The sequence below is a fragment of the Jaculus jaculus genome, chromosome 19 (assembly GCF_020740685.1).
Source record: "Jaculus jaculus isolate mJacJac1 chromosome 19, mJacJac1.mat.Y.cur, whole genome shotgun sequence".
NCBI lineage: Eukaryota > Metazoa > Chordata > Mammalia > Rodentia > Dipodidae > Jaculus > Jaculus jaculus.
The window spans coordinates 38672537-38731673 of NC_059120.1; the positions used below are offsets into that span (position 1 = coordinate 38672537).

The following is a 59137-nucleotide window of genomic DNA, read 5'->3' on the forward strand; positions in this document are numbered from 1 at the left end:
GTAGGTTCTGGGGAATCAAACCTGGGTGTCTTCCTGAGGCTTCACATGTAAGAGTTTGAGTCATAGAGCTTTGGAGTGACCACTGAAGCTCATATGAGAGACATCAAGGACATATGGAAATGAAAAACAGCTTTGAAGGGATTGGAAAGGAAAATTCCACATCTGATTCAAGGCTGATGGTTGATAGAGAGGGTATAGCCTAGAACGTAGAACCAGATCAAACATGATTCCTAGCCTGTTATTTATACACAATGTTCTAGAAATGCTCACCTCAACCTGCTCTGTACTGCATAATTCTGTAGACTCTTTGGGCCTCTGACATACTGATTGTTTTACTGAATCTTGGCCTTGCTTTAGGATTTTACAGCTAAACTTGCTCATTATGATGTTTGAAACATCATGATTTCACTCTACTCTCTTTTGTTTGTTTTTGAGCAGGCTGATCTGGAACTTACTATGTGGTCTCAGGGTGGCCTCGAACTCACAGCAATGCTACCTCTGCCTCCCAAGTGTAGGATTGAAGGTGTGCACCACCATACTCTTTTTTTGTTTGTTTTTTTTTTTGTTTTTTGTTTGTTTGTTTGTTTCCAGGCAGCATCTCACAATAGCCTAAACTGACCTGGAACTCACTCTTGTAGCTCCAAGCTCAGGCTGGCCTTGAACTCACAGTGTTTCTCCTTCCTCAGCCTCCAGAGTACTAGGGTTAAAGGCATATGCCATCATGCTTGGCCTCACCCTACTCTCTTTTTCCATGTGGGCTTTCCATGCCTCAGGAAATGGACCCTTTGGTTGGACAACTCCAGGGACCTTTGTGTGAGAAGTTGCCTTCATCAGCTAATCCTTCAGGTTTTTCAGGGCATGGAAGGTAGAATTAGCTAGTGGCATTGAGCAAGGCATGAATTAGAAATGTCAGCCACTTGTTACTACCAAAATTGGGAGCATAAGCAACATTATTATTTTTTTTTTCTGAAACAAGGTCTATTTGATACCCTAAACTTACCTAGAACTTGCTAGATAGCCCAGCCTGGCTTTGAACTTGAGATCCTGCTGCGTCAACATTCTAAGTGCTGGGATTATAGGTGTGAACCACCTTAAGAAGAGAGGCAGGGGGAGGGAGGATGCCATGGCATCTTGCTACTGGCATCTTGCTATATATGCCACATCTGGCTGGCATCTTTAAAGCTGAGCTATCTCTGCAGCCCCACTTTTTTTTTTTTTTTAATATGGGGTTTCACTCTAACCCAGGCTGCCCTTGAATTCATGATCCTCCTACCTCAGCCTCCTGAGTGCTGGGATCAAGAGTGTGAACCACCAAAGCAAGCTAATATCTTGTTTTTTAATTTTTTTAATATGTTTTCTTTTATTTTTATTTATTTATTTTAGAGCAACAGACAGAGAGAAAGAGGCAGATATATATAAACAGAATGGGCACACCAGGCCCTCTAGTCACTCCAAATGAACTCCAATGCCTACGCCACCATGTGCATCTGGCTTATGTGGTCCTGGGGAGTTAAGCCTCGAACTGGAGTCCTTAAGTGCTTAACTGCTAAACCATCGCTCCAGCCCTAACATCTTTTTGTTTTAAACTAGGTAGGGTCTCAGTCTAGCTCAGGCTGACCTGGAATTCACTATGTAATTTCAGAGCAGACTCGAACTCACAGCAATCCTCTTGCCTCTGCCTCCCAAGTGCAGGGATTAAAGGCATGCGCCACCACACCCAGCCAACCTAATTTTTTTTGTTTTTGTTTTTTGTTTTTTGTTTTTCACCACGCCTGGCTAACCTAATATTTTTTTTAACCTAATATTTTTTAAAAGATGCATAGGAGGGGGCCAGGGAGATGGCTTAGTCAATACAGTTTTTGTCTCACAATCATGAAGCCTTATAAAAATGTCATGCTTGTAATCCTAGCACTGGAAAGGCAGAGACAGACAAATCCTTGGGGCTCCCTGGTTTAGCTTAATTGGTGAGTTCCAGGACAATGAAAAAGTCTATCTCACTGGGCATGGTGGCACACACCTTTATTCCCAGCACTCAGGAGGCTGAAGCAGGAGGGCTGGGGGTCGCTGTGAGTTCAAAGCCAGCCTGAGACTACATAGTGAATTCCAGGTCAGCCTAGGTTAGAGCAAGACTCAACCTCAAAAAAAAGAAAGAAAGAAAGAAAGAAAGAAAGAAAGAAAGAAAGAAAGAAAGAAAGAAAGAAAGAAAGAAGGAAAGAAAGAAAAGGAAAATGGACAGAGCTGGATGTGGTGGTGCATGCCTTTAATCCCAGTACTTGCTGTGAGTTTGAGTCCATTCTGAAATTACATAGTGAATTCCATGTCGGCCTGTGCTAGAGCAAGACCATACCTCTAAAAACAAAACAAAACAACAAAAAAAGAAAAAAAATACAAAACAAAACAAAAAGATAGACAAAGGCAGACATAGTGGTATATAGCTTTAATCCCAGCACTAGGGAGGCAGAGGTAGGAGGATCATGAGTTTGAGGCCAGCCTGACACTACACAGTGAATTCAGATAAGCCTGGACTAGAGTGAGACACTACCTCAAAAAACAAAAGAAATTGAAAAAATAAAATAGAATTCCTGAGAAACAATAGCTAATTTTGACCTCTGGCCTTCACAGTCACATATGTGTACTTACACCTACGTGTGCATACACACACACACACACACACACACACACACACACACACACGGATGCCTAGCAGGGCTGGCTTAGTGGTTAAGGCACTTGCCTGCAAAGCTAGAAGACTCAGGTTTTATTCCCCTGTACCCACATAAGTCAGATGCACAAGGTGGCACATATGTCTGGAGTTCATTTGCAGTGGCTGGAGGTCCTGCCATGCCCATTCTTTCTCAAATAAATAAATGATTTTTTTAATGCATAGGTTACTTTGATGATGCTTGGTTGCTTTGTCTCATGCTGTCCTTTCCCAAACTCTATGAAGTAAGCATTATTCCCACAAATGAGAACATTGTGTGTGACAAAGAGAAGTAACTTGCTTGGTATTATATGCATAACTGGTAAGCTACAAGCTCACCATCCTCAATGTGTAACTAGAAAACCTATGTCTTTCCCACTGCGACATACTATCTTGTAGATAGAAGAGTCTTGGGAGATAAGACTACAAGGATCATTGGACCTTGCATCACATGAACCTAAAACATTCTGCCAAATAGTTTGAGCTATTGAGGGTTTATAAACAGAGGAAATGTCTTCTTAGTAAAAGATAATTTAACAATTTTTTAAGTTATTTTATTTTTAAAAATTTTTTAAAGATTTTATTTTTATTTATTTTATTACAGAGAGAGAGTGAGAGAAAGGGAGGGAGGGAGGGAGAGAGAGAATGGGTGCACCAGGGCCTGTAGCCACTGCAAACGAACTCCAGATGCATGCGCCACCATGTGCATCTGGCTTACATGGGACCTGGAGAATCAAACCTGGGTCCTTAGGCTTTGTAGGCATGCGCCTTAACTGTTAAGCTCTCTCTCCAGCCCTTATAGTTTTCTTTTAATTTGAGAGACACAGAAAGGGGGGAGAGAAAGAGAGAATGGGTGTGCCAGGGCCTTCAGCCACTGGAAATAAAGTCCAGATGCATGTGTCCCCTTATACACATGTGTGACATTGCACGATTGTGTCACCGGGCAAGCTTGACTTAACTTTCCTTTTATTAAGCACATTGAGAATGGAGTTTGTGAGACTGGGACAAATTCTTCCCATCTTTCTTTTGCCAAAATTGATGGGTAGGGCTAGGATTAGTTAAAAAAAAAAAAGTAATTTAATATAGCCCTAAATATATTATTATCTAAAAAAAAAAATAAGCCAAAAGTTTTGCATAACTGAAAGATGATTCAATAAGTTCTCTGTCCAGAAAAAGAACCATGCCCAAGACTTAGGAAGCTTCTTGTGTGTCAAGGATATGTTCAAAGAAAAGAAAATGTTGGGCTGGAGAGATGGATTAGCGGTTAAGCGCTTGCCTGTGAAGCCTATGGACACCGGTTCAAGGCTCGGTTCCCCAGGTCCCACGTTAGCCAGATGCACAAGGGGGCGCACGCGTCTGGAGTTCGTTTGCAGTGGCTGGAAGCCCTGGCGCGCCCATTCTCTCTCTCCCTCTATCTGTCTTTCTCTCTGTGTCTGTCGCTCTCAAATAAATAAAAAATAAATGAATAAAAACTTTAAAAAAAAAAAAAGAAAAAGAAAATGTTATCCAATAATGAGTTAAGGGTATAGTTAAATTAAAGCATTATGGTGAGACAAGCTAAGCATTTCTATTTCTCTTATTTACTGAGAGCTTTCATATAAGAACACATAGTAATTTGATCATGTTCCTGTCCCTTTATCCTTTGTTAGCCCTTCTCTAACCCCCATCCACTAAGAACCCTCCTTTTTCAAGGTAGTCCTTTCTCTGTTCTCTTGTCTCATTTCTTTTGTCCTCCTCCATCCTCCATGTGAATGGGCTCAGAACAGGGCTTGTCTTGTAAGGGTATCCACAACCACTGTGGGGTTACAAATGCACCGGTCAGTTCTCATTAGGAGAACAGCATACCAAAGTATGCTTATGCACCTTGTAGCTCTTACATTTTTTCCACCTCGTCTTCTGCAATTTTCTCTGAGCCTTGGAGGATGTGATAGATATCTTGTTTAGTGCTGAGATCCACACAGCCTCTTATTTTCTACTTTTATGGGTTTTGAGTCTCCTCAGTGTCTGCCACCATCTCCAAAGAGACAGTTCTCTGCCTAAGCTAAGCCACTCTGAGACTCCGTGTGTCATACTGGGAAATAAAAAGGGACAGCATCATAAACTCTAGACAAAAGAGCTTGAGGTGGGGTGGGGTGCTTGAAGTGGCAAACAGATTACTCATAGTCAATGCCCAAAAATAGTGCACATGGACCCTATACATAATTTCTCTGTTTATGAACTACTCCAACAATGCAGAAAGAATTGTCTCCCTGGAAGTTGCCTTAGGAGACTTGTGAGAATCTAAGTCCAAATCATTCTTTTCTGAAAATGAAAACCAAAACTCATACATCTCCTGTTTGCTACACAAAGGGCAATCTGGGTCAGGAGTGAGATGCCCCCTCCCCTCACAAGCCTGCCAGGCAGTGTTTCTTCTGTAAAGGGACTTAGGCCACTGCCAGTTTCCTTGTGGAAAAGTACAAGTTCTCCCACTGATCATGAAACAAGTAACTAATGGATCTCTAGGGAACTTTCTTTTTCCAGGCACCTTCCAACCTAATTGCAAGATTGTCATACATCTATGGGGTCATCCTTAGATTCTAAAATAAGGCAATTTTAATTGGTTATTTAGAGATATATGGGACACGGCATTTTAATATACGAGAGCTTTGAAAAAATCCAATAAGGCAACTGCCCATCTCTATCATGTTAGATACTACTACTTTAGTAACAATAGTATTTTTTCTCATTATCATTACTATTAGCATTTAGTAAAAATAGGAATTTTCTCATTACTAAAACACAAAATTCGGGCTGGAGAGATGGCTTAGTGGTCAAGCGCTTGCCAGTGAAGCCTAAGGACCCCAGTTCGAGGCTCGACTCTCCAGGACCCACGTTAGCCAGATGCTTAAGGGGGCACACACATCTGGAGTTCGTTTGCAGTGGCTGGAATCCCTGGTGTGCCCATTCTCTCTATTTCTCTCTCTGCCTGTTGCTCTCAAATAAATAAATAAAAATAAAAATAAAATCATTAAAAAAAAACCCACAAAATTCCAACAACTGTATTCCTTGAAGTGTTTTATTTCTGCTTCCCTGTCTGAATTCACCTAGATGCCAGAGAACATGTGTGACACAGCATGTACCAAAAGTGGGCAGGCTCCCTTGGTGCTAGAAGATAGCACCAATGTGGAAGGGAGGCCCCTGTTCTGGGAACTTTTATCTCTCCTAGACACCCGTCAGTCACGCAGAAGTGAGACAGCTAGAGAAACTTTCTAATGACAGGCATCAGCAAATACTCACTGACAACATATAAGAAGATCCACATGTTAAAATGTTCCATTCCGGCCCTATCACTTGAATTTATGAGCCTGCTATCCTCTTCAGTGAGATCAACAGTAAGGAAACTTCCTTTTGTTTTTAAGAGGTAGGGTCTTGCTCTATCCCAGCCTGACCTGGAATTCACCATGTAGTCTCAGGGTGGCCTTGAACTCACAGTAATTCTACCTCTGCCTTCTGAGTGCTGGGATTAAAAGTATGCACCACTACGCCTGGCTCATTTTGTTTGTTTGTTGTTGTTTTGAAGAGTAGAGGCTAACAGAGTGTGTGTGTGTGTGTGTGTGTGTGTGTGTGTGTGTGTGTGTGTGTGTGTGTGTAGGCCAGAAGCCAACCTCAGGTGTCATTCCTCACTCGGGCACTGTGTAATATTTCTGAGACAGGGTCTTTCATTGGCCTAGAACTCACCAAATAGGGTAGACTGGACAGCCAGTGAGACCCAGGACCCACCCGTCTCCACCCCCAACACATCAAGCTATTTTTTTTTTAATTTTTATTTATTTATTTGACAGTGACAGACAGAGAGAAAGACAGAGGGGGAGAGAGAGAATGGGCGCGCCAGGGCTTCCAGCCTCTGCAAACGAACTCCAGACGCGTGCGACCCCTTGTGCATCTGGCTAACATGGGTCCTGGGGAACCGAGCCTCGAACCAGGGACCTTAGGCTTCACAGGCAAGCGCTTAACCGCTAAGCCATCTCTCCAGCCCTATTTTTTTTTTTTTTAATATAGGTTCTGGACATCATACTCAGATCCTTATGCTTGCAAAACAAGTGCTTTACCAAGCTATCTCACCAGCATTGAGAACTAACTTTTTAAAAAATATTTTATTTATTTGAGAGAGGGAAAGAGGCAGAGAGAGAATGAGCCTGCCAGGGCTTCCAGCCACTGCAAACAAACTCCAGATGCATGCGCCACCTTGTGCATCTGGCTCACGTGGGTACTGGGGAGTTGAACCGAGGTCCTTTGGCTTTGCAGGCAAGCGCCTTAACTGCTAAGCCATCTCTCTAGCCCCTAATATTTTACTTTATTTAAATATTTTATTTACTTATTTGACAGAGAAAGAGGGAGAGGCTTTTTTCTTTCTTTTTTTTTTTTTTTTTTTTTTTTTTAGGCTTTTCAAGGTAGGGTCTCACTTTAGCCCAGGCTGACCAGGAATTCACTGTGTAGTCTCAGGGTGGCCTCAAACTCATGGCCATCCTTCTACCTCTGGCTCCTGAGTGCTGGGATTAAAGGCATGCACCACCACACCTGGCTCCAACTTTTTTTACATTTCTTTGTGGCACCAAGGATTGGGCCTGGGACCTCCAACATGCTAAACACATTCTGCTCCCAGCTATAAAATCACTATCTGAAACAGCACCATGTGGTAAGACACTGAGCTAGGGGAACATCACTAATCATTTGATAGGCATAGTAATCTTTGGAGTAGGTTATCTCCATCCCTATTTTATAGCTGCAAATCTCCACTACTTAAGTGATTTGTCCCAGGTACCCTAGATTCCAGCCCAAGCAATGCCCAGGTTTCCTGATGCACCACACACCTTGCCCATTGTAGCCTCTAGTAAGGCCCTTGGAGGTTCCCCAGAAGGTCTGACAAAATGACACTGTTGTTTGTCCAAGAGTAAAGCTTTATTTTGCTTTCCAAAAACTCCTCATTTCTTCCTCACCAAGTAGCAATTTTCTCCCCTTCATCGCTAAGGCTCAGGGCTCCAGACTGAAGCAGTTTGAGCCACATGCCCAGGTCCACACGCCTGTGCCCTCTACAGCACATTTTCTAGGACCATGGAATCAGCTGTCCTGCTTACTGCTTTGGCATTCTGTCAGGTTATGAGCAGGCCTGGGCAGAACTTCTTACCCCCACTCCTTCCAGCCGGTTTCTTGGTCACTTCCCTGGATACTAAAACAAACAGGCGGTGTGCTCTGCCTTGCTAACTCAAACCAAGGGGGAGGAGGAAGCAAAAATATCCCAGCTATGTGAACAATCAGAGGAGTATCTGGCAGCACACTTGATCTTTTATAGCTTTATTTTAACCAAAGAGTCAATGCCTTCAAGCAACCAGTAGCCTTGTCACACTCCAAGCCCTAATGTTCAGAATCCATTTAGATACTGCCTTGGTGAGAGGTGCCCAACCCCCCACATGGCTTTGTTCAAAATGGGCTCCCAGTGATACCAACTGCCCCCCAGTTGCTCAGTGAGGCAGAAGGTGGGATTTTTCCAACACTGTTCCAAGGCTGCTTCATCATTTCCTGTTCCCACCCAGAGGCGGAAACGGGCAGTCACTTGGATAGGGTCACAGCAAGTCAGTGACATTCAAGATTGGGACATCACTTTGTCCTCCAGCACCAGTTTGAAAAATGAAAACAACTCCCCGAGGATGTGGGGGAGAGAAATAAGGGGATGTGGGACATGGCATACAACACACAGAGTAACAATGGTAAGAACCTTGGCCTTTCTTATGAAAAATCTGGAATGCTTCACAAATTCGTGTGTCATCCTTGCACAGGGGCCATGCTAATCTCCACATTGTTCCGATCTTAGTATGTGTGCTGCAGAAGCAAGCGCGAACCTGAACCTTTTAACGTGCACTCCGAGGAGTTTATAATGCAGTGATGGAGTGTGTTTCTTTTTTTCGTTTTTTTTTTGAGGTAGGGTCTCACTCTAGCCCAGGCTGAACTGGAATTCACTATGTAGTCTCAGAGTAGCCTCGAACTCACAGCAATCCTCCTACCTCTGCCTCCCGAGTGCTGGGATTAAAGGCATGCACCACCATGCCTGGCGAAGTGTGTTTCTTAAACAGAGTTAACTATAGAACTAAAGATTTTTGACAGGCACTAAGACTCCAATGAACAAGCTCTGGTCAAGGTGATTCTGAGACTTCTGTAAACATATATAAGGTGTAAAACTCTTGCCGCTGGCCACTAGCCACTGCCTTCAAAATGTAATGCTGGATCCAACATGACTGTCAGGTTGCACTTTCTGGTTTGTGCTTCAGTAAGAGTTTATGGAATTGTTCTACTTGTAGATCAAAGCTCCGGGAAGAGAACCCTGCCTGGAAAAAATTCACTGGAGTCAGAAGGTATTTGAGTGCCAGATCCCCGGACTCAGTAGCTAGAACAGGAATGGCCTTGCTACTATGAGATAGGGGGACATCCTGGTTGACCTGCGCATCTTGGTTCCCCAAATCTGGGGAGCCATCATCTCTAGATATCAAAGTGGACTTTAAGCCAATTTCTTCTGTGGTTTCTGGAGAGATACACTCCTCATCTGTAGACTTTAACTGTACCGAAAAGCCTAAGGGGGAAGTCAACGCAGTCACTACCTCCTGAGACTCACAGAAAGAGACTGGCTCATCCCATTCTTTGCAGCCAAAGTCTGGGAGTAACTGCTTCTTGGCCTGCAAAGGACAAGGACAGAGGGAGAGCTTCTCAAGGTCTCCAGGCCAGGAGAAAAGGTTTTCTTTCTTGTGCTTCTTTGTGTCTCTATCAGCACTTTTCTCCGGAGATTCAAACACAACCCCTGGGATCCTTGGCTTCCTTGGCCTCCTTTCTAACAGCCAGAACACGCTCGCCTTCCTAGAAGCGCTCATATATTGCTGCACAGAGTCTGGAATGAGGGGGACAGGCAGCCTAGGACTCAGGCTGTCCTGGAAGTAGTTTCCACAGGGCTGTCGACTGATAATGGGCACCACCTGGCAAGGCCTCAGCCCTGCAACAAAGGCACGCAGCTCAGGGTAGGAGGAATGATCAGAGTAAGGGATGATGTGGACGTCAGGGTGGGGGCTGCGGATCTTCCGGCTCGTGGGAAGGATAGCAATGGTAGGGTGGGTCTGGTTCCAATGAAGCATGGCAGAATGGCAGATCTCCGTATGGTCCACAGCATGGATGCGGCCGGCCCTTTCATCCACCGTGAATACATCTGCCAGGCCCAGGAGCTGTACCAACTCCAGACGCCGAGGACTCAATACCACCCAGGTCCGAAACTCCAGGGCCAGTTTCTCCAGTAGTGATTCTTTTCCCAGGCTGTAGAGTCCTACATGATGTCAAAGGAATTGGGGATAGTAACAGAAAGAAGAAAATGAAATTATTAGAGAAGCCTAATCAACCAACCAGATGTTTCACAGAAATACATCAAATTCATGGGGAAATCCAGGAAGTCTATCAAGAAGAAGGCTGCATTTGAACTGAGATATACGGTAAGAGGTGGGAGGAGACAATGTATCCACTCATTTATTCAGTTCAACCAGAGAAAGTATCTACCAAGTGTCAGGCACTGTAGAAACTAACTAAAAAGTTTCAGCCTTCCAGGAGTGTCATCTTCCTGCAGACCCAGAAACAATGTAGTTACGGGCAATGTTAGCTAAGTAAACAGTGTTATAAGGGCACAAAAAAGTAACTACCAGTTGACAAAATTAGGGAAAGTTTCTGGAAAATGGTAGCTGAGCCATTATTTCCATGTTTTAAGATTTTGCATTACTTGGCTGGGTGTGGTGGCATAAGCCTTAATCCCAGCACTTGGGAGGAAGAGGTAAGAGAATTGGTGTGATCTTGAGGCCACCTGAGACTACATAGTGAATTCCAGGTCAGCCTGGGCTACAGTTAGACTCTACCTCAATAAAAAAAAAAAAAAAAAAAAAAGTTAAAAAATTAAAAAAGAAAGAAAGATAAAGAAAACACTGTTATAGTCTAAAGGTCTCTTATATTTTGTGTATCTGTTTAGTCAAACCTTCACAGGAAACAAGGTTGAGTAATCCCATTAGTGGCTTACAGGTTGCAAGGGATGCATTTTATCATGGAAAGGAAGGCATGGCAGCAGGAGCAGGAGACTGGCCAGCCACACTGCAGCCACAGTGAGGAAGTAGGGGGGAATAGGAAGTGGGGCTAGGCTGTAAAATCTCAAGACCTGCCCCAAATGACCCTCTTCCTTTAGCAAGGCTCAATCTCCTAAAGATCCCAAATCCTCCCAAACAGTACCACCAGCTGGGATCAAGTGTTCAAACACATATGCCTGTGGGGGACATGCCACATTCAAACTACAACAATGACTGACTAATCAGAGAACAATCATGATTAGAATTATATATTATATATTATATATATATATATATATATATATATATATATATATATATACACACATATATATATGTAATTATGGAAGTTGTCAATAATAGAAAGTAAATTTTTAAAAAAAAATTTTTTTTCTTCATTTTTATTTATTTGAGAGTGACAGAGACAGAAAGAAGCAGATAGAGAGAGAGAGAGGGAGAGAATGGGCGCGCCAGGGCTTCCAGCCACTGCAAACGAACTCCAGATGCGTGCGCCCCCTTGTGCATCTGGCTAACGTGGGTCCTGGAGAATTGAGCCTCGAACCGGGGTCCTTAGGCTTCACAGGCAAGCGCTTAACCGCTAAGCCATCTCTCCAGCCCCGAAAGTAAATTTTTTTAAAAGACTAAATGAACACTGCCCAATTTTTCTTTGAGATAATGGCTGTCGTAACATATATCAGAGAAGTAATTTACCTGCCTCCACAGCCTCCTTTTCCACTATTCCTCTGTCATGCTAGCTGCAGATTCTTTTTTTTTTTTTTTTTTTGAGGTAGGGTCTCACTCTAGCCCAGGCTGACCTGGAATTAACTCTGTAGTCTCAGGGTGGCCTTGAACTCACGGTGATCCTCCTACCTCTGCTTCCCAAGTGCTGGGATTAAAGGCGTGCGCCACCACGCCCAGCCAGATTCTTTATTCAACAAACATACAAAGCTTCTTCTCATTTTGCATCCATGTTCTTAAGGAATTTACATTTGTGTGCATGCGTGTGTGTGTGTATGTGTGCACACACACAAAGAAAATGGAAGATAGGCAACAAACAGGAAGCATGGAGAGTCTGTTGGGAGATGATGAGTACTCTAAAAAGTGAGAGTTGATTGGTATAAGGAATGAGAAGTTAGAAATGACCTGTAATCCTAGCTACGGAGAAGGCTGATATAAGAGGATCAAAAGTTGAAGGTCCGCCAGGGCTACAGAGCAAGTTTACAGGTAGTCTAAGTGACTTCATGAGACCCTGTCTCAAAATAATTAAAATAATTTTTAAATTATTTTACTTAGATTTTCTTGGTTTTCCAAGGTAGGGTTTCACTCTAGCCCAGGCTGACCTGGAATTCACTGTGTAGTCTCAGGCTGGCCTTGAACTCATGGCGATTCCTACAAGCTGTGGTATATGCAGGCCTGCACTAATCTCTCTCTCACTCACACACACATACACACAGAAGTTTTTCTTTTAAAGAGGGGAGGGTAGGGTGTTGGGAATGTAGAAGGGGGAATGGTAGGCAAGTTGCACTTTTTTTTTTTTTGGATGTGTGTACATATGCATGTTCATAGGTGCATGCAGGTGTGGGTGGAGGCCACAGCCTCACAACAGGGTGTCTTCTTCCATTGCTCTCCAGTTTATCTACTAAGGCAGTCAATTACTTGAACCCAGAGCTTGCTGATTCAGCTAATCTAGCTAGTCAGCTTGCCCAGGGATCCAGTTTCTGCTCCTTAGTGTTAGAAATGCAGACTCCACACCCAGCTGGCACCGACGTGAGTGCTGGGGTCAGAGCTGCAGTCCTCACACTTGCGTGACTACAGCTTCAATCACTGAGCCATCTTTGTCAGACCCTGACTGCAACTTTAATATTTTATTTTTATTTATTTATTTGACAGAGAGAGAGAGAGAGAGAGAGAGAGAGAGAGAGAGAGAATGAGCGCACCAGGGCCTCCAGCCACTGCAAATGAACTCCAAATGCATGCACCACCTTGTACATCTGGCTAATGTGGTTCCTGGGGAACCAAACCTGGATCCTTTGGCTTTGCAGGCAAATGCCTTAACCGCTAAGCCACCCCTCCAGCCCCCAGACTGCAATTTTATTTATAATTTATTTATTTGAGAGAGAGAGAATGGGTGTGCCAGGGCCTCCAGCTGCTGCAAACGAACTCCAGATGCATGTGCCACCTTGTGCATCTGGCTTATGTGGGTCCTGGGGAATTGAACCTGGGTCCTTTGGCTTTGCAAGCAAATGTCTTAACCATTAACCCATTTCTCCAGTCCCCAGACTGCAATTTAAATAAGGTTATCAGAGTAGATTTGCACAGTCAGGACAAGAGCTAAAAACACACACCCCTTGAAATATGTGAGAACCCTCAAAGAACCTAGATTTATTAGGGTCAAAAAGGGAAGAAAACAACTCACCAATCTTTATGTGATGTTGTGGGTACTTTCGGATGAGATGGATAATTTGTTGTGCAGCTTCCTGTCGGGAAGGAAGAACGTGGGCTGGGTTGCAATTGGTGTTGTCCAGGTATAAAGTGTGGATCTGTTTCCCCACTGACAGGGCTGGCTCCTTCAGCATGGATGGCGTGTATCGAAAATCACCTGCAAGAAGAGCATGTAGGGGTGAGGCAGACAAAAGGTTAAGCCTCTCCCACCTTCAAACAATGATAGGCATTTGCTTCCTGGGTCTGTGGGAAAACTGTATTGGCACTGACCTGGGCAGTCTAACTTCTTTGAGGAAAGGTTTCTTCCTGCTCCTGGTTTTTGTGTGTGTGTGTGTTTGGTTTTTCAAGGCAGGGTCTCACTCTAGCTCAGGCTGACCTGAAGTTCACTGTGTCGTCTCAGAGTGGCCTTAAACTTAAGTTACTCTCCTGGGACTAAAGGTATGCATCACCACACCAGGCCAGAGACAAAGGTAGGAGGATTAACATAAATTCACCTTGAGTTCGAGGCCAGCCTGGGACGACACAGTGAATTCCAGGTCAACCTGGATTAAAGTGAGACCCTGCCTTAAGAAACAAAAACAACAAAAAAGTAAAAAAAAAAAAAAAAATTTTAAAAAGAAAGAAAAATAGTATCTTAGCTTACATGGACCCCCTTGGGAGGCCTACCTGTGTAGAGAATTGTTCCAAAGTATCCTTCAAAGAGAAACATGACAGAACCAGGGCAGTGATTGGCATCGATGAGAGTTACAGTCATGGTCTCTTGGCCAATTTCATCTAGAGGTAATACATGGCTCTCACCAACCTCCAGGGCTCGGATCCACTGCTTAGACACCTGAGGAAAAGGTTGGTCATTCCAATAACCAGATTCCCCTCCTAGATCAGGGCATATCCCTTAAATACATCAAGGAAAACTAACCAAATCCAAAGCTTCCCTTGAGTAGAAGTTATGGTGATTCCCAAGCAGAGAGCCCTTCCTCTTTTGGCTTCTCTGCATTTGTACAGCGTTAAGTCCAGAATTTGGACTGTCTAGCTAATAATTTTTGAGGCAGGGGAGGAATTGTCTAAAAAAAAAAAACAAAACAGCTCGACTGTCAGGACACACACCAGCCACATCTACTGAGCAGGGACCAGGGAATATGTCCTAAATCATTAGCTAGACTTCAGGCTGGCAGGCTAGTGTTGGTGATTCAAAGGTCATTGCACATGTTAAACAAGTGCTGTTCCAGTAAACCACATCCTCAGCCAGATGGATTTTTTTTAATATTTTATTTATTTATTTGAGAGAGACAGAGGAAGAGAGAGAGAGAGAGAGAGAGAGAATGGGTGCGCCAGGGACTCTAGCCACTGCAAACAAACTCCAGACACTTGCGCCCCCTTGTGCATCTGGCTAACGTGGGTCCTGGGGAATAGAACCAGGGTCCTTAGGCTTCGCAGGCAAACACCTTAACAGCTAAGCAATCTTCATAGCCCTAGATTTTTGTTTTGTTTTGTTTTGTTTTTCGAGGTAGGGTCTCTAGCTCAGGGTGACCTGGAATTCACTATGGAGTCTCAGGGTAGCCTTGAACTCATGGCGATCCTCCTACCTCTGCCTCCCAAGTGCTGGGATTAAAGATGTGCACCACCACGCCTGGCCCTAGATTCTTATTTTATTTAGGAGACAAAGAAGCAGAGACAGACTGACACAGAATGGACACATCAGGGCCTCTAGCTGCAGCAAATAAACTCATGTGCTATCTATGCATGTGGCTTACATGGGTCCTGGTGAATTGAACCTAGGTCCTTTGGCTTTGCAGACAAGGGCCTTTAACTGCTAAGCCATCCCCTCGGCCCCCAGGTGGATTCTTTTTTTTTTTTTCTTTTAGTATTTTATTTTTATTTATTTATTTGAGAGAGAGAGAAAGAGAAGGAGGGAGAATATGGGTGTGCCAGGGCCTACAGCCGCTGCAAAAAACTCCAGATACCTGCACCCCCTTGTGCATCTGGCTAACGTGGGCCCTGGGGAATCGAACCTGGGTCCTTTGGCTTTGCAGGCAAGCGCCTTAACCAGTAAGCCATCTCTGCAGCCCCCCAGATGGATTCTTAAGACAAGTTAGGGAAATACTAGCTTTGTGAAAAGGTCGAAATAATCTTTGGCTAAACTCAGAGCTAAAACATCTATAAGTGTAACAGTTAGAAGCCACAGTCCTATTCTATGCTAGACATGGGTTTCTGGGCTCAAACTCCCACATTTGTAAACCCCCAGACCTCCTGGCCCTGGGCCTCCAAAAGTGTAACAGGTCGACCCAAGAATCCGTCCAACTTCCGGACCAGCTGTCCGAGACCCACTCCAGCCCCCCCATACCTGTAGGTGACGGTGCAGGAGGTGGGCGGTGATTGGGGAGCAGTAGAGGGGCCGCGCCCACGTGCTGGACAGGCCCACCGTGTGGTCCGAGTGCATGTGGGACAAGAAGAAGAGCCGCGCGGAGCCGGCCCGGCGCAGGCTCCAGAAGTCCACGGCAATGGGCGTGTGTGGGATCAGGGTCCCGTTCATGGTGGCGGGGCTGGAGTCCCCGCTGGGGTCTTCACAGGGACAGAGTTCTAGCGTGAGGACTCCGCCACGGCATGCTGGAGCCAGAGCCAGGCCTCGGGCCCTCGGGGAAGAGCAGCCCAGTAGAGTGGGCAGTGACTAGCGTGGGCGGGAAGGAGGTGGTCGCGCTAGGGACCGTGAGAGCCGGGGTCCACATCCCCGAGGAAGCCCCCGCGGGAGCCACGCCCCCCACCCGCGCGGGAGCCCGCCGCTGGGCGCTCAAAGCGCGCGCGGCCCGGAGGACGGGGGCAGACCCGAGCAGCCGATTGCCGATGGCCCTCCGCGGCGAGCGCTGCGGCTGCGCCCCGAGGTGACAGGTCGCCGTCCCGGCCGCGCTCGGCGCTCGCCCAGCTCGGCGAGGTCTCCGGGCGGGAGGGCGGGACTTCCGAAAGCTGGGCCGGGCCCATTGGCGAAGGCGAGGGCGGCTGGAGCTGGAGGAGGGAGGAGTCTGGGAAGACCGGCCGGAGGTTGCGGGAGCGCTGGGTGGGCCGGCAGCCTGCGGCGTCGGCCGGAAGGGCCTAGGGTGGGGTTCGCCGCCGAGCTGGGCTGAGGAGGTGTGAGTGTTGGAGGGCGTGGGTTCCTCCCCTCGCCTTTAGCCTTTTCCTTGACCCACGTTTCCTTTACTCAGGCCCCTACGCCAGGACTGGCAGGAGCCCACGAACCGCCCGGGGATCTGTGGGGGCTGCCCCGACCCTGTTGGAGAAGATGCCGTATCTGGGCTCCGAGGACGTGGTGAAGGAATTGAAGAAGGCCCTGTGTAACCCTCACGTTCAGGCTGATAGGCTGCGCTACCGGAATGTCATCCAGCGAGTGATTAGGTATCACCCACCTGCCTCGAGTCCCATGTCCCATCCCCACCTCGCCCACCCCGCCCCACCTCGCAGGCCCCATCTGGGCTCTCCACACCCAGCCACTCTGGAAAAACAAATAAACTAAATGGCCATCATCTTGCTTCTGTGAAGTGTCATCTCAGAGTCACCCTCGTGGAACATTTGACTCAGCCGAGAAGTTTCCTTCATGTGACAGGCTTCAACGATTAAACTGCTAACTCAACTCCAGAGTCTAGCCATTTATCTAGTACAGATCTCCATTTTTAGCTTCAGAGCCATACGTGTACACTACTGCTTGCTTGACATTTCTACCATCAAAGGTATGCTCAAAGTAGCACCAGCATTCTTCCTCCTCAGACCTGCTCTTCCGCTTGTGTGCTGATGACTGTCACCAGCCAGCCTCCAAAACAAGCTAGTCAGCTTTGATCCTTCACTTCTTATGCCAGATGGTATGAAATAATACTTGGCACTGTTGTGTTGCTTCAGATTTCATTACCAAAGCCAGTTGTAGTAGCTCATTAATAGGTCATCTTGCCTCATGTCAGAATTTTTCCATTTTACATGTATATGAATGCATAGCTCTTACCTATACCTGTGACTATAAAAGCTCCTTAGTGTGCTTTTTTAAAAAGACAATATTTTTAAAATTTTTACTTATTTATTTGTAAACAGAGAGAGAGAGAGAGAGAAGAGAGACAGTCAGAGAGAATGGGTATGCCAGGGCTTCTTGCCACTGTGAACAAACTCCAGATGCATGCACCTCTTTGTGCATCTGGCTTTACGGGGGTACTGGGGAATTGGACCTGGGTTGTTGGGCTTTGCAGGCAAGCATCTTAACCACTAAACCATTTCTCTATCTCAGTTTTTTTTTTCTCTTTCTTTTTAAATTTGGTTGAGCAATTGACTCTGATTTCAGTAATGTAGACTAAAACCCAGCAGTCTGTCCTTTTGAACTACCATTTCAGCTGACTTCAGGCCTTTGGTTCCACAGAATGAGAAACAGTGAGCTATTGGAATTAAGTCCAGGCTTCTTATCATATCACCCAAATAACACCCTGCTAATCCAGCTACTTACAGTTTCTCAAAGTAGTGCTCCTTCTTGTCTGTGCCTCATAGCGTATCTTATCAACTCGGTATCATATCTGCCTTGTGAGCTTCCTCATCACTCAGCTGAAATATTCTGTGACTTCCTGGCAGTGTCAGGCCTCTTGATCCATCACCTCTGTTTTTGTTTTTAATTAATTATTTTATTTATTTGAGAGAGAGAGAGAGAGGGAGAGAGAGAGAGAGATGGGTGTGCCAGGGCCTTCAGCCACTGTAAACGAACACATTTGCCACCTTGTGCATTTGTCTTATGTGGGTCCTGGAGAATCGAGTCTGGGTCCTTTGGCTTTGCAGAGAAATGCCTTAACTACTAAGTCATCTTTCCATCCCCACCTCTGTATTTTGTATATTGCTTTTGTTTAAGTACTTATCAATATTGCATTGTAACTAGTGATGGATCCTTAATTGAGCTTGAATTAAGAGATCTGATATCCTAGAGATTTGAAACTACACCTTAAAGATGATGTCCCCATACCTCTGGAACATAAAAGCTGAATTTCACTGGAATGTACTAGTGATTAAACAAGTGTTAAACAGAATGACAGTTGTAGGTTCATGGTATGAAGTGCTACTGTATAATATATTAGACCAAGTAAACCCACTTGCATCCTAGTAAATGATCAAATTTTAGTTTGCTAACTAGAACACGAGTAAATAAAACTTCTCTTTTAGGTTGAGAATTTTGTATTTTATTTCACCCTGCTATGTATCTGGTTTCAGGCACATGACTCAGGGATTGGACATGTCTGGTGTTTTCATGGAAATGGTGAAAGCCAGTGCCACGGTAGATATTGTCCAGAAGAAGATGGTTTATCTATATATGTGCACATATGCCCCTCTGAAGCCAGATCTGGCTCTCCTGGCCATCAACACGCTATGCAAAGACTGCTCAGACCCCAACCCAGTGGTGCGAGGCCTGGCACTACGGAGCATGTGCAGCCTCAGGTGAGCGCTGCCGGGTCCTCAGTGGCTGATGGATTCAGAAGGCTGTGCAGCACAGTCTTTATGAGGACAGCTTAAACTCCTTGATTAGAGAAAACAGTTGTATTCACAACTCAGATTAAAAAAACAAATTCCCCCTTTATTTCTTTATTTGAGACAGAGAGGCAAGTAGAGGAAGAGAGAGAATGATAGAGGGAGAGAGAGAGAATGGGCGCGCCAGGGCTTCCAGCCTCTGCAAACGAACTCCAGACGCGTGCGCCCCCTTGTGCATCTGGCTAACGTGGGACCTGGGGAACCGAGCCTCGAACCGGGGTCCTTAGGCTTCACAGGCAAGTGCTTAACCGCTAAGCCATCTCTCCAGCCCTAGAGATTTGTTTTTTAATTAGCTACTTAGAATAGTCTAGAGGTAACAGTTTTGTTTATTTTTACCTTGTACTTTAATTTTTTAAATTTTTATTTACTTTTATTTATTTACAAGCAGAGAGAGAGGAGAGTGCCAGAGCCTTGGCCACTGCTAACAAACTCCAGACACATGTGCTCCCTTGTGCATCTGGGTTTACATGGGTACTGGGGAATTGAACCTGGATCCTTAGACTTTGCAGGCAAATACCTTAACTGCTAAGCTATCTTTCCAGCTCTCAATTCAGATTTTCAGTCATTCTTTGTCTTACAAAACTATCTCATGGTATTTTCTTTCTTTTTTCTTTTTCTTTTCTTTTTTTTTTGCTTTTCCAAGGTAGGGTGTCACTCTAGCCCAGGATGACCTGGACTTCACTATATAGTCTCACAGTGGCCTCAAACTCAGTTATCCTCCTACATCTGACTGCCAAGTGCTGGGATTAAAGGCATGTGCCACCATGCCTGGCCTCATCATTTTATTAAAAGGAGTTTTCCATTCTCACTCATGGTAAAATAATCCTCATTTAAAGATGCAGAAACAGGGCTGGAGAGATGGCTTAGCACTTAAGGTACTTGCTTGCAAAGTCTAAGAACCCAGATTTGACTCCCCAGTACCCATGTAAACCAGACGCACAAGGTGGCACATGTATCCAGAGTTTGTTTGCAGTGGCTACAGGCCCTGGCATGCCATATTCATTCATTATCTATCTCTCTCTCTCTCTCCTCTCTCTCTCTCTCTCTCCCTCCCTCCCTCCCTCTTTCTCTCTCTCAAAAAAAAAAAAAAAAAAAGATGCTGAAGCAGTTATTAGTATACCAGTTTGTACTGGCTACCAAATTACAGCTTTGTAAGTGTGGTTGAGGCTTTCTCTACATAGTAATAATCTGATACTCATTCAGACATTTAAATTATTGAATCACTTATCAACTAAACCTTCTATTAGATGAAGAAAGGCTTAATTATAACAAAACTTGCATTACAAGACTTGACTAATTCCAAGATGTTTGCCTAGGATGCCTGGTGTGCAGGAATATATCCAGCAGCCTGTTCTTAATGGTCTGCGGGATAAGGCTTCATATGTCAGGAGAGTCGCAGTCCTTGGCTGTGCGAAGATGCATAATCTTCATGGAGACTCAGAAGTGGGTAAGATCATCTATCATGACTAATACTTCATATATAAAACTTTGGAAAAAATTATGTAGCCTTAGTGGAAAATAGTAATGTGGCTCTATGTCTCTAAGTGGGATATAGGTCTTGATATTTGCTGAGATAAGAGAGGTTCTTTGTTTGGGGCTTAATGTGAGATTTTTTTTTTTATTTTTTTATTTTTTATTTTTATTTTTTTATTTTTAAAATTATTTATTTATTTGAGAGCGACAGACACACAGAGAATGATAGAGGGAGAGAGAGAGAATGGGCGCGCCAGGGCTTCCAGCCTCTGCAAACGAACTCCAGACGCGTGCGCCCCCTTGTGCATCTGGCTAACGTGGGACCTGGGGAACCGAGCCTCGAACCGGGGTCCTTAGGCTTCACAGGCAAGTGCTTAACCGCTAAGCCATCTCTCCAGCCCTAGAGATTTGTTTTTTAATTAGCTACTTAGAATAGTCTAGAGGTAACAGTTTTGTTTATTTTTACCTTGTACTTTAATTTTTTAAATTTTTATTTACTTTTATTTATTTACAAGCAGAGAGAGAGGAGAGACTGAGAGAATGGGTGCAGGGCCTCCAGCCAGGTACATGCATCTCTTTGTGCATCTGGCTTTACATAGATACTGGGGAATCAGACCTAGGTTGTTCGTCTTTGCAGACAAGCACCTTAACCACTAAGCCATTTCTCCAGCCCATCTTGTACTTTTTTTCTTTTGTTTTGTTTTGCTTTGCTTTTCGAGGTAAGGTCTCACTCTAGCTCAGACTGACCTGGTTTACACTATGTAGTCTCAGGGTAGCCTTGAACTCATGGTGATCCTCCTACCTCTGCCTCCCAAGTGCTGGGATTAAAGGTGTGCTCCACCACGCTTGGCTTTCACCTTGTACTTTTTTTGTTTGTTTGTTTTTTTGAGGTAGGGTCTCACTCTAGCCCAGGCTGACCTAGAATTCACTATGGAGTCTTAGGGTGGCCTCGAACTCACAGCAATCCTCCTACCTCTGCCTTGCGAGTGCTGGGATTAAAGGTGTGCATCACCACACCCTGCTCCTTGTACTTTTTAGAAAACATATATTTTATGTTATTTATTTATTTGAGAGAAGCAGATAGAGTGAGAGAGAGAATGGGTACACTAGGGCCTCTAGCCTTTCAAACAAACTCCAGATGCATGCACCACCTTGTGCATCTGGTTTACATGGGTCCTGGGGAATAGAACCTGGGTCCTTTGGCTTTGCATGTAAGTGCCTTAACTGCTAAGCCATCTCTCTAGTCCACACCTTGTACTTTTTTTTTTTACTCCTGTTTTAATTCCTTTTATCATATACTATTTTATAAATCTCTCTTCCCTCAAAGGTGGTATTTTATATATTGTAATTGTCTTTTTTTTTTTTTTTTTTGCTTTTTCTGAAGTAGGGTCTCACTCTAGCCCAGGTTGAACTGGAACACCTTCTGTAGTCCCAGACTGGCCTCGAACTCACAGCAATCCTCCTACTTCTGCCTCCCAAGTGCTGGGATTAAAGTGTGCATCACCATGCTGGGTATCTTTGTCATTTTTTTGTAGCAGGGACATTTGCTTAGTCTGGCTGGAGCTGTTACTGTGACATTGTCCCTGTGGCTCAAGCTTTTCTTTATCTGAGCTTTTTGCTCTTTTTGCAGATGGTGCCCTGGTTAATGAATTATACAGTCTGCTTCGTGACCAGGATCCAATTGTGGTTGTGAACTGCCTGAGGTCGTTAGAGGAAATTCTAAAACAGGAAGGAGGTGTTGTCATTAATAAGCCCATTGCCCACCATCTCTTAAATAGGTTTGAGTGCTCTTTTTAGTTATGAAATCTGCATCATAGTGAGAGCTTGTTGATGTGTTGAGTGTTTTTCTTTGTCTGTATATGCGTGTATGGTGTGCATGATCAATCGTTTGTATGTGGGTACATGTATGTGGAAGTGCATGTGAAGCCAGAGGTCCATTTCGGTTTTTTTCCTCTGTCTCTCTCTACCTACTTTGAGACAGGATTTCTTACTGAAGATAGAACTGACCAATTTGGTTAGACAAGCTAGCCAGTGAGTCTCCCTTCTAACTGTTGGGATTACAGGCATGCGCTACCCATGCCCAGCTTTTATGTCAGCCCTGGAGATTTGAACTTAGGTCCTCATGCTTGTGCAGCAAGCATTTTACCCACTGAGCCATCTGCCCTACCCCTGATGGGTTGAATTAAGAAGAGGTCTTGAACAACTTCTTTAGAGTAGAAACCCTGACTATTAATATATTCACACATTACTGGGAGAATTTCCTTTTAAAAAAAGTATTTTTAAACGTTTTTATTTATTTATAAGAAAGAGATAGATGGAGAGGGAGAGAGAGTATGGACACACCAGGGCCTGTAGCCACTGCAAATGAACTCTGGATGCATGCACCACCTTGTGCATCTGGTTTACATGGGTCTGGTGAATTGAGCCTCGAACCGAGGTCCTTAGGCTTCACAGGCAAGCACTTAATCACTAAGCCATCTCTCCAGCCCTGTTTGTTTGCTTTTTTTAGGTAGGATCTCACTGGTAGACCTGCTGATCTGAAATTCACTTAGTAGTCTCAAGGTGACCTTGAATTCACAGTGATGCTCCTACCTCTGCCTCCCAAGTGCTGGGATTAAAGGCGTGTGTCAGCCACCCCAGGCTATGTTTATTTATTTTTATTTATTTATTTTCTTTTATTTATTTATTAGAGAGAGATAAAGAGAGAAAATGAATAGGCATGCCAAGGCCTCTAGCACTGCAAACACACTCCAGATGCATGCGCCACCTTGTGCATCTGGCTTATGTATGTGGGTCCTGGGAGCCATCTCTCCAGCTGTATTTATTTATTTTTTGATATGTAAAGATGTCAGAAACATTCTGTGTGAATAGGTTCTTTCCCCCTCTCCACTTATCTGAAAATGTAAATAATGTGGGCCTAAGGGTTTTATGCAGTTTAGTGGTAAAGTAGTTGTTAGGGTGCAGAGGCCTGGAGTCAGTTCCTAGTACTAGAAAAAAATAATGTAGAAAATTTAAATCTAGTAGATAATTGATCATGATCAGTAGTCTTAGGTGAGTATGCATGTATACCATCAGTTTGTCTTGGAATTTTAAGCCTATTTTGTGTGAACTTTGTTTACGTATTTATTTGCAAGAGAGAGGGAGGGAGACACGTGAATGAATATGGGTACACAGGGCCTCTTGCCACTGCAAATTAACTCAAAAAGCATGTGCCACTTTGTGAGTTTGGCTTTATGTGGTTACTGGGGAATTGAACCCAAGATTGGGAGGCTTTGCAAACCTTTTAACTGCTGAACCATCTCTCCAGCTCTATGTAAACTTACATATATGTAACATATGTATAATTTATTATACATATTATATAGTATATATATGTATATAATTTATTTATTTGAAAGAGATGGAAAGAGGCAGATAGAGAGAGAATGGGCACAAGTCTCAAGCCACTGCAAACAAACTCCAGTTGCATGCACCACCTTATGCATCTGGCTTATGTGGGTTCTGGGGAATTGAACCTGAGCCCTTTGGCTTTTCAGGCAAGCGCCTTAACCACTAAGCCATCTCGCCAGCCCCCAAATCATGCTCTTTACACACTATTTAAAGTTTACAAAGGGGGCTGGCGAGATGGCTTAATGGTTAAGGCGCTTGCCTATGACGCCTAAGGACCCAGGCTTGATTCCTCAGTACCCATGTAAAGCTAGATATGCACAAGGTTACAAAAGCATCTGGAGTTCATTTGCAGTAGCTGGAGGCCCTTGCATACCTATTCTCTCCCCCTCCCCCTTCCTCTGCCTCTTCTTCCCTCTCTCTCTTTCTCTTAAGTAAATAAATAATATATATAGAGAGAGCTGGGCATGGCACATACCTTCCCAGCACTCGGGAGGCAGAGGTAGGAGAATCATCATGAGTTTGAGGCCACCCTGAGAATACATAGTGAAATCCAGGTCAGCCTGGGCTAGAGCAAAAACCCTATCTCAAAGAAAAATAAAAATAGAATGATTTGGGGCTAGAGAGATGGGTTAGTTGTTAAGGCACTTGCCTGTAAAGCCTAAGGACCCTGGTTTGATTCCTTAGTACCCACATAAGCCAGATGCACAAGGTAGCTCGTACTTATGGAGTTTGTTTGCAATGGCTAGAGGCCTTGTCATGTACATTCTCTTTTTTCTCTCATAAACAAATAAATAAATAAATAACATTTTTTTCAAGAGTGGTCATAGCATAGCCAATTTAAAAAATTTCCCCCTTTGGTATCATCAATAGCAGTCTGGTTTGTGGCGGTAGTATATAGATGTCCATTTTATTGTTAAAACCATGTTTTTGTTTTCTTTTGGACAGAATGTCAAAACTGGACCAATGGGGCCAGGCTGAAGTATTGAACTTTTTGCTCCGCTACCAACCTCGTAGTGAAGAGGAACTGTTTGACATTCTCAATCTGTTGGACAGCTTCCTCAAGAGCAGCAGCCCAGGTGTGGTGATGGGAGCCACCAAACTCTTTCTGATCTTAGCAAAAAAGTTCCCCCATGTACAGACTGATGTGCTTGTACGTGTCAAGGGACCCTTGCTAGCTGCCTGTTCCTCAGAGAGCCGGGAGCTCTGTTTTGCTGCTCTCTGTCATGTGCGCCAGATCTTGCACAGTTTGCCAGGTCACTTTAGCAGTCACTACAAGAAGTTTTTTTGCTCTTACTCGGAGCCCCACTATATTAAGTTACAGAAGGTGGAGGTGCTCTGTGAGCTGGTGAATGACGAGAATGTCCAGCAAGTGCTGGAAGAACTGCGTGGATACTGCATGGATGTGTCTGCTGACTTTGCACAAGCTGCCATCTTTGCCATAGGTGAGTGTCTTTTGTTTTTCTTTTTCAAGTTCTTAGATCTTTCTACTACTACCATGAGCTCTCCAGGGAAACCATGGGAGACAAGAGAATAAATCTTGCTTCAAAGATAAGGGACCAAAGCCAGACGTGGTGGCACATGCCTTTAGTCCCAGCACCAGGTTGTGGTAGGAGGATTATTGTGAGTTCGAGGTCAGCCTGAGAAAACTCCAGGTCAGCCTGGGTTAGGACAAGACCCTGCCTTGAAAAACAAAACAAAAAATAAGAAAAGATGAAGTATTGTGCACCAAAGAATTGGGTCAGGGGAAATCTTTGTTTCAGTAGACAGACTTTTTCTTTTTTGTCTTTCCAGGTATGGTTTCGCTCTAGCCCAGGCTAGTGTAGTCTCAGGGTGGCCTCCCGAGTGCTGGGATTAAAGGCGTGCACCACCATGCCCGGCAACTTGAGGCAGAGTCTTGCTCTAGCCTAGGCTGACCTGGAATTCACTATGTAGTTTCATGATGTCCTTCAGCTCACAGTGATCCTCCCACCTCTGCCTCCTGAGTGCTGGGATTAAAGGTGTGTACCGCCACACCCAGCTGAACTCTCATATTTAGAATAGGGTAAGTTATTAGGGTCAGAAAAAAAAATTGATATCTTGCCACTTTGTTGTACTGATACCTTGCCACTTTGTTGTACTTTCAGTCTTGTTCCTTGGGAAGTGTTTTATTGTCCAAGAACTTTCTCTTTTCTACTAGCAAAAGGATTCATTTTAACTGAAGTTCCTTTATAGCAAACTTAGATTCTTATTTTGTCAAGTATGTAGTAATTTTTCTGTTTAAGTTATCTTTGGTAATTGTATTAGTTACTTTTCTCATTGCTCTGACAAGAAGCAATCTAAGGAGGCAAAGGTTTGTTCTAGCGTCAGTTCTTACAATTCAAGGGGACACGTCCATCGTGGGGTGGAGCGGCATGGTGGCAGGAGCGTGAGGCTGCTGATCACATCGTGTGTGCAGTCAGGAAGAAGAGAGTTCAAACTGGTGGTCAACTCACCCCATCCAGTTTTTGTTAATTTTAATTAATTTTTTGTTTTTTTCAAGGTAGGGTCTCACTCTAGTCCAGGCTGACCTGGAATTCATTATGTAGTCTCAGGGTAGCCATGAACTCATAGCAATCCTCCTACCTCTGCCTCCTGAGTGCTGGGATTAAAGGCGTGTGCTACCACATGTGGCTATTTTTATTTATTTATATTTTTTTGAGGCAGGGTTTTATTCTAGCCCAGGCTGACCTGGATTTCACTATGTAGTCTCAGAGTGCCCTCGAACTGATGGCGATCCTCCTACCTCTGCCTCCCAAGTGCTAGGATTAAAGGCGTGTGCCACCATGCCCGGCTATTTTTATTTTTTTACTTATTTATTTGAGAGAGAAAAAACAAAATGGGTACACCAGGACCTTCACCCTGTGCAAAGGAACTCCAGATGTATGTACCACCTTGTGCATCTGGCTTACACGGGGCCTGGGGAATCGAACCTCAAACTGGGATCCTTAGGTTTCATAAGCCAGTGCCTTACTGCTAAGCCATATTTTCAGCCCTATTTATTTTATTTTATTTTTGGTTTTTCGAGGTAGGGTCTCACTCTAGCCCAGGCTGACCTGGAATTCACTATGGAGTCTCAGGGTGGCCTCAAACTCATGGCAATCCTACCTCTGCCTCCCAAGTGCTGGGATTAAAGTCATGCGCCACCACGCCCGGCTCTATTTATTTATTTTAAAAACTTTCTTTTAAGCTTTTTTTTTTTTGTTGAGGTAGGGTCTCTCTCTAGCCCCAGATTTTTAGTTTGTTGGCCTTTTCAAGGCAGGGTCTCATTCCAGCCCAGGCTCACCTAGAACTCATGCTGGCCTTGAACTCATGGCAATCCTGTACTTCAGACTCTTTCCTTTTTACTAAGTCTGGAATACTAGCCCATAGGATGGCACCTACCACATTCAGAGGAGATCTTCCCTGCTGGATTAGACTTCTAGAAACACTCTTATTATAGACTCATCCTGATGTGTGTTTCCATGGTGACTGTAAATACAGCCAAGTTGACATTAAAAATTAACCATCATAGTCTTCTTTTTCTTTTTCTTTTTATTTTTTTGGTTTTTCAAGGTAGGGTCTCACTGTGGTCCAGGCTGACCTGGAATTAACTATGTAGTCTCAGGGTGGCCCTGAACTCACGGCAATCCTCCTACCTCTGCCTCCCGAGTGCTGGGATTAAAGGCGTGCCCCACCACACCTGGCTCTTTTTGTCTTTTGAGAAAGTCTTGTGGTCCTTATGCCTAAGCCTCTTGGGTCCTGGGATTACAGGTGGTACCACAGCCAGCTTATCTTTGTCTTTGAGTAATGGGAAATGATTTCAAAGTGACATGCTGGTATTTGATGTAACAGTTTCCTTTACTTTTTCTTCCTCTGTAGGTGGCATTGCCAAGACTTACACAGATCAATGTGTGCAGATTTTAACAGAATTGCTGGGGCTTCGACAAGAACACATTACCACAGGTATGCCTGCCTTCCTAGGATTATTTGTTTTGGGAGGGGGTTAAGTACATAGTCATTAATAATTGTTTAAAATATTTTTCTTACTTTTTCATTTTATTTTATTTGCTTTTTTGTTTGTTTGTTTGTTTGTTTTTGTTTTTCTAGGTAGGGTCTCACTCTAGTCCAGGCTGACCTGGAATTCACTATGTAGTCTCAGGGCGGCTTCAAATTCATGTTGATCCTACCTCTGTCTCCCAAGTGCTGGGATTAAAAGTGTGTGCCACCACTGTGGTTCTATTTGCTGTTTTTGATGTAGGGTGTCACTATAGTCCAGGCTGACCTGGAACTCACTCTGTAGTTCTAGGCTGGCCTCTAACTCATGGTGATCCTCCTACCTCTGCCTCCTAAGTGCTGGGATTAAAGGTGTATACTACCACACCAGGTTTAAAAATATTTTCCGTTGAGTTAATAATATATAGGCTTAAACTTTCCTTGTAGTATCATCTGTTGCCCACAGAGACGCATAGGACCTATAGATGTAATGAGGTTGAGCGTCTTCTGGCTGTTGAGTTGAAGATATGACAGTACCAGACCTTGCTTCTTATTTTGTCATCTTTGTTCCTTTTTGCTTTATGTGCTTCAGGTAGTGACTGCTGAGTCTGGGACTTAGGGTGAGGGAAGCAAGGGGTCTAAGATGCAAACTCTAGGAAGGTACTCACTCTTAGATTCTTCCAATTGCCAACCAACCCTGCATGTCTTCTTTTTATTTTTATTTACTTATTTATTTGAAAGACAAAGAGAGGCAGATATATATAGAGAGAGAAAAATGGGCATGCCAGGGCCTCTAGCCACCATAAATGAACTACAGACACATATGTCATCTTGTGTATCTGGCTTATGTGGGTACTGGGGAATCGAACCTGGGTCCTGTGGCTTTGCAGGCAAGTACTTTAACCACTAAAACCATCTCTCTAGCCTGCTTCATGTTTTCTTAAGTGTTGTACTGAAGGTCCCTTTCTTTCTACTTCAGAATAGTCTCAGCCCTGCTGGCTCCACCTACACTGTGTTCAGTGTCATTCAACAGCAACACTACACTATATTTGCATATAGCATTGTATTTTATGAAGTGCTTTTCCATCCATTAGTCCATTTATCTTTTTGTTTTAGGGTCTTTTTTTTTTTTTGAGGTAGGGTCTCATTTTAGCTCAGGCTGACCTGGATCTCACTTTGTAGTCCCAGGTTGGCCTCCTACTTCTGCCTCCTTAGTGCTGGGATTAAAGGTGTCCCCCACATTACCCGGCTAGTCCATTTATCCTTGTGTCAATCTGATAGGAGTTCATGAAAGGCATTACTGCCCATGCCATACATTTTTGTTAGTTAATGACCACCCTCCAAAACCTGTTTTACATAAATTCAGTCAGAAATACAGTCTGAACGCATAACTCTTCCCTAAGATCCTTTCATGTATGACAGATCTAATCCTGTGCTCTTGTATCCTGACCTGTATTGTAGTGGTAGTGCAGACTTTCCGAGACCTGGTGTGGCTGTGTCCTCAATGTACTGAAGCTGTGTGTCAGGCCCTGCCCGGATGTGAGGAAAACATTCAAGACAATGAGGTAGGATGTAATTTTCCTTTACTGCTAGCTATAGAGGGAATGCTTTGGACCCTGCCTTCAAAACTGGAATCTGTAAAGCCAGGCATGGTGGAGCACTCCTTTAATCCCAGCACTCAGGAGGCAGAAGTAAGAGGATTGCTGTGAGTTTGAGGCCACCCTGAAATTACATAGTTAATTCCAGGTCAGTCAGGTGCAAGGAGAGACCCTACCTTGAAAACAAAACAAAAGGAATTTGTATTACTATTTTGTGGTGCTGGGCTGGGGATCAAATTCAGGTTCTTTTTTTTGGGGGGGGGTAAGGTAGAGTCTTTCTCTAGCCCAGGCTGACCTGGAATTCATTCTGTAATCTCAGGCTGGCCTTGAATTCATGGTGATCCTCCTACCTCAGCCTCCCAAGTGCTGGGATTAAAGGCATGCACCTCCACGCATGCCTCTATCAGGTTCTTACGCGTGCTAGATTAAGTGTTCTACCACCAAGCCATTCCCAGCCCTGAAATGAAATGTGATTTTCCCTAACTGGTTTCTGAAATAGAAACTCTTGATTACTGCTTAGATTCTCTTTGGTACATAAATGAACTATAAATTATAAAAATAAGACCTACTTATGGTTTTTATTACAAATTCTCTGATGCCATTATTCTCTTAAATAGTTTTGAGTTAGAGATTTATGCTTATGCCATGGAGTTTACCTGGGATTAGATGAGAATTATTTGTGGAATTTTTACACAAATTTAGGCTTCACCCAAGGGCTGCTGAATTAAATATTCAGGGGAGGTGGACCTAGATAGATAGGTTCTAAGAATCTTCACGGATGACTCTGGTGTGCACTCAGGTTAGTAAACACTTTCATTAAAATGTTTAAATCCAGTCAGCAGCTGCCATTGAAAGAATAAAGCCCAGATTGTACAAAAGGCCCTAGGTGAGGAAGCCTCATTTATTGCTTAATCAACATGGGTTAATGCAAGGTTTTAGTTTCCTCTCATGCATTAGCAATCCCCCCCCCAAACATTTTCAGTGTCTTTTATTTGTTTTAATTTTTTTTTTATTTATTTGAAAGAGAGAGAGAGAGAATAGGCATGTCAGGGCCTCTAGCTACTGCAGACAAACTCCAAATACATGTGCCATCTTGTGCATCTGGCTTCACGTGGCTATTAGGGAATTGAACCTGGGTCCTTTGGCTTTGCAGGCAAGTGCTTCAAATACTAAGCCATCTCTCCAGCCTCAGACAGTGTTTTTACCCAGGCTAGCCTTAAACTCACTATGTAGCTAAGAATGACTTTGAATTTATAATCTTTCTGCCTCCACCTCCCAAGTACTAGGATTACCACCGTGTGGATGCTGGGGATTGCGCCCAGGTCTTCGTGCATGCTAGGCAAACACTCTACTAACTGAGCTATATCCCTAGTCTTAGCCTTTGTTGTTGTGTTTGAAACAGGGTCACAGTGTAACCCAGGCTTGCCTCAAACTTAATATATAGTTAAGGGTGACCTTGAACTCCTCCTTTTGCCTCTACTGTCTCAGTGCTGGGATTATAGGGATCCATTACTACACCTGATTGTTTTGTATGCTGGGCATCAAACTGTCTGTAGGCTAGGCACACATTCTACCAGCTGAGCTATATCTACAGCCCTAGAGAAGTAGAGGGGAAGTACAATGCATTTGACTTAAAAGAAACAGTCAGTGAGTCTCTATCATCTCCTCTGTCTTTGGGGGGCCAAGTGTAAGCACCTATTCTTATTCTTTCTTTCCTAGGGGAAGCAGGCACTTATTTGGTTACTTGGGGTGCATGGGGAAAGAATTCCCAATGCTCCTTATGTGTTGGAGGACTTTGTGGAAAATGTGAAGTCAGAGACATTTCCTGCTGTTAAGATGGAGCTACTGGCGGCACTGATGCGCCTTTTCCTCTCACGGCCTGCTGAGTGCCAGGATATGCTGGGGCGACTACTATATTATTGCATAGGTAGGATTTTCAGAAGGAAATCATGCTTGCCATGACTCCTCACAGCTCTCGTTGTTTGGTAAATCATGTTTGAGAATCAAATGTTAATGCTTTCTGAAGTTTCATGCCTCCTTCATTTTGTTGTTTTTCCTATTATGGTGGTCACAGGAGTAAGAAGAGTAGGTTTTGTTGTTGTTGTTGTTGTTGTTTGTTTGTTTCCTTATTTAACTCAGTCTATTTATTGTTTTGTCACAGAGGAAGAAAAGGATATGGCTGTACGGGACCGAGGTCTCTTCTATTATCGCCTCCTCTTAGTTGGCATAGATGAAGTCAAGAAAGTCCTGTGTAGTCCTAAGTCTGACCCTTCTCTTGGACTTTTGGAGGATCAGACTGAGCGACCTGTGAATAGCTGGGCTTCGGACTTCAATACATTGGTGCCAGTGTATGGCAAAGCCCACTGGGCTCTTATCTCTAAATGCCAGAAGGCAGAGCATCATGGCCCATTGCTTCCTCCCAAAACATCCTTTGCCACATCAGGTAAAAATAGTCTCTATCTTGTATCTTGTCATGATAAAGCTTTATCTTTTAAAAGATATTTTATTTATTTATGTATTTATTTATTTGCAAGAAAGGCAAATAGAGAGAGAGAGGGTATGCCAGGGTATCCAGCCAGTACAAATGAACTCCAGGCTCATGTGTCACCTTGTGCATCTGGCTTTATGTGGCTTTTCCTGGGGAATTGAACTTGGGTTTTTGGGGCTCACAGGCAAGTGCCTTAACCACTGAGCAAGCTCTACAGCACACAAATTTATCTTTTTTGTTTTTTGTTTATTTTTTTATTTTTTTATTTTTTGAGGTAGGGTCTCACTCTAGCCCAGGCTGACCTGGAATTCACTATGGAGTCTCAGGGTGGCCTCGAACTCATGGCAATCCTCCTACCTCTGCCTCCCGAGTGCTGGGATTAAAGGCGTGTGCTACCATGCCCAGCTAAATTTATCTTTTGTAATAACTTGTAGAAAATAAAATATCCTAGGTACACATCAGACTGCTGCTTGAATTTAAAACCTTTGATTAAGAAAGAAGCTTATCATTGATCATTTAAGCCATTTATCCATAGATAGAAGTGTGTGTTGGTTGAGACAGGGCCTCATATAGCCCAGGCTTAGCCTTGAACTCATTATGTAGCCTGGTCAGGCCTTGAACTCCTGACCCTCCTATTAAGTGCTGGGATTACAAGAGTATACCACCATGCCTGGCAACACAGTGTTTATTTTGGGGAATGTAGAATAAAGATGTAGATTAAGAGTATCTCTTATAAAAGCTTTCTGACTCTTTTAGGACACCTGGTTTCTGAAGAGAACAAGGAAGGAGTACAAGAACCTTCTGATTCTGAAGCTCTCATGCTGGTCCCCAACCTCCAGCTTACTGCTGAGTATTTTGAAAAAACTTGGCTTAGCCTCGAAGTTGCTCACCAGCAGGTGTTGCCTTGGCAGGGCGAAGTACATCCTGACACCCTCCAGATGGCTCTACAAGTAGTGAACATTCAGACCATTGCAATGAGCAGGGCTGGGGCTCAGCCCTGGAAAGCCTACCTCAGTGCCCAAGATGAGACTGGCTGTCTGTTCCTAACTGAATTGCTGTTGGAGCCTGAGAATTCAGAAATGCAGGTCTCTGTGAAACTAAGTGAAGCAAGAACTGAGAGACTTCACAGTTTTTTTTCTGTATTGGAAACTGTGATTGGAACAATTGGAGACATAAAATCCTAACAGATTCTTGCTACTTACCCTAAGTGAGATGAACTGCTATCAAAGTTCCCTCATTTTTCTTATTAGAGCTACGTGTAAGTCCAGATGTCATTTGCAAAGCATAGTAGGAAATCAAAATCCAGGTTCTTATGTTTTTGCCCAAAGTTACTGCCCTTCATGCCTACTAGTGATTGACCCTATAATGTACTGGTAATGATAAGGGGGTAGGAATAGAGTGAAAATGGGATGGAGGTTTTTCTTGTAAATCAATTTTAGGGTTGTATTATTTATTAAAGATGCCTAGCATCTGTGGAAAGTGGTAGGTGTCATTATTTGTGAGGATTCATCTTTTTAAAAAAAAAATATTTATTTGAGAGAGAGAGGTGTGCCAGGGTCCCCAGCCACTGTAAACAAACATCAGATGTGTGTCCCCCCCCCCCACCTTGTGCATCTGGATTACATGGGTCCTGGGGAATTGAACCTGAGTCCTTTGGCTTTGTAGGTAAGTGCCTTAACCACTAAGCCATTTCTCTAGCCCATGAGGATTCATCTTTTTGTCAGTAAAGTATTCACATCTTTCTAATCATGCATTTAGGACAGAGTCTAAAGTCCTTAATTTGTCCTCTACATACCTCTTCAGTGTCATGTCTTACCACTCCCAAAGCACTCTCTTTGTTGCTGTCTTTTAAATATTTTATTTATTTGCAAAGAGAGAGAGCCCAGGCTGATCTGAGACTCGCTCTGTAGTCTCAGGGTGGCCTCGGACTCACAGCAATCCTCCAACCTCTGCCTCCCTAGTACTGGAATTAAAGGCGTGCACCACCAAGCCCACCCTACCCTCCCTTACGGACAAACATGGTTTACTTGCAGCTCTCTGAATTCTCTGTCATATCTGTGCCTTAATGCCATTTCTTACTTAGACCATTTCCTCACCCCCATGTTTTCTTCAACGTGTAGCGTATCCCTCAGTCGTGAGCGCTTCCAGGAAATCTTCTGGGACCTCAGCTGCGTTCATTAGAGGTCAGAGCGGCCAAGCACACTGGTAGCAGTGCTCTTGCAGGTGTTTTCTTATCACTTGTCCTCATTTTGTTTTATTCATGCTCAGCCACACTTGATACAGTGATACTATGAATAAAAAATGGATGTAACAAAATGATGGCAAAATATAAACAGCAGACTATTGAGAAAGGGGGAAATACAATAGCAGTAAGACCAGTTGAGTTGGGGATGGGTAAACACACAAATGTTCTAGGCATAAAGACACATATTGAGCATTAGATTTGGCTTTAGAGGCGATCAGTTCTCAGAATGAAGGGAAGCAGTTATATAATGGTCATCCGCAGAAACAATATTCCAATTTTAATTTGTAAAATAAGTTTACATGTAATCTTGTATAGGTGGCATGAAGTGTTAGGATGTTCAGGATCCTATAGAAAAGTAGAGTTGCTGTCTGTGAGCATAACATAAATGTAGACCTTAATTAAGGCATTTCTGTTTTTTTTTTTCCCCACAGGCAGATTTAATTTTGTTAGTAAAAGTCACAAGTAGGAAAAGGCTCATTGGCTAACTTTGAATGGTGTGCTTTTAAAAATGTCTCTATTAATACATTAACAAGGAACAAACCCCAAGCATTTGTGTTTGCTTCCAACCGTGAGTCTTCCAGCAGGAGTTGGTAAAAACAACAGGGTATCAAATAAAACCTAGGAAAACTCAGTCAGTTCTACCCATCTGTCTGGCTCGTTTTTTTCTGGTCACCTTGAATTTGATTACCAGTTAGCTGAGGACAACGTGTTGGTCAAAGACAGACTTGCGCTGTTCTTGAACTTGAAGCTTCCAGCGCTGCTGCGCGTACTCGACCTTGTTCAGGACGTTGGCCCGACTGCGGGAGCGGGCCAGCACATCGTGGGCATTTGCAAAAGGCTGGTGATCCCCGACGTCGTCATCGCTCTGTATCAACTGTGAGTGTCCGAAGAGGCGCCTCTTCAGTATGGGCTCGACGAGGGTGAGATACACCATGTACAGAAGCAGAAGGCCCAAAATGGACAGATAAATGATGATGGTAACCAATCTTTTTGAGAGATGTTTTTATCATAAATATGCCCAGGATTTTCTTTATAGGGAGGACAGATACATTTGCATCTGACATCCTCAAAATTCTTGGCGGCGGCGGCACCAGCAGCAGCACGGAGAGTGCCAGGCCCGGCAGGCTGCGGCCCGAGCCCAGCCGACCGACGCGGCGGTGCCACGGGCTCGCCATGCCGGCGCGGAGCCACAGACCTGCTCCCGGCTCGGGCTCCTCCGCCTGTCCCAAGGCATTTCTGTTTTTGAGGGGGGCCGGTTTCAAGGTAGGGTCTCACTCTGGTTCAGGCTGACCTGGAATTCACTATGTAGTCTCAGGGTGGCCTCAAACTTATGGCGATCCTCCTACCTCTGCCTCCCGAGTGCTGGGATTAAAGGTTTGTGCCACCACACCCGGCAAGGCATTTCTTTTTTAAAATATATTTTTGAAAATTTATTTGCAAGCAGAGAGAGAATGAATGAGCACATCAGGGCCTCTAGCTACTGCTAATGAATTCCAGATGCATGTACCATCATGCGCATCTCTCTTACGTGGATAATGGGGAATTGATCCCTGGTCCTTAAGTGTTGCAAACAAGTGCCTTAACTGCTGAGCCATCTCTCCAGCCCAATTAAGGCATTTCCTTAAAGACTCAAGGTAGCATCATTCTTCATCATCCAGTTAAATACAGGAACTTCTAGATATGTAAATTGCATGCTTTCACAGATAATTTTTCACCTAGCACTTTTCTCATCTCAGTTCTTCACAGGATTGAAGATAGAATTGAATTTTTGTTTTGTTTTGTTTTGATTTGGTTTTTCAAGGTAGGGTTTCACTCTAGCTCAGGCTGACCTGGAATTTGCTATATAATCTTAGGGTAGCCTTGAACTCACAGCAATCCTCCTACCTCTGCCTCTCAAGTACTGGGATTAAAGGCGTGCAACACCATACCCGGCTGGAAATGAATTTTTTTTAGCAAGAGTCTGACCTTTTTTTTTTTTTTAAATGCAAAACATTACTGTTTATTTTTAAAATTAAAATTAAAGACTTGATTAAAAATTTTCATAATCTCCTCCTACAACTCTTTTCCCCCACCATTGAAACCCCGCTTTTTTTTTATGATTCCCTCTTTTTATTTATTTATTTATTTTTTTTATTAACAATTCCCATAATTATAGACAATATCCCATGGTAATTCCCTTCCTCCCCCTACTTTCCCCTTTGAAACTCCACTCTCCATCATATCCCTTCCCCCTCTCAATCAGTCGTTTTCTTTTGATGTCATGATCTTTTCCTCCTGTTATAATGGTCTTGTGTAGGTAGTGCCAGGCACTGTGAAGTCATGGATATCCAGGCTATTTTGTGTCTGGAGGAGCACATTTTAATGAGTCCTACCCTTCCATTGGCTCTTATATTCTTTCTGCCACATCTTATGCAATGGACCCTGAGACATGAAAGGTGTGATAGAGATACTTCAGTGCTGAGCACTCCTCTGTCACTTCTCAGCACCATGGTGCCTTCTGAGTTATTCCAAGGTCACTGCCATATGAAAAGAGAAGGTTGTCTAACCAAAAGTGAGAGTAGCATTAATATATGGGTCTGAACATTAAGAGAAGTGCTTTTATTGGGCAGTTTGGTGAGCATAGTATATACATTTAGCCAGACAGCAGCAGATGTTACACCCCTAGGGCTCATGACTACCCCTGCTGTAGGTTTTCAGTATCAGGGATGTATTCCTTCTGGTGGAGTAGGCCTCCAGTCCAATTAGAGGGCAGTTAGTTTCCACCATAACAGACATGCCACTGTTGCACCCATTGGCTCATTTAGCCTGGCTGGCCAAATTTAAGGCTGCAGTGTCCACTGCTGAATATTTTCACTGGTGATTTTTCTCTCTCCCATTGAACTGCATGCACTGTGGATTTTTTCCAGCTTTCTGTCAGATGGCCTACATGGAGGAGATTTTCAGCTCAGCTCCAATAGGATTTCTCAGTGACCTTGCAGCCCAAGGATGTGGTCTTCAGCAGTAGGGTTTTACCATCTATTTCTGGTGGGAAACTAAGGGCCTCAGCAATGGCCTGTAATGTTTTGGGAGTATCAGGGACCTCCCTGGCCAAAAACTCACAGGAAGGTATCCCATCCCTGGCACTGAAAATTTTTTAGTAAAAATCTATGGCTCCTGAGTGTTCCAGTGTCCAAAAAAGTAGGTTTCCATGTGAGTTATTTATATCCTCTTAGATTTTGATTAGCCCTCCCTCCACCTTTCCTTTCTTCAATCTCTTCTCGTAACCTCACTTAGGCCTTTTCAGCCCCATTAATCTGTTCTTCTATTTACATATATACAATACCATCCTATTAACTTCCCCCCTCACTTTCTATTCCATTTATATTTCTTTTCTAGCTTCCTGGCCTCTGCAACTGAGTTTTATTCCTACTCACATAAAGTCCAATCATTTGTAACTAGGGTCCACATATCAGAGAGAACATGTGATGTTTGGCTTTCTGGGCATGGGTTATCTCACTAAGTATAATCCTTTCCAGATCCATCCATTTTCTTGCAAATTTCATAACTTTATTTTTCTTCACCACTGAGTAGAACTCCATTGTGTAAATGTGCCATAGCTTTATTATCTACTCATCGGTTGAGGGACATCAAGGCTGGTTCCATTTCCTAGCTATTGTGAATTACGGCAATAAACATGGTTGAGCAAGTATTTCTAAGGTTGTGAGACAAGTCCTTAGCATATATACCTAGGAGTGTTATAGCTGGGTCACATGGTAGATCTATTTTCAGCTGTCTCAGGAACCTCCACACTGATTTCCACAATGGCTGGATCAGATTGCATTCCCATCAACCGTATAGAAGGGTTCCTCTTTTTCCACATCTTTGCCAGCATTTATGGTCATTTGTTTTCATGATGGTAGCCAATCTGACAGAAGTGAGATGGAATCTCAGCATAGTTTTAATCTGCATTTCACTGATGACTAGGGATGTAGAACATTATTTTTTAGATGTTTATATGCCATCCGTATTTCTTCTTTTGAGAACTCTATTTAGTTCCATAGCCCATTTTTTAATTGGGTTGTTTGATTTCTCATTATTTAATTTTTTGAGTTCTTTGTATATCCTAGATACTAATCCTCTGTCACATGTATATCTGGCAAATATTTTCTCCCATTATGTAGGTTGCCTCTGTTCTATTCACAGTGTCCTTTGCTCTGTAAATTTCATGAGGTCCCAGTGGTTGATTTGTTGTTTTATTTCCTGAGTAATTGGGGTTATATTCAGAGTCTTTTCCAATACCACTATGTGAAGGGTTTCCCTACTTTTTTTTCAGAGTTTCAGGTCTGATATTAAGGTCTTTGATCCATTTGGATTTAATTCTTGTGTATGGAGAGAGAGAAGGATCTATTTTCATCCTTCTCCAGATACATATCCAGTTTTCCCAGAACCATTTGCTGAAGAGGTTGTCTTTTCTCCAATGAGTATTGTTGGCATTTATGTCAAATATCAGGTGGTTATAGCTACCTGGGCTTACATCTGGGACCTCTATTCTGTTCCATTGATCTACATGTCTGTTTTTGTGCCAGTACCATGCTGTTTTTGTTACTATGGCTGTGTAGTATAGGTTAAAATGAGGTATGGTGATACCACCAGCCTTATTTTTGTGCTCAAAATTGTTTTAGATATTTGAGATTTTTTTTGTGCTTCCAAATGAATTTTTGGATTGTTTTTTTTCTATGTCCATAAAGAATGCCATAGGAAGCCGGGCGTGGTGGCGCACGCCTTTAATCCCAGCACTCGGGAGGCAGAGGTAGGAGGATCGCTGTGAGTTCAAGGCCACCCTGAGACTACATAGTGAATTCCAGGTCAGCCTGGGCTAGAGTGAGACCCTACCTCAAAAAACAAAACAAAACAAAAAAAAATCAAAAAAAGAAGAATGCCATTGGAATTTTGATGGAGATTACATTAAATGTGCAGATTGCTTTTGGTAAGATTACTGTTTTCACAATAATTGATTGTTCTGATCCAAGAACAAAGGATGTCTTTCCATTTCCTAGAATCTTCTGCAATTTTGGTCTTAAGTGTTTTAAAGTTTTCATTGTAGAGATCCTTTACTTCCTTGGTTAGGATTATTCCAAGGTACTTTATTTTCTTTGATGTAATTGTGAATGGGAGTGATTCTCTGATTTCATCCTCTGTGTTTTTGTTGTTAGCATATAGGAAGGCTACTGATTTCTATGTATTTATTTTGTATCCTGCTACATGGCTGTAGGTGTTTATCAGTTCTAATAGTTTGCTGGTAGAGTCTTTAGGGTTCTTTATGTATAGAATCATGTCATCTGCAAATAATGATAACTTGATCTCTTCCCTTCCAATTTGTATCCATTTTATGAATATCTCTTGCCTTATTGCTATAGCTAAGACTTCCAGTACTATATTAAATAAAAGTGGGGACAGTGGACACCCTTGTCTTGTTCCTGAATTTAGTGGAAAAGCTTCAAATTTTTCCTCATTTAGTATTATGTTGGCTGCAGGTTTGTCATAAGTAGCCTTTATTATGTTGAGATATGTTCCTTCTTGGTATTGATTTGTAGTTTTATCCCACTGTGATCAGATAGAGTATAATGAGTTATTTCAATTTTTCTTTATTTGTTAAGATTTGCTTGTGTTCTAATATATGGTCCATTTTAGAGAATGTTCCATCTGCTGCTGAAAAGAATGTGTATTCTGCAGCATTTGGATGCAATGTCCTATAGATATCTGTTAGGTCAATTTGTTCTATGACCTCATTTAATATAGCTGCATCTCTTTATTGAAAAAAATTGTTTATTTTTATTTATTTGAGAGCAACAGACAGAGAAAGACATAGAGAGAGAGAGAATGGGTGTGCCAGGGCCTCCAGGCACTGCAATGAACTCCAGATGCATGTGCCACCTTGTGCATCTGGCTAATGTGATTCCTGGGGAATTGAACCTTGAACTGGGGTTCTCAGGCTTCACAGACAAGGTCTTAACTGCTAAGCCATCTCTGCAGCCCTCTCTGTTTATTTTTTTGCCAGGATGACCTATTAATAGATGAGAGTGGAGTGTTGAAGTCACTCACTACATCTGTGTTTGGTGTTAATCTGTGACCTTAGTTCTAATAGCATTTGTTTGATGAAGTTGAGAGCCCCCATGTTAGGTGCATATATATTTAGGATTATAATGTCCTCCTGTTGGAGTGTTCCTTTAATCAATATAAAGTGACCTTCCTTATCTTTCCCAACTAATGTTGACCTGATGTCTAACCTATCAGATATTAGGATAGTGACCCCTGCTTGTTCTTTAGGCCCATTTGCTTGAAACACCGTTTTCGAACCTTTTACCCTAAGATAGTGTCCATCCTTTCTAGAAAGGTGAGTTTCTTGGAGGCAATAGATTGAAGGATCCTGCTTTTTTTTTAAAAAAATTATTTTTTATTTATTTTTATTTATTTAGTAGAGAAAGGGGAAGAGAGAGAGAGAATGCCAGGGCATCTAGCCACTGCAAGATGTATGTGTCACCATATGCATCTAGCTTATGTGGGACCTGAAGAGTTGAACGGGGTCCTTAGGCTTCACAGGCAAGTGCCTTAACCAAGGATCCTGCTTTTTTTTTTTTTTTTTTTTTAATTTTTATTAACATTTTCCATGATTATAAAATATATCCCATGGTAATTCCCACCCTCCCCACCCCCACACTTTCCCGTTTGAAATTCCATTCTCAATCATATTACCTCCCCATTACAATCATTGTAATTACATATATACAATATCAACCTATTAAGTATCCTCCTCCCTTCCTTTCTCCACCCTTTATGTCTCCTTTTCAACTTACTGGCCTCTGCTACTAAGTATTTTCATTCTCACACAGAAGCCCAGTCATCTGTAGCTAGGATCCCCATATGAGGGAGAACATGTGGCGCTTGGCTTTCTGGGCCTGGGTTACCTGACTTAGTATAATACTTTCCAGGTCCATCCATTTTTCTGCAAATTTCATAACTTCATTTTTCTTTACCGCTGAGTAGAACTCCATTGTATAAATGTACCACATCTTCATTATCCACTCATCTGTTGAGGGACATCTAGGCTGGTTCCATTTCCCAGCTATTATAAATTGAGCAGCAATAAACATGGTTGAGCATGTACTTCTAAGGAAATGAGATGAGTCCTTTGGATATATGCCTAGGAGTGCTATAGCTGGGTCATATGGTAGATCAATCTCTAGCTGCTTTAGGAACCTCCACACTGTTTTCCACAATGGCTGGACCAGATTGCATTCCCACCAGCAGTGCAGAAGGGTTCCTTTTTTTCCACATCCCCGCCAACATTTATGATCATTTGTTTTCATGATGGTGGCCAATCTGACAGGAGTGAGATGGAATCTCAATGTAGTTTTAATCTGCATTTCCCTGATGACTAGTGACGTAGAACATTTTTTTAGGTGCTTATATGCCATTCGTATTTCTTCCTTTGAGAACTCTCTATTTAGCTCCTTAGCCCATTTTTTGATTGGCCTGTTTGATTCCTTATTAGTTAACTTTTTGAGTTCTTTGTATATCCTAGATATTAATCCTTTATCAGATATATAGCTGGCGAAGATTTTTTCCCATTCTGTAGGTTGCCTCTTTGCTTTTTTCACTGTGTCCTTTGCGGTGCAAAATCTTTGTAATTTCATTAGGTCCCAGGGGTTAATCTGTGGTTTTATTGCCTGAGCAATTGGGGTTGTATTTAGAAAGTCTTTGCCAAGACCAATATGTTGGAGGGTTTCCCCTACTTTTTCCTCTAGCAGTTTCAAAGTTTCCGGTCTGATGTTAAGGTCTTTAATCCATTTGGACTTAATTCTTGTGCATGGCGAGAGAGAAGAATCTATTTTCATCCTTCTGCAGATATTTATCCAGTTTTCAAAACACCATTTGCTGAAGAGGCTGTCTCTTCTCCAATGAGTATTTTTGGCATTTTTATCGAATATCAGGTGGCTATAGCTACTTGGGCTTACATCTGGGTCCTCTATTCTGTTCCACTGATCTACATGTCTGTTTTTGTGCCAGTACCATGCTGTTTTTGTTACTATGGCTCTGTAGTATAGGTTAAAATCAGGTATGGTGATACCACCAGCCTCTTTTTTGTTGCTCAGTATTATTTTAGATATTCGAGGTTTTTTATGATTCCAAATGAATTTTTGGATTGTTTTTTCTATTTCCATGAAGAAAGCCTTTGGAATTTTGATAGGGATTGCATTAAATGTGTAGATTGCTTTAGGTAAGATTGCCATTTTCACGATATTGATTCTTCCAAGCCAGGAACAAGGGATGTTTCTCCACTTTCTAGTGTCTTCTGCAATTTCTCGCTTGAGTGTCTTAAAGTTCTCATTGTATAGATTCTTTACTTCCTTAGTTAGGTTTATTCCAAGGTATTTTATTTTTTTTGATGCAATTGTGAATGGGAGTGATTCTCTGATTTCATCCTCTGTGTGTTTGTTGTTAGCATATATGAAGGCTACTGATTTCTGTGTATTTATTTTGTATCCTGCTAAATTGCTGTAGGTTTTGATTAGCTCTAACAGCTTGCTAGTAGAGTCTTTAGGGTCCTTTATGTATAGAATCATGTCATCTGCAAATAGTGATGACTTGATTTCTTCCTTTCCAATTTGTATTCCTTTTATGTGTGTCTCTTGCCTTATTGCTATGGCTAAGACTTCCAAAACTATATTAAATAGAAGTGGAGACAGTGGGCACCCTTGTCTTGTTCCTGATTTTAGTGGAAAAGCTTCCAGTTTTTCCCTATTTAGTAATATGTTGGCTGTAGGCTTGTCATAAATAGCCTTTATTATATTGAGATATGTTCCTTCTATTCCCAGTCTCTGTAGGACTTTTATCATGAAGGGATGTTGGATTTTGTCAAATGCTTTCTCTGCATCTAATGAGATGATCATGTGATTTTTGTCCTTCAACCCATTTATGTAATGTATTACATTTATAGATTTGCATATGTTGAACCATCCCTGCATCTCTGGGATAAAGCCTACTTGGTCAGGGTGAATGATCTTTTTGATATACTCTTGTATTCTGTTTGCCAATATTTTGTTGAGAATTTTTGCATCTATGTTCATGAGGGAGATTGGTCTGTAATTTTCTTTTTTTGTTCTATCTTTGCCTGGTTTTGGTATCAGGGTGATGCTGGCCTCATAGAAGGAGTTTGGTAGGATTCCTTCTTTTTCTATTTCCTGGAAAAGCTTAAGAAGCAATGGTGTTAGCTCTTCCTTAAAAGTCTGGTAAAATTCAGCAGTGAATCCATCCGGGCCTGGGCTTTTTTTAGTTGGGAGATTATTGATAACTGCTCGGATCTCCATGTTTGTTATAGGTCTATTTAAGTGATTAATCTCATTTTGATTTAATTTAGGTAGGTCATATAGATCAAGGAAATCATCCATTTCTTTCAGATTTTCATACTTTGTGGAGTATATGCTTTTATAGTATGTCCCTATAATTTTTTGAATTTCTCTGGAATCTGTTGTGATGTTACCTTGTTCATCTCTGATTTTATTAATTTGTGTCTCTTCTCTCTTTCTTTTGGTCAGATTTGCTAAGGGTTTATCAATCTTGTTTATCCTTTCAAAGAACCAACTCTTTGTTTCATTAATTCTTTGGATTGTTCTTTTTGTTTCTATTTCATTAATTTCTGCCCTAATCTTTATTATTTCTTCCCGTCTACTACTTTTTGGTTTGCCTTGTTCTTCTTTTTCCAAGGCTTTAAGGCGAAGCATTAGGTCGTTTACTTGCGACCTTTCTAATTTCTTAATATAGGCACTTAAGGCTATAAATTTACCTCTTAGAACTGCCTTCATTGTGTCCCAGAGATTTTGGTATGTTGTGTTCTCATTATCATTTGACTCTATAAATTTTTTGATTTCCTTTTTGATTTCTTCATTGACCCAGTCATCATTTAGTAGTGTATTGTTTAGCTTCCATGATTTTGTGTATGCTCTATAGCCTTTCTTGCTACTGATTTGTAGTTTAATTCCATTGTGGTCAGATAGAATGCAAGGAATTATTTCAATTTTCCTGAATTTGTTAAGATTTGCTTTGTGTCCTAATATATGGTCTATTTTAGAGAATGTTCCATGTGCTGCTGAAAAGAATGTATATTCTGCAGCCTTTGGATGAAATGTCCTGTATATATCTGTTAGGTCCATATCTTCTATGACCTCATTTAGTCCAGATGCCTCTCTGTTTATTCTTTCCCTGGATGACCTGTCAATTGATGAGAGTGGGGTGTTAAAGTCACCCACCACCACCGTGTTTGGTGTTATCTGTGACCTTAGTTCTAATAGTGTTTGTTTGACGAATTTGGGAGCCCCCATGTTAGGTGCATATATGTTTAGGATTGTAATGTCCTCCTGTTGGAGTGTGCCCTTAATCAATATAAAGTGACCTTCCTTATCTTTCTTGACTAACGTCGGACTAAAGTCCACCCTGTCTGATATTAGGATAGCAACCCCTGCTTGTTTTCTAGGCCCATTTGCTTGAAACACCGTCTTCCAACCTTTCACCCTAAGATAATGTCTATCCTTTGTAGAAAGGTGAGTTTCTTGAAGACAACAAATTGTAGGATCCTGCTTTTTAACCCAGTCTGCAAATCTATGTCTTTTCGTTGGGGCATTGAGACCGTTGATATTAAGAGATATTATTGAAAGGTGTGTATTTATGTTTGCCATTTGTGTGTGTGTGTGTGTGTTACTTGTTCTACCTGTGCTCTCTTCTGTTAACTGGTATTTGAGTATGGCTGGTTTTTTCTAGGTTCCTTATATGTGTGCTTTTCCTTTTGTTCAGCATGGAGGATTCTATCAAGTATTTTCTGTAGAGCTGGTTTTGTCTTCAGATATTCCTTTAACCTGCTTTTGTCATGGAATGTCTTTATTTCTCCATCTATTTGGATGGATAACTTTGCAGGATAAAGTAACCTTGGTTGACAGTTGTTATCTTTCAGAACTTGGAATATATCACTCCAGGCCCTTCTGGCTTTAAAAGTTTGTGTTGAATAATCTGCTGTAATCCTGATGGGCTTGCTTTTGTAGGTAACTTGATTTTTCTCTCTAACTGCTTTCAATATTTTTTCTTTGGTTTGTGTGTTTGGAAGTTTGAGTATAATGTGGCGAGGAGAGTTTCTTTCTGGGTTTTGTCTGGCTGGGGTTCTAAAGGCTTCCTGTATCTGTATTGGCACCTCTTTCCCAATTTGGGGAAAATTTTCCTCTATGATTTTGTTGAAGATGCCTACTATGCCTCTGGAGTGGAATTCTTCTCCTTCTACTATGCCCTGAATTCTTATATTGGATCTTTTCATAGTGTCCCGAATATCTTGAAATTCCCACTCATACTTTTCTATAAGTTTGTCTTTCTCTTTGTTGGACTGCATTAGGTCTGCCACCTGATCTTCTAGCTTAGATATTCTGTCCTCTCCCTCATCCATCCTACTGGTGAGATTTTCTACAGAGTTTTTTATTTCATTAACTGTGTTCTTCATTGCTAGTAATCCTGACTGGTTTTTCTTTATTATTTCTATTTCTCTATTTATGTCTTGTATTGCCTTCTTTATTTCATTAAATTGGTGTCCTGCCTTTTCTTTGATTCCTTTGATTTCCTCTTTGATTTCCTCTTTGATTTCTTCTTTGATTGTTTTCATGTGTTCTTTGACCTCTTTGAACATATTTATAATTATTCTTTTGAACTCTTTCTCAGGCATTTCCTCTAACTCTTTCTCACTGGAGGACATTTCTGATGCATTAATACTTTTAGGTGGATTTATATCGTCTTGCTTTTTAGTGTTTCTTGTGTTATAATGTATATATTTTTGCATCTTGGATTAAGTTAATGCTTGGATTTTCTAGCTAGCTGTGTATTCTTAGCTGTATCAATTGATTTGGTGTAATATATTTTCAGGGTAGGACCTTAAGGTATTAGGTGTGGCTCTTAAGACTCTCAGAGTATCTACAAAGATGTTCTTAGGGGTTGAGTTTCCCTGCTATAGGAGTATTCAAGCAGGCTGAGTGGAATAATATACTGGTAGATTCTAAAATTTAGCTAAACACTGTACCCATTCCATCAAAAACAGCCCCGAGTATGTATGCAAGAGTAGTTATTATAATGACCAGATCCTCTATCAACAAAGAGGTTTAGATTTCTGGTCTGTTGAGGTATCCAAGTCAGCTTGTGACCAGGTGAGACCCTTCCCTGGTGCAATCCCAGTTACCTTGGGTGATTGTGGTCTCAGTCAAGTTGCTGCCTGGGTCGTCGGGCTGCTGTTCTGATTTCTGGAGCTGGGCACTTGCTTTTCCTACGGGGCAAACTGAGCCGCTGCCGCCGCCTCTGCAGCTGTTGTAGGTGCCACCCCCGGAGCCCCCACCGCTGCTGAAGCTGCCGTTGCCGTGTCCACCGCTGCTGCTCACCCCGAAGCCGCTGCTGCGGGATCTGTCACCGCTGCCGCTCCTGAGTCCACTGCTGCTGGGGCCACTGGTACCGGTGCTGGAGCCGCTGAAGTTGCTGCCAAATTCTGCTCCTGCTTGGGTCCCGCCGTCAGCCCAAGTTGGCGTGGCCGGGTCCCGGGCCGCTGCTGTGTTCGCTGGAGCTGGGTTCAGGCGGCAGGGGAGGGGAGGGAGCCGCGGCTGTTCTGGTTGTATCGTTTCTCCACGTGTGCTTTTACCTCGCGGTCTGCTCCTCCCTCCGTTGCTCGCTGCCGCTCTCCCCTCACGTTTCCCGAGTTGCGGAGAGCGCGGCGTGAGGGGAAAATCCCGCACCTGGCTTGTCCTGCGGCTCGAGCCGAGAGTCCGGCGGTTTTCTGCCGCTCCGCGGTTGCGGCGGGTAGCTGAGCCGCCCCGGAGCCGCTTTTCCCGCCTGTGCAGGCTCTGGATGCTCTATAACTCTTCCACTTCTCCGCTGCCGCCTCAACTTCCTATACACCTCACTTTTTAGTAAAAGTGTGTATTTTGCTGAGTTTTTTTTGGTCTTTCCCCCCCCAGGCTGTTTTGGCATGGTACCTACGCCGCCATCTTAACCGGAAGTCCTGCTTTTTTTTTTTTTAAAAATTATTTATTTATTTATTTGAGAGCGACAGACACAGAGAGAAAGACAGATAGAGGGAGAGAGAGAGAATGGGCGCGCCAGGGCTTCCAGCCACTGCAAACGAACTCCAGACGCGTGCGCCCCCTTGTGCATCTGGCTAACGTGGGACCTGGGGAACCGAGCCTCAAACCGGGGTCCTTAGGCTTCACAGGCAAGTGCTTAACCGCTAAGCCATCTCTCCAGCCCAGGATCCTGCTTTTTAACCCAGTCTGCAAACCTATGTCTTTTGGTTGGATATTGAGGTTATTGATATTAAGAGACATTATTGAAATATGTGTATTTATTTTTGCCATTTTTTTTGTAGTTCCTCAGGTTTACCTTTGTTCTCTTGTATTAACTAGTATTTGAGTATGGTCTGTTTTTTCCAGGTTCCTTATATGTGTGCTTTTCTTTCTCTTCAGCATGTAGGATCCTTTCAAGCATTTTCTCTCTTTCTTTTTTGTTTTGGTTTTTCTTGGTAGGGTCTCACTCTGGTCCAGGCTGACCTGGAATTAACTCAGGGTGGCCTTGAACTCATGGTGATCCTCCTACCTCTGCCTCCCCGAGTGCTGGGATTAAAGGCGTGCGCCACCATGCCCGGCTCAAGCATTTTCTTTTTTTTTTCTTTCTTTTTTTTTTTTTTAGGATTTCCAATACAGTATTTTTACTGTAGGCAAGTATGAAAATGCCAATATAAGTCCATTTGGTATTTTTATAAAGAATAAACCATCTATTATTTTGACAAAAGCTTGCCTCCTTCAATGATAGTAAAACTCCCAGCACAAACAGATTATAATGTCATTGTACCTTCATATACAAACACAATTATGTTACACGCTCTAATGATTTCAAAAAATACATTTGGTATTATACAAAAGTGATATATTTTTGTGAAGATTAAAATTTCAAACTAAGATGTAAAGTTGGGCTATAGATGGTTAAGATACTTGCCTCCAAAGCCTAAGGACCCATGTTCGACTCCAGATCCTACATAAGCCAGATACACAAAGATGAGGCAAGCACAAGGTCACACATTCCACTAGGTGGTAAAAGTGTCTGGAGTTTGATTTTAGTGGCTGAGGCCCTGGCACACAAATTTTCCCAACCCCTTCTCATTGCTTATCTCTAAAAAAATTAAAATAAAAATAATTTTTAAAAGAATGTAAAGTTGCCCAAGCAAAACCACTTCTACTATTAAAAATGTTTTCCCTTGGGGCTGGAAAGATGGCTTAGTGGCTAAGCACTTGCCTGTGAAGCCTAAGGATCTTGGTTTGAGGCTCGATTCCCAGGACCCAAGTAAGCCAGATGCACAAAATGGAACATTCATCTGGAGTTTGTTTGCAGTGGCTGGAGGCCTTGGCTTACCCATTCTCTCACTATCTGCCTCTTTCTCTGCCTGTCACTCTCAAATAAATAAGTAAAAATAAACAAAATAACTCTCAAAAGTGCTTCCCTTAGATACTATGAAGATGTATGACCTTTTGTTGCACATAAATAATGCTTTCAATAATACATTTAAAAAAACATTTGTAAATATCATATTTGCCTAAGAAATGCCTATTAACCAAATGTGATTCATAAGGAGGATTTACTTAAGTTGAATTATGTTTCCTTTAACTACTAAACAAAAAAATTTGCCACCAATAGCAAAAACAGACAATCCTTGGTATTATATAGAAAATTACAAGTAGATCAATATACAGTTTTGGAAAAGGGTATATACTAAACTTTTAATTTGAAATCTGATAGTGTTAAGTCATGAATATAAAACTTGCTTTGTCAAATTAATTTGTCTGTTGGAAAAAGTAGAAATCACCTCTTTCAAGCATTTTCTTTAGAGCTGGTTTTGTTTTCAAATATTCCTTTAGCCTGCTTTTGTTGTGGAATGTCCGTATTTCTCCATCTATTTGAATTAGCTTTGCAGGATAAAGTAACCTTGGTTGACAGTTATTTTTCAGAACTTAGAAAATATTATTCCAAGTGCTTTTGGCTTTTAAAGTTTGTGTTGAGTAATCTGCTGTGATCCTGATGGGCTTGCCTTTGTATGTGACTTAATTTTTTCCTCTAACTGCTTTCAATATATTTTCTTTGGTTTGTATGTTTGGTAGTTTAATTATAATATGTCAAGGAGCGATTCTTTCCAGGCTTTGTCTGTTTTGTGTTCTAAAGGCTTCCTGTACCTGTATTAGCATCTCTTTCCCAATTTGGGAGATGTTTTCTTCTATGATTTTGTTGAAGATGCCTACTATGCCTTTGGAGTGAAATTCTTCTCCTGAATGATTTTTTTTTTGTTTGTTTGTTTGTTTGTTTTTTTGAGGTAGGGTGTCACTCTAGCCCAGGCTGACCTGGAATTCACTATGGAGTCGCAGGGTGGCCTCAAACTCAGCGATCCTTCTACCTCTGCCTCTCAAGTGCTGGGATTAAAGGTGTGCGCAACCACGCCTGGCTTGTACCCTGAATTCTTATGTTTGATCTTTTCATAGTGTCCCAAATATCTTGAAATCCACATTCATACCTTTCTGTTAGTTTGTCTTTCTCTTGTTGGACTGTATTAGATATGCCACCTGGTCTTCTAGTTTAGATATTCTGTTATCTCCTTCATCCATTCTACTGGTCAGGTTTTCTACAGAGGTTTGTGTTGTTGTTGTTGTTTTTCTTTACTTTTCAAGGTAGAGTCTTACTCTAGCCCAGGCTGACCTGGAATTCACCATGTAGTCTCAGGGTGGTCTTGAACGTGATCACATCTATCCTTCTACCTCAGCCTCCCAAGTGTTGGGATTAAAGGTATATACCACCACACCCAGTTTTCTGGGTTGGTTTTTTTTTTTTTTTTTTTTGCTATTGTTTGTTTGTTTTTGTTTTTTCAAGGTAGGGTTTCACTCTGGTCCAGACCAACCTGGAATTCACTATGTAGTCTCAGGGTGGCTTGAACTCTCAGAGATTCTCCTACCACTGCCTCCCAAGAGCTGGGATTAAAGGTATGTGCCACCACGCCTGTCTTCTACAGAGTATTTTTATTTTCCTGACTGTGTTCTTCATTGCTAATATTTCTGACTGGTTTTTCTTTATTTCTTTCTTTTTAATTTTTTTCTATTTTATTTATTTATTTGAGAGGGACAGAGAGAGAGAGAATGAGGCTGATAGAGAGAGAGAGAGAATGGGTACACCAGGGTCTCCAGCCACTGCAAACGAACTACAGACATGTGCGCCCCCTTGTGTATCTGGCTAACGTGGGTCCTGGGGAATCGAGCCTCAAACCAGGGTCCTTAGGCTTCACAGGCAAGTGCTTAACTGCTAAGCCATCTCTCCAGCCCATATTTCTATTTATTTATTCATGTCTTGTATTGATCTCCTTATTTTATTAAATTAGTTTCCTGTGTCTTCTTTGATTCCTTTGATTTCCTCTTTGAGTCCTTTCAGCATATATATAATCATTCTTTTGAAATCCTTCTCAGGCATTTCCTCTAAATCAGTCTCATTGGAGGTCATATCTGCTGCATTAATACTTAAAAAAAAATTATTTATTTATTTTTGGTTTTTTGAGGTAGGGTTTCACTCTAACTCAGGCTGACCTGGAATTCACTATGTAGTCTCAGGGTGGACTCAAACTCTCGATGATCCTCCTACCTTGCCTCTTGAGTGCTGGGACTGAAGACATGTGCCACCTCGCCCGGCTTTAGTTTTAGTATATTTATTTTCTTTATTTGAGAAAGAGAGAAAGAGAATGGGCATGCCAGGGCCTCCAGTCACTGCAAACGAACTCCAGATACATGCGCCCCCTTGTGCATCTGGCTTCTGTCGGTCTTGGAGAATGAAACTGGTATCCTTTGGCTTTGCAGGCAAACGCCTCAACCGCTAAGCCATCTCTAGCCCTATTTTTATTTATTTGAGAGAGATTGGGAGAGAATGGGCACACCAGGGCCTTCAACTGTTGCAACCAAACTCCAGATGCATGTGCCACCCTGTACATCTGGCTTTAATTAATGAATTGAACCATGGTCCTTTGGCTTTGCAGGCAAGTACATTAACCTCTAAGCCATTTCTCCAGCCTGCATTAATACTTTTTGGTGGATTTATATTATCTTTATTTTTTGTGTTTCTTGTATTATAATGTAAAGATTTTTGCATCTTAGGTTAATTTAATGCTTGGGCTTTCTAATTATCTGTAGTATTATCAGATGTATCAATCAATCTGATGTTATGTATCTTCAGGGTAGTAGCTTTAGGTGCTAGGTGTGGCTCTTAAGATTCTCATAGTAATCACAAAAGTTACCCCAGGTTTGCTTGCTATGAGAGTACTCAACATTCAATGAAAATCAGCACAGAGTATTTATGCAAGAGTAGGTATTATGACAAACAGATCCTCTAACAAAGTCACAGTCCCTAAGGATATGTGTTGTCCCACACCCTTAATTCTTTCAACAAGGGGCTAAGATTTCTGGTCTGCAGAGGATTCCAGGGTCAGCTTGTGACCGAGTGAGACCCTTCCCCAACAAATGACAGAAGAGGAAACAAAGGCACTGTAAATCAGGAAGCAACAAATGACAAGCCTAAAATATAGTTTATTTAAGAATGGCAAATCTGGGACTGGAGAGAAGGCTTAGCAGTTAAGGCAGTTGCCTGCAAAGCCAAAGGACCTTAGTTTGATTCCCCAATACCCATATAAGAGATGCACAAGGTGGCGCATGCATCTGGAGTTTGTTTGCAGTGGCTGGAAGACCTGGTGTGTTCATTCTCTCTCTTTCTCTCTCTCTGTCTCTGCCGCTTTCCTGTCTCTCAAAAAAAAAAAAAAAAGAATTGCAAATCTGGCTGGGTGTGGTGGCATGCACCTTTAATCTCAGCACTTGGGAGGCAGAGGTAGGATCGTCGAGGGTTTGAGGCCACCCTAAGACTACAATAGTGAATTCCAGGTCAGCCTGAGCTAGAATGAGAGCCTACCTCGAAAAATCAAAGGGGGAAAAAAAAAAAAAAAGAATGGCAAATCCGGGCTGGAGAGATGGCTTAGCGGTTAAGCGCTTGCCTGTGAAGCCTAAGGACCCCGGTTCAAGGCTCAGTTCCCCAGGTCCCACGTTAGCCAGATGCACAAGGGGGCGCACGCGTCTGGAGTTCGTTTGCAGAGGCTGGAAGCCCTGGCGCGCCCATTCTCTCTCTCCCTGTATCTGTCTTTCTCTCTGTCACTCTCAAATAAATAAATAAATAAAATTAAAAAATGTTTTAAGAATGGCAAATCCAACCACCCATCAGATTTAACATATAATTTACCCTGAAATAGAAGGTGTAATGAACACTTCTGATGCAGGCATATATACCAGTCTTATTTGGCGGGTACTGACCTGGCGTAATCTCAGTTACCTTTTGGGATGGCTTTGGTCTCAACTATGCTGTGCGCCTGCTTTGGGTCCCTCTTTGTTGCACAGTGGGCTCAGGTCGGCTGGCTGGGTCGGTGGGTCGCTGTTCTGATCGCCTGTGCCGGGTGCTGTGTAGTAGGTGAGCCCCCTTCCCCAGACCTCTGGTGCTTGCTGGTGCTTGCGCTGGTGGTGGGGGAAGGGAGGTGTGGATGGTGGCTGAAGTTCTCCCATTGGTCCTCGTGATCCTCTTCCTCACTAGCCACTCCTCTGGTCCCTGCTATCCTCCCACATTTCTTGAGTTTGCAAGGAGGCTGGTGTGAGTGGAAAATCCCTTCACCTGGCTATTCCTGCAGCTCAGGCTGAGCGGACCTGGTGCTGCTGCTGTTGGTGCTGCTTCTATGGCCTCTAGACTCTCTGAATCTCTCCTATTTCTCTGCTATGTGTGATAATTTCTTATACACCTGCCCTTTTTAGTAGAAAGTGTATTTTGCCTTTTTTTTTAATTTTTATTTTTTGTTTTTGGCTTTTTCACCCCTATAGGCTGCTTTGGCGTGGTTCCTATGCCATCATCTTAACTAGAAGTCCTGTTTTATTTTTTATTTATTACAGAGAATGAGGCAGAGAGATAATGGGCACTTCAGGGCCTCCAGCCACTGCAAATGAACTCCAGACACATGTGCCCTCTTGTGCATCTGGCTTATGTTGGTCCTAGGGAGTTGAACCTGGGTCCTTTGGTTTTGTGGGCAACTACCATAACCACTAAGCAATCTCTCCAGCCCAAGAGCCTTATCTTTGAGAGTTGTTTATTTTATTTTTTTTTAGAATTAAAAAAAAATTTTATTAGCATTTTCCATGATTATAAAAAATCCCATGTTAATTCCCCCCCACTTTCTCCTTTGAAATTCCATTCTCCATCATATTACCTCCCCATAACAATCATTGTACTTACATATATACAATATCAACCTATTAAGTACCCTCCTCCCTTCCTTTCTCTTCCCTCTATGTCTCCTTTTTAACTTACTGGCTTCTGCTACTGAGTATTTTCATTCTCACGCATAAGCCCAGTCGTCTGTAGCTAGGATCCACATATGAGAGAGAACATGTGGCACTTGGCTTTCTGGGCCTGGGTTACCTCACTTAGTATAATCCTTTCCAGATCCATCCATTTTTCTGCAAATTTCATAACTTCATTTTTCTTTACCACTGAGTAGAACTCCATTGTATAAATGTGCCACATCTTCATTATCCACTCATCAGTTGAGGGACAACTAGGCTGGTTCCATTTCCCAGCTATTATAAATTGAGCAGCAATAAACATGGTTGAGCACGTACTTCTAAGGAAATGAGATGAGTCCTTAGGATATATGCCTAGGAGTGCTATAGCTGGGTCGTATGGTAGATCAATCTTTAGCTGTTTTAGGAAACTCCACACTGATTTCCACAATGGCTGGACCAGATTGCATTCCCACCAGCAGTGCAGAAGGGTTCCTCTTTTTCCACATCCCCGCCAACATTTATGATCATTTGTTTTCATGATGGTGGCCAATCTGACAGGAGTGAGATGGAATCTCAATGTAGTTTTAATCTGCATTTCCCTGATGACTAGTGACGTAGAACTTTTTTTTAGATGCTTATATGCCATTCGTATTTCTTCCTTTGAGAATGCTCTATTTAGCTCCATAGCCCATTTTTTGATTGGCTTGTTTGATTCCTTATTATTTAACTTTTTGAGTTCTTTGTATATTCTAGATATTAATCTTGAGAGTTGTTTATTAATGGAGCTTCCCCACTTGCACAACTTCTAAGGACAGTGGAAGTCTTACTTTTCTTCTGTCTATATAGTCCATGCCATATATTACTAAGTCAATACGGAATGAATAGCTGAAGTAATTAGACTGATAACATTTTAAGATTGATGTTTAAATAATGCTTTACTATACTGTATCAACTGTACCAAAAAATAGTGGAATTTTGGTCAGGCCAGGATTTCTTAAAGTTGGCAATATTGACATTTAATGAGAAATATTCTTTGTTTTGGGGAGATTTCCTGTGCACTGTTAGGATTATTATCAGCATCTGTTTCCTCCACTCAATGGATGCCATTGTACACTCCAGTTGTGATAACTAAGAATGTCGATACAGCCAGGTGTGGTGGCACACGCCTTTAATCCCAGCCCTTGGGAGGCAGAGGTAGGAGAATCACCGTGAGTTCGAGACTGCCCTGAGACTACATAGTGAGTTCCAGGTCAGCCTGGGCTACAGTGAGACTCTACCTTGAAAAACCAAAAAAACTAAATAAATAAATTTTAAAAAATTGCCAGGCGTAGTGGCACACTCCTTCAATTCCAGCACTCGGAAGGTACAGGTAACAGGATCGCCATGAGTTCAAGGCCACCCTGAGACTATAGTGAGTTCCAGCCTGAGCTAGAGTGAGACCTTACCTTGAAAAAACAAACAAACAAAAAAATGTTGATACATTCCCAAAGGACCACAGACAGGAGGCAAACATTGCCCTTATTTGAGCATCACTGATCTAGGCTATCCCCAGGAGCTGGAAATACTGAAAAGTAGAAAATTGCTTTTCAATATTTTTATTCAGTTAAAGCATGAAAGTTGAGTTAGATATTAAAAAAAATTGAAAGGGCTAGAGGGATGGCATAGTGGTCAAGGCACTTGCCTGCAAAGCCTAAGGGCCCAGGTTCAATTACCCAGTACCCATGTAAGCCAGATATACAAAGTGGCACATGTATCTGGAGTTCATTTGCGGTAGCCAGAGACCCTGGAGCACCCATTCTCCTCTCTACTTGCCCCCCCGCTCTGATAAAGTATCTAACCCCCACACCCAAAATTTGCTTTTGCAAAGTGTACTTATATAATTATTTCACTTCATTATTTTGATTTATTTTATTTTTTTTGAGACAGGCTGTATGTAGTCCTGATTGGCATGGAAATTGCTATATAACCCAGGCTGTTCTTGACCTGGAATTCACTATGTAGTCACAGGGACGCCTCAAACTCATAGCGATCCTGCTACCTCTGGCTCCTGAGTGCTGGGATTAAAGGTGTGCACCACCATGCCCAGCTTATTTTTTATTTTTTTTTAAATTTGTTTGCTTATTTATTTTAAATGTTTTATTTATTTGACAGAGATAGAGGGAAAGGGAGGAGAGAGAGAAAATGGGCATGCCATGGCCTCCAGCCACTTCAGACGAACTCCAGACGCATGTGCCCCCTTGTACATCTGGCTAATGTGGGTCCTGGGGAATAGAACCTCATTCCTTTGGCTTTGCAGGCAAACACCTTAAACTCTAAGCCATTCCTCCCGCCCAAATTTGTTTATTTTGCAAGCAGAGTGAGATAGACAGAATAGGCACCACTGTGTATTTGGCTTTTCGTGGGTACTGGGGAATCAAACTCAGGTCTTTAGGTTTTGCAGGTCTTCTCTCTACCTGTCTGTCTCTCTCTACTTGAAAATAAAATAAATAAAAATAGTTTTTGAAAAGAGCCAAGGAGTACAATTCCTGGATTATATAAGTATGTTTAGTTTTGTAAGAAATAACCAAACTGTTTTCCCAAGTGGCTGTACCATTTCCCATTCCCACCAGCAATGAATGAGAGTTTTTGTTGCTCCACATCCTCACTAGCATTTGGTGATGTCAAGGTTCTGCATTTTGGCTGCTCTAATATGTGTATGTTAATTACGTCTGTTGACACCGCTCAAGACACAGCTCTCACCTCAAAGGCAATAAGAGATAGTTTGTTCGGGAGCCAAATATGAATGACCATGGCCTGGGAACCCCAAATTCCATGTTTCAATGTGTTAATAACTTCATGAAGGTTTTATAGTTATAGAACAAAAGAAAGTTATAAATCAAGGCACTTTTCAAATACATTGGCTGACCATCAGATAGGCAGGTTACAGCAAAGCAAGGAAGTCTCCAACATAGGCCTTAGAAATTATTTTATGACATTCTTAGCCCTTGGGTTGGTGGAAGCTGGGGTCTGTTTTTGTATTTCCAAAAGGATCACACCTGATCAACTGCTAGTCACCAGGATGTTAGTTCAGACACAGAGGTGGGCAGTAAATGGCTATCAAGGGGTGAAAGGTAGCCCAAGGTAATTTGGCTGTGACTTGCAACATTTCTATCTCTCTGTGATCACAGGAGCTTTATCAGTATTAGTCAGTTTAGCAGATAGAGCTGCTTTCTGGGAACTTTAGTTCACAATTCCCCCTGTTGGCCAAGCATCACATTTTGTGCATGCATAGGCCAAACATAACTTAACATGTCCCAAGTAGCTAGGAAGGCTCATTCCTAGGATCTAGGACAGAGGAGGCTGAGTAGTAGGCAGGAAAAACATCTTCAGGAGAGAGGAGTTGTTAAAACCATTAAGGAAGACAGACTTGGATCATGTTAAATCTATTAGCCGTTTTGATCCAGTTATACTTAATTTTTTTTTGTTTGTCCTCTGTGTCTGATATAGCATGTCCGCCTGACATATAATAGGAAATGCTATATTTAAAGTTAAATATAGGGCTGGAGAGATGGCTTAGCGGTTAAGCACTTGCCTGTGAAGTCTAAGGATTATGGTTTGAGGCTCGATTCCCCAGGACCCACATTAGCCTATTGCATAATGGGGTGCACGTATCTGGAGTTCGTTTGCAGTGGCTGGAGGCCCTGGCGTGCCCATTCTCTCTCTCTCTCTCTCTATCTGTTGCTCTCAAATAGATAAATAAAAATAAACAACAATAAAGCTAAATATAATGAAGAATAAATCTGTCCTAACAAACTCAAGGCAGCTGTGGTGATTTGATTCAGGTGTTTCCCATAAACTTAAGTGTTTTGAAGGCTAGGTTCCCAGCTGATACAGATTTCGGAATTAAAGCTTCCTGGAGGCAGTGTATTGTTGGAAGCGGCCTTATGGGTGTTATAGCTAGCTTCCCCTTGCCAGTGTTTGGCACACTCTCCTGTTGCTATTGCCCACCTTATGTTGGCCAGGGGGTGATGTCCACACTCTGCTCATGCCATGGTTTTCCCTGCCATCATGGAGCTTCCCCTCGAGTCTGTAAGCCACAATAAACCTTCCCCAAAGCTATTCTTGGTCTGGTGATTTCTAACAACAGTGCGAACCTGACTGCAACAGCAATAGATGAGAGAAGTAGACATTTTAACCAACTAGACACTATATATTCAAAATTAGGGGCTGGAGAGATGGCTTAGCGGTTAAGGCATTTGCCTGCAAAGCCAAAGGATCCCGGTTTGATTCTCCAAGATCTACGTAAGCCAAATGCACAAGGTAGCACATGCATCTGAAGTTTGTTTGCAGTGGCTGGAGGCCCTGGTATGCCCATTCTTTCCCCATTCTTTCTCTTACTCTTGCCTCTTTCTCTCTCCCAAATAAATAAATAAATAAATAAATAAATAAATAAATAAATAAATAAATAAAATATTTAAAAAAATTAAAATTAGATTGGCCATATGTTCCCCCTGTGTTTGTAGTTATTTGTATTTTATGAAATACTTTATTTGATTTGAAGTTTATCATGTTTAAAATAATTTATCTTTTAATTCTAACTTTTCTTTTGGTCAGCTTGGTGATTTTTTTTTTTTTTTTTTCGAGGTAGGGTCTCACTCTGTTCCAGGCTGACCTGGAATTCACTATGTAGTCTCAGGTTGGCCTTGAACTCACAGTGATCCTCCTACCTCTGCCTCTCAAGTGCTGGGATTAATGGTGTGCACCACCATGCCCAGCTTGGTCAGCTTGTTTTTATGTCAATGAACCTTTGTAAAGTGGCTAGCTCTAATTTTAGGAGAAATTAGTTTTTAACATACAAATTATTGTAATTGTTTTGTTTTTTGTAAAATTTGTTTGAAAGGAAATAATCAAAATGTATGCATCTGCTGAGTGTGTCACAAACCTTTAATCCCCATACTTGGTAGGCAGAGGTAGGAGGATCACTGTGAGTTCAAAACCACCCTGAGAATACATAGTGAAGTCGTGAATTCCAGGTCAGCTTGGGCTAAAGTGAGACCCTACCTTGAAAAAACAAATAACAACAACAACAAAATCTATGCATCCAATGATAAACTCCATAGCCTAAAGTTTGGATTCCAATGAATATTACATTACCCAAACAAGTAGCACTTAAGGTTTCATGAACATTTTGTAAATCTAAAGATAACATTTTTACAGGTTTGAAGAAGCTAAAAGTACTTAAGGTTAATAATATATACTTACTATAAACCTTTAATAGACCATCACATTCATACACACTTTTAGTTGGTATACCAAAAATATATTAAAAGCAAAAATAATAATAATGCAAAATTGAAGTGGCCACAAGTTTTTATATATCTGGAACTTTTAAGTTGTCACTTTTTGGACAACACATACACAAAAAAACATATAAGTGATAATGGACAAATATTATAATGGGGAAATTGGGGTTCTGGGTGCTTCCTGGAACCCCAAGCCCTGAGTTCATATCTGCAAACTAACCAAAGAATGGACAATTCCAGATTCAAGAGAAATATTTTTAAAATACCATATGTTATTCATATTTTAAATATTTTATTTTTATTTATTTATTTGAGAAAGGGAAAGAGAGAGAGAGAGAGAATGGCATGCCAGGGCTTCCAGCCACTACAAAAGAATTCCAGAGGCATGCACCACCTTTTGCATCTGGCTTACGTGGATACTGGGGAACCGAACAGAG

The 59137-nt window shown here is 42.3% G+C and overlaps 2 protein-coding genes, 1 non-coding gene and 1 pseudogene across 11 annotated transcripts; 1 reads left to right on the forward strand and 3 right to left on the reverse strand.

Annotated features, from left to right (window-relative positions):
* Positions 1-7617: 7617 nt before the first annotated feature.
* Positions 7618-16011, reverse strand: Dclre1b (DNA cross-link repair 1B). 2 transcript variants are annotated; one of them, XM_045137929.1, is made up of 4 exons: positions 15602-16011; positions 13927-14092; positions 13235-13417; positions 7618-10040 (listed from the first exon to the last, which is right to left on the reverse strand). In XM_045137929.1, exons 1-4 carry the CDS (start codon positions 15788-15790, stop codon positions 8974-8976), a joined length of 1605 nt encoding a protein of 534 aa, XP_044993864.1. In that variant the 5' UTR covers positions 15791-16011; the 3' UTR covers positions 7618-8973. The 2 variants fall into 2 exon arrangements, with proteins under 2 accessions (XP_044993864.1, XP_044993865.1); XM_045137930.1 differs by lacking the exon at positions 13927-14092 and having other exon boundaries at positions 8017-10040; positions 15602-15732.
* On the reverse strand, positions 8470-8573 carry LOC123456119. Its single transcript, XR_006634339.1, has one exon. It is a non-coding gene; the product is annotated as a U6 spliceosomal RNA (small nuclear RNA).
* Positions 10185-33209, forward strand: Ap4b1 (adaptor related protein complex 4 subunit beta 1). 8 transcript variants are annotated; one of them, XM_045137924.1, is made up of 11 exons: positions 10185-10203; positions 16455-16644; positions 18481-18705; positions 20112-20242; positions 21899-22046; positions 24604-25100; positions 27535-27618; positions 29110-29213; positions 30966-31173; positions 31408-31689; positions 32491-33209. In XM_045137924.1, the coding sequence occupies exons 2-11, from the start codon at positions 16532-16534 to the stop codon at positions 32916-32918; spliced, it is 2220 nt and encodes a 739-aa protein (XP_044993859.1). In that variant the 5' UTR covers positions 10185-10203; positions 16455-16531; the 3' UTR covers positions 32919-33209. The 8 variants fall into 8 exon arrangements, with proteins under 8 accessions (XP_044993859.1, XP_044993858.1, XP_044993857.1 ...); XM_045137923.1 differs by lacking the exon at positions 10185-10203 and adding an exon at positions 16119-16136; XM_045137922.1 differs by lacking the exon at positions 10185-10203 and adding an exon at positions 16164-16186.
* A 1196-nt stretch (positions 33210-34405) lies between these two features.
* Positions 34406-35154, reverse strand: LOC101615966 (annotated as a pseudogene).
* Positions 35155-59137: the final 23983 nt, after the last annotated feature.

Excerpts from the sequence above, each read along its gene's own strand:
- Dclre1b (XM_045137929.1), bottom strand. The coding sequence starts at position 15,790 with ATGAACGGGACCCTGATCCCACACACGCCCATTGCCGTGGACTTCTGG. Across the intron at positions 14,093-15,601 it reads TCCTGCACCGTCACCTACAG|GTGTCTAAGCAGTGGATCCG; the intron begins GTATGGGGGGGC and ends CCTTTTCCTCAG. Across the intron at positions 10,041-13,234 it reads ACAACATCACATAAAGATTG|GACTCTACAGCCTGGGAAAA; the intron begins GTGAGTTGTTTT and ends GACATCATGTAG.
- Ap4b1 (XM_045137924.1), top strand. The coding sequence starts at position 16,532 with ATGCCGTATCTGGGCTCCGAGGACGTGGTGAAGGAATTGAAGAAGGCC. Across the intron at positions 22,047-24,603 it reads GCCCACCATCTCTTAAATAG|AATGTCAAAACTGGACCAAT; the intron begins GTTTGAGTGCTC and ends TCTTTTGGACAG. Across the intron at positions 27,619-29,109 it reads ACAAGAACACATTACCACAG|TGGTAGTGCAGACTTTCCGA; the intron begins GTATGCCTGCCT and ends CCTGTATTGTAG.